At 32.0% G+C, this 60,948-nt stretch overlaps 4 protein-coding genes and 1 non-coding gene across 9 annotated transcripts; 3 read left to right on the top strand and 2 right to left on the bottom strand.

Annotated features, from left to right (window-relative positions):
* The first annotated feature begins 2,974 nt into the window (after positions 1–2,974).
* On the top strand, positions 2,975–6,575 carry LOC130014478 (alpha carbonic anhydrase 7-like). The gene is made up of 7 exons (XM_050359486.2): positions 2,975–3,160; positions 3,684–3,901; positions 4,544–4,650; positions 4,790–4,892; positions 5,334–5,501; positions 5,599–5,652; positions 6,345–6,575. The coding sequence occupies exons 1-7, from the start codon at positions 3,073–3,075 to the stop codon at positions 6,429–6,431; spliced, it is 825 nt and encodes a 274-aa protein (XP_050215443.1). The 5' UTR covers positions 2,975–3,072; the 3' UTR covers positions 6,432–6,575.
* A 3,275-nt stretch (positions 6,576–9,850) lies between these two features.
* Positions 9,851–15,207, top strand: LOC126666649 (alpha carbonic anhydrase 7-like). The gene is made up of 7 exons (XM_050359501.2): positions 9,851–10,042; positions 10,316–10,533; positions 10,844–10,950; positions 11,084–11,186; positions 11,905–12,070; positions 14,518–14,573; positions 14,904–15,207. The coding sequence occupies exons 1-7, from the start codon at positions 9,955–9,957 to the stop codon at positions 14,970–14,972; spliced, it is 807 nt and encodes a 268-aa protein (XP_050215458.1). The 5' UTR covers positions 9,851–9,954; the 3' UTR covers positions 14,973–15,207.
* A 1,017-nt stretch (positions 15,208–16,224) lies between these two features.
* Positions 16,225–18,339, bottom strand: LOC126666135 (lysM domain receptor-like kinase 4). The gene has a single exon (XM_050359092.2). The coding sequence runs from the start codon at positions 18,119–18,121 to the stop codon at positions 16,328–16,330; it is 1,794 nt and encodes a 597-aa protein (XP_050215049.1). The 5' UTR covers positions 18,122–18,339; the 3' UTR covers positions 16,225–16,327.
* Positions 18,340–33,342: 15,003 nt separating this feature from the next.
* Positions 33,343–56,519, top strand: LOC126666044 (helicase protein MOM1). 5 transcript variants are annotated; one of them, XM_050358993.2, is made up of 21 exons: positions 33,343–33,469; positions 35,068–35,242; positions 35,555–36,041; positions 36,276–36,885; positions 38,944–39,007; positions 40,929–41,074; positions 43,499–43,692; positions 43,848–43,975; positions 44,118–44,405; positions 45,555–45,698; positions 46,198–46,449; positions 46,726–46,866; positions 46,994–47,287; positions 48,045–48,218; positions 48,824–49,736; positions 50,017–50,258; positions 51,619–51,723; positions 52,320–53,474; positions 53,860–54,399; positions 54,491–54,707; positions 55,601–56,519. In XM_050358993.2, the coding sequence occupies exons 2-21, from the start codon at positions 35,237–35,239 to the stop codon at positions 56,305–56,307; spliced, it is 6,807 nt and encodes a 2,268-aa protein (XP_050214950.1). In that variant the 5' UTR covers positions 33,343–33,469; positions 35,068–35,236; the 3' UTR covers positions 56,308–56,519. The 5 variants fall into 5 exon arrangements, with proteins under 5 accessions (XP_050214950.1, XP_050214951.1, XP_050214952.1 ...); XM_050358994.2 differs by lacking the exon at positions 33,343–33,469 and adding an exon at positions 33,508–33,602; XM_050358995.2 differs by lacking the exon at positions 33,343–33,469 and having other exon boundaries at positions 34,957–35,242; positions 35,643–36,041.
* A 3,623-nt stretch (positions 56,520–60,142) lies between these two features.
* Positions 60,143–60,322, bottom strand: LOC126666422 (small nucleolar RNA U3). The gene has a single exon (XR_007637923.1). It is a non-coding gene; the product is annotated as a small nucleolar RNA U3 (small nucleolar RNA).
* Between the last annotated feature and the right edge of the window lie 626 nt (positions 60,323–60,948).

The following is a 60,948-nucleotide window of genomic DNA, read 5'->3' on the forward strand; positions in this document are numbered from 1 at the left end:
ACATTGAAATTTTCATTAGTTAGATATAATAGCATAGTGAGCTGGACAATTCAGTTACAACTGAATTCAAAAATATGATTTAACTTAGCCTGATTTGGAGGGTTAATTCCTTTTTAGTTTGTTAGCGAGATGTTAACATGCTTTTATCATGTTTTTAGTTTTTTAATCTTTCTTCCATATCAGCAATTGATATGTGTAAAAATATCAACTGTAACTGTCTTTCGTAATCAATGAGAAAGTTAGTGACATTTCTAATAGCTCCCAATGCTTATAGTGATTCTATAAACCATTAATAAGCTATATTATAACATCCCACGTCAAAAGTCTGAGATGGTTTGAGTGGCTTATAATGCTTAGAAATCAACTACCAAATTAACTTGGTTTGACCATTTTGAGCCAATAGATTTAGCTTGAAAGTTAATTTGGGCCAATTGAGTTCGGGCTGCTACAGTGATATAACATCACATCGAAAGTGTGAGGATGATTTGAGTGACTTATAATACTTAGTTTCAACTACCAAATGCACTACCAGTGTATTAGACTTAAAAATTAATTTAGGCTCGTTGAGTCCAGACTGTTACAATTAGTATCAGAGCCACTCAGGTGCTTTGTAGTGTGTCGGACCTGGAGAAGGAGAGGGTGTTGATGAACCACAACACTTGAGTGTGGTTTGGAATAGGACTTGAAGCTAGTCACGATGCGGACGTCGCAAAATTAAGGAGCACTGAGTGTAATATCCGACATCGAAAATGTGAGCATAGTTTGAGTGACTTATAATGCTAAGGATTCAATTACCAAATTAAATTTGATTAACTATTTAAAACCACTTGATTAGGTCTGAAAATAATTTTAAGCCAGTAGTACTGTTACATATATTGTTCATAGTTCAAAACATATCATCCATGTTTCAATAAAAAGTGTGAATGTAAAACTTAATAAGGACACCTAAATTCTAACCTTTTGAATGATTCCTCTAAAGAAAAGGAAGATTAAATTATATATTATAGAATTATAATTGCTTTTATGATAAGTAGGAGAAGTGAAATGCTGAAATTTAATCTTGATTAAGTTGAATACTACGACGGATTTTAGTGTTTTTCCTTTCTTCAATTTAGAAATTGATTAGCTATAGACACGATAAGGGGGTCATCATTAACTTGATACGCACATTTTATTTGACAAATATATTGTTAAGACTCTTTAATTGCAAGATTAACAAACTGCCTTGACACACAAGGAAGGTCAAAAGTGCTAGCTAGAAATTTAATTAGGTCAAAATTGAAAGTTAAATATATGTTTAAAGACATAATATGTCTTGTTACTTATTTAAATAATACAATTATAATCAGGTTAGTCCCCTTTATCAACACCAGAATACCAACTCTCACCCACTACCATACCATTACAGAAAACCTAAATGGAGTAATTTCTTAGGAAATCCGTAAATTTTCAAATTAAGAGATTTCATGATCTCCGCATTTAATCAACTTAATGGATTCTAGAACATGAAATAGATTAATGTAGTTAATTAGCCGGTCAATATTTTTTAATTTATGTTAGTAAATTTGATTTTATTTATCACAATGGGTAGAAAAATCAAATTTTTTTAATTCTAAGGTACGAAATTCCCATCATTAAGCTATGTCTTTTTAGGGGCGTAAATTGAAATTTTCAGCTTGGATTGAATAATGAAAATTTTCAATTTATTGAAATTATGATCCTTTTTATCTTATTGATATGAAGGTATGATTTATGAAAAATTTATAAACATGTCCAATTACAAAAAATAAGAAGAAAAATAGAAAATAATTCCCTTTAATATAAATGAAGAAAAAAGATTATCTTTAACTAAGTTTGAAGTGTGAAAAACTTCTGCAAATGTAATTACTTAGTCATACACACGTGAATATCAAAACTAATTAACAGACTTGAAAAAGGAAAATATGAAACAGAATTAAAGTTTAATAGGTAATATGGATAAATGTTTTATGATCTGAAATCAAAAAAGTAAAAAGAAGGATGTGCAAGAGAAGAAAAATAACCGATGACTAAAGAAAAAATTGCATGAGATGAGACAAAAATGGACAAAATAACTTATCAACCCGATTATCTGAATCAAAATTAAAAAAAAAAAAATTTAATTAAATGATTTAAGAGTTTGGATTTAGATTTAAATTTATGGTTTACGGTTTAAATTTAAAGTTTAAAGTTTTAAAAATTATTATTAACCGTTTTTTAAGTAATATTTTTTTTTATGAATTATAAGCGTGTGTGCGTGCGTTTGCATGTGTGAATTTTAGATTTTTTTTAAATATTTAAAATAAAATATCATTTTATTTTATATACGTAAATAAAACTAAATAAAAAAGTACAGAAAAGATACTTATTTAAAAATTTAAGTTTTTTTAGACTACGCCTAAAATTTTATTTTATCTTCTTTTTGAATTGGACCTCCTATAGTTACATTGTTAAAAACTATAAAACTAAAAATTTAAATTATTTGAATAGTTAACCGGTTAAATAATTAACTACTTTAAATTTTTAATTTAAAAAAATTATAATATTACATATCGGTTTATTGTGGTTAGAGAGCGGCCACTAATTCGGAATCTGTTGCAATAAATATATTGTAAATTTATGAATATATGAATTTTTATTCTAGATCATTCTATAAGGAAGAAAGATTGAATATAGGACAAAACAGTAATAAAAAAATGAAACAAAAGACCACCTGATCAACATTTCTTTTTCAAACTACATGTCATCATAATTCATAAAGAAACACTTATTTATAAGCAAAAGTTGACTTGTATTGTATGTTCAAAATTTGCCAGCTGAAATGGAAACAAAGTATGTGATGACGATCTTATGGAAGAAATCAATTCTGGTACCAGTCAATTAATCAAACATTTTTTAATTTTTACATTCATATTGGAGATTGTTCTATAAATATGAGATTACAATCTAAATATTTTTCCATCTTCACATTTATACTATTATAACCTAAAGCTCTTTCTAAAGCTCTAATCAAACCCTAAAAAAATATACATTGGTTTAAAAAAATTAATCAAGATGGGAAAATTTGCAATCCAAGTCTTGTTTTTCACCTTCTTCTTTGCATTTCTCTTGCTTATCCTCCCAACAACATCACAAGAAGTCGGTAAGTAGCATGTCGATTTGATAGCTTCCAGTTCGAATTTAAAAAAATTGCAGTTACTGAGTGTTTTACTGGATGACTACTGACATTTAATTTGTTATATTTGGTAACTAAACTTTCATTTATACATAATTACCGCATGAATTCATGCCAATAATTACATGTGTAACAATGGAAGATTGTATGGTTATTCAACTTTACAGTCACTATACAAGTAACTATTTTTTTTTTGTCAAAAATAGTAATCGACTCTTTCGAGTTTCAATTGTTAGTTGTTAGAGGAGGTGGTTTTCCATAAGTAACTATTGACCTGAATTTTAATAGTAACCTCTCGTTATTGTAAAAATGAAAGCTTAATTATCAAAATAGAAAATTTGAATTGTCACAGTAATTACAAGAAATTTTAACTCCTTTCAGTTCACAATAGTATACCTCACTACGAGTTCCGCATGTTTTTTCGCTCTTGCCCGAGGCATTAATTACGGTTCTTATTATAATAATGTGTCGTATCTTTTTGGTTGCACAGAAAATGAGAGAGAATTTGATTACGAGAGAAATGGCGAAAAGGGACCTGCTCAATGGGGAAAGATGCATAAAGAATGGAGTGTATGTAGCAATGGCACAATGCAATCTCCAGTTGATTTGCTAGATCAAAGAGTTGAAGTTGTTTCTCATTTGGGAAGACTTAGTAGAAGTTATAATCCTGCTAATGCCACTCTCAAGAATAGAGGCCATGATATTATGGTAAGCGAAATCGTTGTCTAAACTCGGTTCATGTTGGTCCATCCACACATGAGTGAGCTCGATAATTAAAAACAGTAAAAAAATTAGTGTGAGGGGTTTATAAAGATCCGATTTAAGTAAGAAAAAATAGATTATGGAAGAGGAAACAAACGTTAAAATAGAAATACTAACTCATTCTTTATAATAAAAACTTCATAATTTAAATTTACATGATAGATAAAGTACATTCAAAAACATTCTTAATGTCCATCATAAAGAATTATTATGTGAATTCGGTTTATCACGTAAGATTATAATTCTTTTAGCTAATAATATGGCATGTAGCACGTAATTGGTTAAAAACTCCAAAGTCCAATCAGTATATGATTATTTAACCAATACGCCAAACAGCGGTTAAACTAAAATTAAAATTTAGAGGGGCTAATTAAACAAAATTTAAAGGATATATTTTGTAAAAAATAAAAACATTTGCGATCGGTTGCCCTCTCACCCTCCAAGATAGTTCCGTCCTTGATTTCAAGTGTCACAGTGTAGGCGAAAAATTATAATTTAAAATGATGAACTAGATTCAAATATCTCACCTTCTCCAACAATGTCACTGACATTAAAATAATGTTAATTTTGGTGTTTGTATGGTTGCAGTTAGAATGGGAAAGTGGAGCAGGAACAATTGAAATAAATGGAACAGAATATATTCTTAAACAATGTCATTGGCATTCTCTTTCTGAGCACACCATTGATGGAAGAAGGTATTTATTTATTTATTTAATTAGTCATCTCTTTAATTTTCTTTTTAAGTTAAAACAAAAACAAAAAATGGAAGATTTGCGTAATAATTTATTTTTATTATTATTGTTATTTAAAATTTATTTATTTGATGAAATGTAGGTTTGCTCTAGAGCTGCATATGGTTCATGAAAGCCTTGATGGAAAAGTTGCTGTGGTTGGGATTATGTACATCATTGGAAGACCAGACTCTTTCTTATCATCTGTAAGTTGCTGTTGGTTTTTTCTGTTTTTTGGTTTTTTAAAATTTAAAACCGAATCAAATCAATTTGTAAAAATCTCTAATTTATAGACTAAACCAACTATATTTGGTTTGTTTAGTTTATTTTTCGGTTAAATCGGTTGGTGCACACTCCTTTCAGTGAGTGCAATTACTTATCTTCATTGGTTACTTAAACATCATCTACCTCCTTAATTTGCACATGATGAAGAATAAACAGTAAAATTAACTTACCAATAAACTATACTTCAAATAATATAAGTGCGAAGTATAATTTTATTAAGTCGTGAGTTCATTTTCTTACACAAGCGCTTCCTTTTTCCCAATTATAAAAAAAAACGCTAGATTCACTTTCTCTATCGACTAATCCTTTAAATTTGTCAAAATTTATGTGCTAATTGTCTTTTTATTTTCCCTCTTTGTTAGCTAACAGAACATTTAAAATCAATTAGTGGAACTTATGAAGAAGTAAGATCTGTGGGAATAGTAAATCCAAAGGACATAAAGATAGGAAGTCGAAAATATTACAGATACATTGGATCTCTTACAGTTCCTCCTTGTACTGAGAATGTTCTTTGGACTATGATTAAAAAGGTTCGAATCAAATAATCTCAATTTTATTTTCCACAAAAATAATATTATCATTCTATTAATAATATAAATCTAATAATTCTTGTTACTATTATTTCAGGTCAGGACCGTTACTAGAGAACAAGTGAGGCTGCTTCGAGTAGCTGTTCATGATGTAAGATGATTTTATTATCTTAATTACATATTTGGTAAAAGTTATTATAATAAAAATATTATAATAAATAAATAAATTTTCATAAGGTTAAATAGATAATTTCTTAAAATTTAGTGAGTTTATTTGTTAATTATAAACTAATTTATTATAAAAATAAGTTAAGGCACTTTAACTTTAACAGTTAGGTCCTTCATTCTTTTACTTACTATGTTTAGGTATTGATTATTTTGACTAGCAAAATTGACGAATCAAACTGTTAAAATTAATTTTTTAAAATTTTCATGTCAATTCAGTCATATTTATAGATAAATAAAATTATTTTTTCAATTTTTAATTATTGGTATCTAAATCTGTTCAAGGTAGTAGGGTATGAGGACCCCTATGTTCCAGTAATATATATAGCTTGTCTACTTAAAGGGAATTAAACTTTCTTATATATATATTACTGGAAGATAGAGGTCCTCACTTGAATCGAATCAGACTTTTAACATTTTTCAAATTTAAATAGAACTGGATTTATAAAAATCTAAACATATCAAATTGAATAGAACTTCTTAACCGCTCAATTCGATTGTTTTTCGGGTTCTTTTTGTGTAAAAAAATTAAAGATTTGTTTAAATATTTTTAAATTTAACCAAATTACTTAACAATATGTTTGCAAATTATTTGACAATATGTTTGCAATTTTTCAGGAATCTGATACAAATGCAAGACCAGTACAGCAAATGAATGGACGCTCGATGCATCTTTACAGACCAGAAGTCGATAGTGATGATTAAATTATTATTATTTTTTTTGTTAAGTCGATGAATAATTATTTCATTTACATTGATGAGTTAGATAGGCTAGAAATAAAATCATCTGAGTAAAGATCATCATAGATGGCTGTCCCTGTTGCTATTAATTATAAATTTCCTTCATTATTTTCGGCCTAGCTAGCAACAGTTGTTTTTATAACATGAATTAGTATTATGATAAAAGAAAATTGATAATACATGTTGTCAATATAAAACTTCGGCTGAACCAAACAAGCCCAAAATAATGAAAATTTTCAATTTTTTAAATTTAATTATCATTTTTCATGACACAATTCATACTAGAATCTTCGCACTTTACGTTTTCTGTTACTTCATCCTTATCTGATTTAAATCCTTCATCTCTCTACTACCAAAATACAGATAGAAAGTCTCCAGATGGACGAAATTTGAAAAATAAAGCTTACTCGATGTTAGTTAACGGTGCTAAATTAAAAAAAATTGGAAAATTTCATTACTATGGCCCTCCATTTTGCTAGTTTTGTGTATTTCATCCTTCCACTTTGCACTTTTTATTTACTTTATCATTTTTTACATGCCAGTCTCTTTGAGCCCGTAGGTGAAATTGTCTAGCCTCAAAATTTTAAATCTCTGTATAATTTTTTGTCAAAGAGTACTTCAATAATTTAAGTAAATTTTTATGACTTACCAAGAAATTTGCTAATTGTATGAAGTATTCTTTTTATAATTTTTTCAACTTTTTATATTTTAAAATAAAACTTTATATAGTCAATTTTTTTATAATATTAGATTAAATTTATCAAAATATTTATTCACAGATATCCACTGCTTTAATGGCTCAAAATTTCAAACCTTCTGCTGATGATCCTTCATTATTAATAAAGTCCACTGCCAGTACTTTCATAGCTCTTTTGATCTATGTGGATGATGTCATAATTGCCAGCAATTCTCAGAATGAAATACAACAGATCAAAGATTACTTGCATACTACCTTTAGCATTAAAAATCTTGGAAAATTAAAGTATTTTCTAGGCATTGAGGTTGCCAGATCTTCTAAAGGTATCTCTTTATACCAAAGAAAGTATGCTCTTGATCTATTGAAGTCTATAGGTTTTCTGCATGCTAAACCTGCTCCTACTCCTATGATAACATCTAAAAAGCTCAGCAAAGAAGATAGTGCTTCTCTCACAAATAACTTTTCATACAGACAACTTGTTGGCATGCTTTTATACTTATGTGTTACTAGGCCTGATATTTCATTTGCTGTCCAGCAACTACCTCAGTTCTTGGATTATCCCTGGCAAAGGTCTTTTCTTCTCTTCTGCTTCCAGTCTTCATTCTCAAGCATTCACAGATTCTGACTGGGCTACATGCATGGATACTAGGAGGTCCATTTCTGGATATTGTGTGTTCTTAGGATCTTCTCTTATCTCATGAAGAGCTAAGAAGCAGCAGTGTCCAGATCTAGCTCTGAAGCTGAATATAGAGCTTTGGCCATTCTTACTTGTAAAGTGCAATGGTTATCTTTTCTTTTGCATGATCTTTAATACAAAGCTTCTAAGCCTACTACTATCTACTGTGATAACCAATCTGCAATCCAGCTTGCTCACAATCATATCTACCATGAGAGATCTAAACACATTGCCATTTATTGTCATTTCATTAGAGAAAAATTGGTTGAAGGAGTTATCAAGTTATTGCATGTGTCTTCAGTTAATCAACTAGCTGATTGTCTCACAAAACCACTACCAACTCATATGTTTGCTACTTCAATTTCCAAGCTGGGATTATCCAGTTTGAGGGAGGATAACCAGGTTTTATTCTGCAGTAGGTTGCAGCAGATCCTTTTCTGATGCTTCAAGAGTGTGAAGCCTTGGATTCTGTTACTTAGTCAAGAAGTAACCAGTTGGACTTTTAGCTCAATTAAGATGTGTATGTTGCTGATGTGGCAGAGCAAGAAGGAACACGTGCTTAGTTGGTTTATTTAGCTAGCTAGTTAGTAACAGAAAAGATTCTTTTTCTATTTTATCAAAAAATAACCGCCTTTTCTTGTGCTATAAAAGGAGAAGTTGAGTTCATTTCTTTGTAATCTAAAATTTTGATAAATCAATAAAGCTTTTAATTTCTTATATCATGTTTGTGCACGAGGGGACCACGACACATCTAGTTAAACCCACGCCTCAACTGGTAAAAAGAAATTCATAATCGGTAGAATGACTAGATAAAGAATGCTCAAGTGCAGTCAATAGTAATGTTTTTGGAATCGGGGAGAACATATATATATATCAAGTACCCCAATCAATTTAATTTTAATAAAAAAATAAAATGATGTCATTTAATAAAGATTTAAAATTTAAAACTAAAATGATATCGTTTTTAGCAGTTAGAGACTGTATATTATGATTTTTAGTTGTAAGGGGACTAAAAAAAGTTGGGTACATTTCTATTATTCACTCTCGTCTTACAGAGACTGAGACTCACTCTCCAAGTCCATTTAGAAGAAAAAAATAGTGCTATTTATAATAGAAGAGAGACGATATAAAAAATATTGGATAGAAATAAAATAGAAAAATAGAGGGACCTTAGTGATATATGAATTAAGGTATTATCTATTGATATGCCATATCTGAAAATTTCATATTTGAAATATGTATTATTTGATCTTAATATAAATATATAAAATATTACCTTTAACTAAGTTTGAAGTGTGAAAAGCTTTTGCAAATGTGATTACTTAGTCATTCACACGTGAATAATACACTAAGAGAACAACTAAGAAGTTATGAAAAAAACGTTTAAAATAGCCAGTACGGATCATTGTTTTTTTTTCTTTTGAAATTGTACGGATAATTGTTTTAAGATTTGAAACCAACAAACAAAAGAAAACGGACACTACTACAGGAGAAAAAAAAAATCAATGACTAAAAAAAGACATAAAATGATACGGATATAAAATTATCAAAACAAAAAAGCGGCAACCGATGGAAATTAAAGAGCGGCTACTCACTCTGCTTCTTAATTTCACTTTTTCTATAATATTAATTATATAGTTAATAACTTTTTTTTGAATGATAATAAACACAAAAAGTGGTTAAACTAAATATTTTTTAGTAAATTAATGAATATAAATTCCAGATCATTCTATAAGCAGGAAAGATTGGATATTGTTTTTGAGAAATTTGATAAAATAATGCAACAAAAGACCACCTCATGAAATGCATGTTATCATATAATTAAGGCTTATTTATAAGCAAATGTTGACTTGTATTCATAATCTTGTCCTTTGTCTTCCTATATTCAAAACATGCCAGCTGAAATAGAAACAGTTCTACCAGTCAATTAATCAAATAATTTTTGATTTTTGCATTCATATGGGAGATCGTTCTATAAATATGAGAATACAATCTAAATCTTTTTCCATATTCACATATACTATAACCTAAAGCTCTCTTTAAGGCTCTAATCAAACCCTAAATATATATAAAAAAAAAACAGTCAATTTCTTTTTTAGAATAATTAAAGTGGGATGGCAAAACTTGCAATCCAAGTCTTGTTTTTCACCTTCTTCTTTGCATTTCTCTTGCATATCCTTCCTACAATGTCACAAGAAGTTGGTAAGTAGCATGTCACTACAAGTACAAAATAATTTTCCGACTATGCAAAAAAAATGCAATTTGTAAATGCCAATTTTGTACCGGAATTCCCGTCATAAGTGTGTGACGAAATAGTGACAGAAAGTGCTATTATAAAATTTTATAACGGAAATTTTTGTCATAAAAATTTATGATCGATGTTTTGTCACAAATTTTACATAAATTAATTGATAGTCTCTTTATAGTGCTTGACGGTTCTTATTAATTGGTTTAGTTTTTTTTTTGGTTGAACAGAAAATGAGAGAGAATTTGATTACGAGAGAAATGGCGAAAAGGGACCTGCTCAATGGGGAAAGATGCATAAAGAATGGAGTGTATGTAGCAATGGGACAATGCAATCTCCAGTCGATTTGGTAGATCAAAGAGTTGAAGTTGTCTCTCATTTGGGGAGACTTAATAGAAGATATAAGCCCTCTAATGCTACTCTCAAGAATAGAGGTCATGATATTATGGTAAGCAAAATAGTTCTCTAAACTCGGTCTCTCACATTTTTGAACTCGATTTTAAAATAGTTACGAAATTCTGTGAGACGAGTCTTGTAAGACCCGATTTAAGTAACAAATTCGGCTATGACTGACGAAATAAGCGTTAAAGTAGCAATACTAATTAGTTCTTTTAGTTATTACTCGATCTTTATAATGAAAAATTCATAATTTTAACAATTATGTAACATTTCACAATGTCGATAAAAATTTATAATTTTAAGCGATGAACTGGATTGAATTAAAATAATGCTAATTTGGTGTATTTTTGTGGTGGTAGCTGGAATGGGAAAGTGGAGCGGGAACAATAGAAATAGATGGAACAGAATATATTCTTAAACAATGTCATTGGCATTCTCTTTCTGAACACACCATTGATGGCAGGAGGTATAAATTTATTGATATAATTAATCATCACTTTAATTTCCTTTTTAAGTTAAAACAAAAATAAAAAATATAAGATTTGTATGATACTTTATTTATTATTATTATTTAAAACAAAATTATTTTTGAAATGTAGGTTTGCTCTAGAGCTGCATATGGTTCACCAAAGCCTTGATGGAAAAGTTGCTGTTGTTGGGGTTATGTACATCATTGGTAGACCAGACTCTTTCTTGTCATCTGTAAGTACAGTTATTTATATTCAGTGTTAAACCCGTCCCGGCCTGGCCGGTTCAACGGGAGAGCCTGGAACCCATTAAAACTTGTTTGATCCGTCGGGATACCCGGAAAACCTGGTTCAAATTTACTGAGTTTTACGGATTTTTTTCATTACAATTATTTATTCATTCCAGACTTAAAGACTGAACAATACAACTCTTAATACGCATACATATTATAGAATGTAATGTTTTATTTAATATTTTAATATATTATAATTTATGTTATATACAAAAATTTTTATAATTGGAGAGGGGGAGCGCTTAAGGGAGGATTTGAACCCACGACCTTGACAGTTTTCAGTCCAACGCTTATTCCATTTGAGCTATAGCTCGTTGGTTACGATTCTATCTTTTTAATATACTTCATTATATAAAGTATTTATTTCTCATAGAATGCACATTTAATTATGAATTTTTTTATGAATTGGTTCAATCCCCGTTCGATCTCGATTGAACCTCTAATCCTTCATTTTCTGTCCTTTTCGGTTCAATGGCCGGATCAGGTTTGGAAACCAGGACGGGAGACTAAGCTAAGATTAAAAGTTGTTAAAAGATAATAGAATTCGTTTGCCTCCTTAATTTGCAAAATATGGACAATTAATCTAAAATTAACTTCTTTTGCTATCAATTAATCCCTTAAGTTTTTCAATTCTATAATGTTTATTTTCCTCTTTGTTAGCTAACAGAAGATTTAAAATCAATTGGTGGAACTAAAGAAGAAGTAAGAGGTGTGGGAGTAGTTAATCCAAAGGACATAAAAATTGGAAGTAGAAAGTATTACAGATATATTGGATCTCTTACCATTCCTCCTTGTACAGAGAATGTGCTTTGGACTATGATAAAAAAAGGTTTTGATCAAATATTTTCAATTTTATTTCCCACAAAACAAATATTATTATGAGAAGATTAGGATAATACTCTATTTTCTAAATTAATTTGATTTCCTACCTCAATAAGGAAAAGATAGAGAAAATACCTCATCATTCTAATACTTTTATTTTTTTACTCTAAAGCATGTTTATATTATGATTATACCTACTTTTTATTAATTTTTTACTCTAAGTATATATTTTTACTCTAACCATATGACAACTGTCATATTTTTATATTTCTTTCTTTTTTCTCTCTCTCCTCTCTCCTCTCTCCTCTCTCCTCTCTCCTCTCTCTTCTTCTTCTTCTTCTTCTTCTTCTTCTTCTTCTGTTCTTCGTCAATTTTTTCTTCTTTTTTATTTCTTCTTTTCTTCTCCATTTTTTTCTTTCTTCTCTATCGTTCCTTCATCGCTCCGCCGCCCTTTCTTCATCGCTCCACCGTCGCTCCACTGTTCTTTCATTTTTTTTTATTTTAGCGAACTTTTCTTTAATTCATGGCGATTATTGCGATTTTTTAACATTCAGATATAAATAAATTACTCTTGATTTTTTTTTCAATTTAAGATCTAAAAATTTGCATGAAAAAACAATATTATGATGAAAAAACGATTTTCTGCAAAAAAACAGCATCTGATTATCATATGATTATCATAACACTGCATAAAAAATGATTTTTTATAAAAAAAAAATCTCAGATTATCATATGAATATCACTGTATTATCATAATGTTATCATAACACTGCATAAAGAAAGATTTTCTACAAAAAAAATTGATTATCATGTTGTTATCACTGTATTATCATCTCGTAATCATAATATAATCATATGATACCGGGATGATAATGTATTATTGTACCTAAATGATAATGTTATGACAACGACATAATAATAAAATTATGATAACAGTATGATAATATGATACCTATAAGAAAAAAATTACATAAAAAATATGATAACGAGATGATGATGTGAAGAAAATAGTATTACAATGAAGTATAATAAGGTCATGTTATCATACTATTATCGTCACCTTATAATCATAATTTTTTTGTAATTGTTTTTTTCATACATGTATAATATTATCATACTGTTATCATACTGTTATCTTCACATTATCATCTCGTTATCATAATTTTTTTGTAATTATTTTTTTCATACAGATATCATATTATCATACTATTATCTTTACATTATCATCTCATTATCATAATTTTTATGTGATTTGTTTACATATAGGTATCATATTATCATACTATTATCATAACTTTATTATTTTATTATCATCTGGTTATCATACTGGTGTCATGAATCTTTTTGTAATTCTATTTTCACGTACGTTATCATCCAGTTATCATAAGCTTACCATAATTCATTATCATCTAATTATCATACTCCAGTGTTATGATAACGACATGATAATCAGAAACTATTTTATCATACATTATCATAGATATTATCATATATGTACCATAAATATTATCATCTCGTTATCATATGATAAAACATTATCATATGACACTATTTCTGTAAAAAAAAATTCATGTAAGTATCATATTATCATACTATATAAGCTTATCATTATATTATCATAAAAACATTATTGTACTATTATCATTATCGTACATTTCTATTATCATAACCTTATCATAATCATATAATGTTATGATAACGATATATTAATACAATGTTATTCATATGATAATCAGACACTGTTTTTTTAGTAAAAAATCAATTTTCTCTGCAGTGTTATGATACTTACATGATAATGCAGTAATGATACTCATATGATAATCAGAAGCTGTTTTTTTTTGCAAAAATCGTTTTTTTGTGCAGAAAATCGTTTTTAATACAGATTTTTAGATTTAGAATTGGAAAAATTCAAGAGTAATTTATGTAGATCTGAAAGTTAAAAGAAATCGTATTAATCACCACGAGTTGAGAAAAATCGCTAAAATCAAATATGAAAAACGGCGGAGCGACGGCGGGATGATGGCGGAACAACGACGGAGCGATGAATTAACGATGAAGAAGAAGAGAATAAAAATGAAGAAGAAATAAAGATAAAGAAGAAGAAGAAGAAGAAGAAAATGAAGAAAAAAATGGCGGAAAAAAAGAACAGAGAAGAAGAAAGTCAATGGAGAGGAAAGAGAGAAAGAGAAAAAGAGAGAGAAAAAAGGAAAAAAATGACAGTTGTCACTTACAAATCCCTAATGATATAGTTAGAGTAAAATAATAATAATGAATAGGTATAATTATAATATAAATAGGTGTTAGAGTAAAAAAGTAAATATATTAAAATAGTGAGGTATTTTTTCTATCTTTTCCTTGTTGAGGTAGAAAATCATATTATTTTTAAAAAGAGAGTATTTTTCCTAATTTTCTCTATTATTATTCTCAAATGTTAACCGTTACGATTATTTCAGGTTAGAACCGTTAGTAGAGAACAAGTGAGGCTGCTTCGAGTGGCAGTTCATGATGTAAGTTGATTTTATTATCTTAATTTTCATGTTTGAAGAATTTTTTAAAAATAATGATATTCTAATAGACATTTAAATTTTTATGAGTTTGATATAAAATAAAGTTAAACTGATTTTTTATAAAATAAAGTGAATCTTATTTACTATAAAATAAAACTCATTTTCAAAAGTAGGTCCTTCATCTTTTTAATTTAAAGGTAGATCATGATCCGTACTTGAATCGAACCAAAAATTATTTTTACTTTTTAAAAATTAGAAGAACTGAATTAGAAATTTAAAACACAAATGAGTTTCATAACTTGACACAATATATGCTTGCAATTTTTTCAGGAGTCTGATACAAATGCAAGACCAGTACAACAAATGAATGGACGCTGGATGCATCTTTATAGACCATAAGTAAATAATAATGATTAAATAGTTATTATTGTTTGGTGATTCGATGAATTATTATTTTATTTAGGGATCATTAGCCAAACAATTGATGAGTTCGATGGACTAGAGTTGAAACAATCCGAATAAAGATCATCATAGATAGATGTTCTTGTTGTATATTGAATAAATATTTCTCAATTATTTTGTCAGCAATACACGGAAATTTATATATTTTAAAATTTTATGTTATGTTTCGAAATTTTATTTTTTAAAATCATCCATGTAAGAAGTACTCTCTTCGTTACTTTTTAGATGTCATATTTAATTTTTCTTACCAAATTTTTTGTCCATTATAAATTTTAATAATAAATGTTAAAATATTATTGTTACCTTTATTTTAATTAGTGGAGTAGAGAATGTATTTATTAATATATTGAAATTTAGTATATCTAAATTAGGCTATTCGGTTAAGAATTATGTTTCTGTACCGCAAAATTGGTGAGTCATAGGAGTGTAACCGAGACGGATTAACTCGCAAGATATTTGAAATTGACTCAAAAAATACTTAATAATCGAGTCGAGTTTGAATTAAAGTCACTCAAATTAATCATTAAGTGCGTGCATCAAAATACTCGACTCGATAAGTTAGCTAGCCTAATTAAACTTTAGTTAATATATTCTTTTATCTCGTATTGATTATACATATATATCTACAATGATATTTTTACTTTTATATTAAAATTTAGTCTTTAAACATCTATACATATATAACCTACTGGAGTATAGTCGAAGTGGAGTATCAATTATTCTACTGAATTCGAATTCCAAAAAGAACTCGGACAATTAATCTTAGAAGTACCCAAACTACCAATTTATTTTATTTGGTGATAGAACTTTGATTCGTTTCATTTTAGTTACTAAATTTTAATGGAGGTTTTCCGACTAAAATGCATGTGGCAGCCAAAATTTTCCACGTGACGTTTATTTTTTACTTATATTTTTATAAACATTTGTCACATGTACATAATTTTATTTCAGCGCAATTTTTTTATAGCAAATTATACATACATAATAAGTTTTTAAGCAAAAAAATATAAAATCCGGCTGCCACATATGTTTTTTTCTTTGGAAAACCATATGTCGAAATAAAACTAAAGTTTAATAATTAAATTGAAAAATAAAATAAAATTTGATTATAAAAATAAAATGAATTAAAGTTCAATCACCAAAGTGCTAAAAGAGTAATAATTTGAGTATCACCATATCATTTACCCAGTTAACGATAAACTTCAATTTGCATTTCGAGCTATAAATTTTAAAATCGAGTCGAGTTTAAGCTTGCTAATATTTCGACTCGTCTCGATTCGATTACACCTGACTCATACAAGTCTGACAAGGACTTTTAATATGTCATCCATAGAAGGTCTATGTAAAGGCTCATCTTCCACACAAGCCTTAGCCAAAACACTTAAACATAAGGCCTCGGCAAGACGATAATCATCCTTCAAATTTGGATCAATGAACCTCTTCAATTGTTCAAAACAACCACCTAATTCACTACCACTGCCCCCTCCTAAAAATCTAATACAATCTTTAAATAATGCCCCATCAAAGTCTTCTTTTCCTGATATAATCTCAAGCAAAACTACCCCAAATGCAAAAATATCTACCTTATCCGAAACCGCCCCATAAAGGATGTGCTCCGGCGCAACCCATCCTTCATTGTTCGTCGGCTCTGCACCGGAATTGATCGTTATATTTGTCAGCTTCGCCCGCCAATTCTGAGTCAAATAAATATTTCTTGTATTAACGCACATGTGTGCATACGACGGAAAAATACAATTATGTAGATAGTGAAGAGCGGTTGCTATATCGAAAGCTATTTGCACTCGTCTATGCCATCGGGGCGAACTAGATAACTTGTTAGACAAGCAATCTCTAAGACTACCATTGCTTGGTAAATCAAACACGAGATATGAGTCATCCTCGTCTCCGTTACATACACCGATCAAACTCACGATGTTGATGTGATTTATCCTCGAATGTACGTCGATTACTCGACGAGTTTCTTCAAATCTCATTTGCTTTATCATAATCTCAATGTTATCATCAATCAACCCTTTGTATACTCGATTTCCGATCTTGTTTTCTTCGTCGAAATCTCTCGTCGCGATTTTGAGGTCATCTAGGCAGTAACTTTTCAAGTAATATTTAACTCCAACAAGAAGATCAGGGGATAAAACAGGAGTTGCTGAGCTTCTAGTATTGAATGACTGTAAATTCTCAATCTTTCTTTTAAATAATACTTTTTTTGCATACCATCCACAAGCAATTATTGTTGTACTAATCAGGAAAAACCCAACAACAGAAACTGAAATATACAGATTAATCAACTTTGGATTATTAATTCTGTTTTTTACTGTGATTGTGGGTAAAAAATCAGGAGCAGGAGGTGGAGAATAATAATTCGAATTATTGAAATTGATGACAGGAAATTTTTTCAATGGAATTAAAATTGTTGTGTTGGGATAAATAGTAGGTAAATTCGGTTCAAGATTATTAGCTAGCCATAAATCAACCGAAAATATACCGAATTTTTTAGTTATTACACTTGGTGAATCTCCTTCTATTAATGGGTATGTAATAAAATACATAATTTTACTATTAGAATCAGGACAAGCACATTTTAACGGAACAACAAGTTCTGAGCCAACATTTATATAATTTTCCTGAGATGGGTTTGATTCAAAAAGTGTATTTGATTTTACTAAACCTTCAAAAACTGAACAAGCAATTTCTGACAGAGTAGTTCTTTCGTAAACCATGTAAGTAAAATTATTTACCTGAAAGAAATTATTTTTACAAGAACAGATTACAGGAATAAGAATTTCTGTACCTGGTTTTAGGGACTCTGACGGGGACGGGAGATCATTTACGCGTAACAACTCTTCGGTATCTTTCCGGAATAATCGCGAAATGTTTGAGATAGTATTGAAATTTGAATTGGATCTATAGACAAGAAATGTAGAACATGTTGAGTAGGAAATATTGCAAGTGTATCTTGAACCTGGATTTTTGGTAGTTTCTGAACAATCTGATTTGTCATAAAATTGTTGAGCTTGAATTGAATTAAAGAATACTAAATTCATCAGAAATAAATTGAGAAACAACATTTTGAAAATCTTGAATTAGATCATAAGATCCAATTTAATTGATAAATAGCATTTTCTATCAGATTCATTAGAGAATTGACAAAATTAATTATTAGACTCAAACTGTTGCATATGTCAGCTCTCCAATAAATAATTATTTCAGACATTAGAAAGATTTAAGAAACACACATATTTGCAAGCATCATCAATAGCCGGCCGGCCAATGTTGTATTTAGCTGCAATTGATAATTAAGACACATAATATGTTGTTTATTATTTGGAAATTTTTTCTATTTCTTTTTTTTTTCTCAATAAGTAACTAAAGTATGGGTTGAAAAGAAAATTCAGTTCTTTTCAAAAAAATTATGAGTCTAATTTTTTCAACCGTGTTAACGGAGCTCTTTAAATGTGCAACTCAGTGATCTGTCTGCTCTATTCAATGGTTGTTTTAAACCATAAATTGACTCTTCGGTCTTTAAATGAGTCCGACTGAGAGAATATTAGAAATAAAAAGTTTACTGATAAAATTTCATATCTATGCTCTATAAACACTTCCATTAAGACAATAGAGAACCCCACGAAGGGTAAAAAATCAAAATTTTACTAAGGAAAACAAAACATCCATAAAAGAAGAAGAGAAAATACCAACAGATCTCAGTTCTATAATTATTGACACTAAATAAACTAAATACGAGATTTGGAGAGAAACTAAAGGCGGAAAGATGATTTTGAACCAGAAGTGGCCAAAATCACCTCCCTATTGTTGCGGCTAGGGTGATCAAAAAAAATGAGGGAGAATATAATTTTGACTATTTTAATTCTTTTTTAAAAGGCCAACATACTATTTAAATTTAAATTTTTTTTATCATCAATTATAATTAATTTTTCAGAAAATTAGGATAAATATTTCATTTTTAAAAATGATATGATTTTTTATCTTAATAAGAAAAAGATAAGAAAAATACATCATTCATTTAATATTTTTATTTTTTTTACTCTAACACATTTTTATATTATAACTATACGTACTCTTTGTTATTTTCAATGAACACTTTACCCCCTTAACTTGTGTCAAAATATCAAAAAAGTCTAAAGTAGCAAAACCGGTTCACTTATACCCTGAATTTGTGTAAAGCGTATTAAAAACCCAGTTTTGCTGGCATATCACCATAATTGAAGCATATATTCTTCTCAGGCGAGGACTAGCTCCTCTCCTGGGTTATTCTTGACGAAGAAAACTATTCTTCGTCAAAAACAGGTCTTGCCAAAGACATGCACATGTTCGTGAAGAACAAGTAGGAAGAGCTCCTCCTCCACGCCTGAGACAAGGAAGTGCTGCTCCTAAAGGAGTAGCGGCTCCTCGGAGCATATTTGCTCCTCATGCAAGGAGCAGCTCCTCTCCTGAGTTATTCTTAAGGAAGAACACTATTCTTCGTCAAGAACAAGCCTTGGCAAAGACATGTACCTGTTTGTGAAGAACATATTTGTTCTTCACGAACAGATCTTGATATGTTCGTGAAGAACAAATCTGGATTTTTCCCTCAGGGAAAAACCCACCTTAGAAAAGATGAGTCTCTAGGAAAAAATGTTCGCCGGAAAAAATGGTAACTAACAATACATGGTTTGAAATTGACAACAAAGGATATTGTGATAAGAATCAAGAGACACTACTTGTATGATACAAAGTGTAACTTACCTACGGGTTAAAAGTCAATGGATTTTTGGTATTAGATGTAAGGTCTTAAACCTTAAAAATTCATTATCTCAACCAAGTATGAGACCAATATGAAGTATTAACTCAAAAAGAGTATAAGTTTAGGATGAATTGGAAATACTCAACTAGAGTGTGTAATGAATATAGATTAACAAAGAAAAGTTTGTGATTTCAGTACTGTTAAGGGAATATTGCAACAGGGCGATAGATTGTGTGATCCTCAGATTATCACATAAAGTGGTTTGTCGTAGTACCACAAAGAGGTACTATGATGTCATGGAAGTGTATCCATGGAACGATAGGGTAAAGTATGATAAGGAGAGTAGTAAAGCGTCCAAAGGACCAATAAATCAAACTCGGTGACCATACAGATTTTGGAAACTAATGTCAGATCTAGAATGAAAATGAAAAGAGATGTCAACGGATTTGTAGTCAAATTATCTAGTTGTAACACCCCATAAAATTTTAAGGATCAAAGTATTCCACGCAGGGAATAATTAATAGAACACGGAGAACGTAAATTAAATTTGAGGATAAATTTAATTTATAGTGTCTACGGAAATATAAAATAGTTATAGAAGTTAAAATATTAAATTTAAATATTTATATTTTAACTAACGGGAATTAAAAAATACTTATAAATTAAAATAAAATAATTTATAAGTCCCGGGTGAATATTTTTGGAGTCAATATTCACGGAATATTTTTAGGAAGTTACTCCTAAAATTTTATAGGATTTAGAGATGTAAATTTTATTAAGTGGGACTAATTTAGCCCTAATAAATCTTAAATGATTTATTAAAAATAAAATATGGGTCCCGTGAGAATAAAAGTTACGTTTTTATTCTTACTATGAATTATAGAATTTTTGGGTAAAATTTCTTAAAGTTTAGAGTTTGTTGTCTTTTTAAGTTACGGACGAGTATTTATTTTGGGTCAAAGTAACGCGTAAGTCCCTAAGGACTAATTTTGAATTTCACCAAACTATATATACATGAATTCAAATGTTTGAATTCATTTGCTTCAGCAAACCTAAAACTTAGGATTTCAACAGTTTGTGCTCTCAACGTCGATCGACGGTAGGTTTCTCATTTTCGATCTGATTTCTCGTTTCTAACTCAAAATTTCTTCAGTAATTCGTTAATAATCGAAGTAATAACCGTTATTTTGAATTTGGTTCTATAGAAATCGAATTATATTTGAATATATAACGGTTATCGTAACGAATTGAACGTATACATATTGATTTTACGTTCCGATAGCGGAATTGGATAGATTGGAGTGAATTGATGTTTAAGGTCAAAAATTGGCGTTTTAGCACGTCGAAAAGCCCGAGAAATTGAATTTCCCAATGCTGTGGACATAGAGTGCACGAACGTGCAACAGTTGAGGTGCACGAACGTGCAACGGTTGAGGTGCACGACCGTGCACCATTGTGCACGAACATGGTCCAGCCAAGGTGCACGGACGTGCACCAGGCAGGAAGAGCGTGCACGGGGTTGCACGATCGAGCTGCCACAGTTTGAAGGGGGAGTGTGTTCGTCGAACCGTGAATGATTTAAACCTTAACCAAGACGTTTAAAAGGACTGAAAATGACTTGGAAAATTAAGGACATTCGATTAATTAAAACATGGAGACGTTTTAATTAGGTTCTCTATTAATCAAAATGATTAATAATTAGAGGACTATAAGTTGATATCGAGAACGAGAATATACTAAATACGCTATATATCTAGTATTGTCAATAGAGTCTACTCTTTAGAGTTAGAATTCTTATTTCAATTGTGTTTTAACAACTGTTTTCTAACTAGATCCGACGAGCCAGCTAGCTACCGGACTAGAAGAGTAGAGGGTGTTCGAAAACTGTTTTGTGGATAACGGTTTTGTGAGTTCGCATATTTACTTCTGAATATTAATGCCAAAATGCTTAAAACTAAAAATATTATTAAAATTATATTGCATAGAGTCAATTTGAAACCGATATAGATTCACTGTTATCTTTTGGCCAACAATAGAACTGTGTGATCACCGGTATTAATAAATTATTATATCGTCATTCATGTTAGTTGGGTCCTATGGACAGATGCTTGCAAAGAGGCCAAGATCTAACGGGTAGTCCTGTGGCGTCAGTAATTCAATTTACGGCCCAACAACCATACATAGAGTTAAGATGGATGTGACATTGTGAATTTGCAATTCATCCTGTGTTAAATAAGTGAGCGTAAACTATGGTGTTGACTATAGTTAAACAAATGAGGTTTCTTTTAGGGTTTCATCTGGATCAGTTATTTGGCTGCACAAAGTATGTTTACATGCGATTTCTGTTTTTACTAATATACTTAAGTATCTATGTGAGTTCACTCATTTTGACCCCCGTTGATTTCTTTTTCACAGGTGAATAAACATTTTTGGTGTGATAAGACTTCTAGTTCTTTCTCCGGAAGTTGTAATTAAGTAAGGTCACTCTAGAGCTGCAGGGTAGTTCTGTTAATAGTTTATTTTGTAAATGTTTTACTCTGATATGAAACTACTGTTAGTATCAATGTTTTGTGACAAATGCATGTTTTGTACAAAAAGGGCTTTTGCCAGTTGTTTATAAATAAACCTGGTTTTGATAAAAGTTTCATGTTTGTACGAAATTTTTTAACCGTTTACTTGATATGTTAACTGGTTTGCACTGCTGGCATTGTATTCGGACAGGGTTATCATAAGGTATGTGCTGTGTACGCGTACTACCCTGAGTCCAGGAATGAAATCGCAGGGCTTTGATTACATGTTTATTTAAGAGTTTTCAAATACTTGCAAAAAGAGATTGGTGCCTTTTATGTTTTCAAAACGCAAAAAGTTTTTATTGTTTTCCCTAGACTTGCTACAGGTTTCAGAACAACCATTCTCATTCCTTAGCACCAGTCTCGACTCGAGTTTCGAGGTGGAAATCGGGTCGTGACACTAGTATTAGGAAAGTTTAACTCGATATAGGTGGTTATGGATAATATGATATCATACATTCCGTACTTAAGACTTTGCATACAACAACAGATTGATGAGAGTCTAAACGATAAAGATAAAGTCTACAGATGACTAAAACTTGTAAGAAGTTTTATATCAGTGATTAGAAAGTAGTATCGTTTGTTGTCTATAAGTAACAAACGACTTAAAGAAATAAACCAATTAGTAAGAGTATACACTTAAATGTATAAGAGACTATGGAATTAGGGAAAAACATAAACTATAATGAGACATCTTAGACTAATGCTATGAGAAGGCATTATGTGATCGAACAAGTGGATCTTCTTTGTGTTAAGAAAAGTGAAGAAAAAAAGGCTATAGAAGATAGAAATCGTGTCAGTGTATACGATTAAACAGTATCAGAATATACACTTCGTCGAAAGATAAAGGATATAGATCCAAAGGAAAAGGGGGTAATAGAGAGTAAGATGAATGCGATAAAGAGTATAACCTAAGTTATAAAGGAACATGGAACATTAGCTTCAATTCATGATGAATCATGACATACGGAAGGTCGCATGAAGATGCAATTAACAATCTATACTCGGGGGAGCAATTTGTGGTTCATACACGAATGTTGTAAATATTTAAGTTGAAACCTTAGTCTGAAGTTAAACTTATACTACGTAAAGTATAAAAATAGACGTAAGAATAACGTTGGAGTTATTTGAGTACGTGGCTATAAATTTTAAATTCAAGGACAAATTTTTATAAGGAGGGAAGAATGTAACACTCCATAATTTAAGTAAGTAAAATGTGCAACGATGTCTAATTTGAGTAATCAAAATATTAAAAATATATTTCGAGGTTTGAATATTAAAATAAATATTCGAAAAAAAATTTAAATTATTTATCGAAAAATAAAAGTCAAATTTGACTATTTAAAGTCATTAAGAAGTTATTTAATGAACCGGGAGTACGTAAATTAAATTTAAGCATAAATTTAATTTATAAGTGTCCCCATATGTGTATAAGAATTATAGAAGTTTAAAATTAAATTTGAAAGTTTAAATTTTAATAAATAGGATTTATCGGGACAAAAAAAGCTTATAAATTGAAGTTACATAATTTTAAGTCCCGAGTGAATAATTTTGGTGTCAGTATTCGCGAAATAATTTTAAGAAGCTATCGTCAATTTTTATGAAATTTGGACATGGTTTCTATTTCAAGCGAGACTATTCTAAGCCTAATAAATCTTGAGATTTATTAAAAATAAAATATAAGCCCGATGTGAATAAAAATAATATTTTTTTGTTTTATATTTTATTGAATTTTTGGGTAAACTTTCGCGAAATTTGAAATTAGTCCCCATTTAAGCTATGAACGACTAATTAAGAATGAAAGTAGAATCAATTTCACGTTCCGATTGCGGAATTAGATTATTTGAATATGTTTTAATGTTCGGAGCAGCAAACTGGATTAGAATGTAATACCCCAAATATTTAAAAATAAATAAGTCGTGCCACGTGTCGTGAATTCCGATAATTTAAATTAAGAAGGATTTAATTTAATTATATCGGGAATTTAGAATAATTTTTATTAAGTGGATTAGCGGGATTTAAGGAAATAACTTGGAAAATTAATATAAAATAAATTATAAATCACGTGATAATAATTGTTTCTCCAAAATCCGCGAAATAATTTATAGTATTTATGGTAAAAGTTTCGAGTCAATCGGAGACCGTTTAAAATTTGGACGCGGATAGGTTTTAGACTAAATTGCAACTTTTGAAAAGTTTCAAGGACTAAAGTGAAAATTAGCTAATATATATATATATATATATATATGAAGAATCATCCAGAGCCTTCATCTCATATCTTTCATTCCATTTTCATCGATATTTAACGTTTCCTTCGCACGATCTTGTTTCTCGTCCGTTTTCGACGTTCTATAGCTCGATTCGATCGTTTCAACAGATAATCACGGTAACCACGTCGTTTTACCGTTTGTTTGGATGGATTTGATGGAATATCGATTTGATCGTTTAGGCGTTCTTAATCGATTTCGAATTAATTATCGTTTTGAGTTGATTTTAGCGTTTCGATTGCGTTTTTAGTAAATTAGTATTGTTTTTGAGATGGGTTTTCGAGAAATTGTTGTTTCGAGAATCGGAAGCACGTCTAGAAAGCCCGGAAAATCAGATTTTCGGGGGCTGTGCACACGAGGTGCACGAACGTGCACCAGCTGAGGTGCACGAACGTGAACGAGAATGCACGAGCGTGCATATGAACCGTGTTTTTGCCGATTGTTTTGTTTTGGAACTCCGTTTCGTATTCACATATCGAGACTGAAATCAATTGATTATCGCTTAATTTGAGACGTTGACCTAATGAGGTTAATTGGGAATTGTTTTGGAATAGAGATACGAACCGAAAATGAGTTAGAAACCGTTTATCGGGATACACGTGAGAAGCACTTTAGTCAATAAGTTTTATATGTCATGTCTTGAGTCTAGAGTCAATCCTAGAATAGGATTCTAATTTGAATTGTTCATTCTAAATCATTTTAGATCCGGCGAGGCAAGAAGCAGCTGGACCAGGAGCTCGAGAAGCTTGACGTTTCTGAGCACCGAAGTATTTCTGGATAGCGTTTTCAGTGAGTTTATATAAATTTACTTTTAAAGTATTTACACAAGCAAATATCTTATATTGCTTTACATTTGAATTGAATGCTTTCACTGTAATGTTTTTACATGAAATATGTATATGTTTGGTTTGAAACCAGTATTGATCTGATGGAACGTGCTACCTATTGGGCGGCAATAGGACTGCGTGATCACCAATTTTGATATGTTACAACTGTAAATTTGATTATGAATGCGAATTTCGAAGTTTGATATATATGAATGTCGATACGAGAGTGAACTCGGTTAAAGTAACCTGAGCCCCGTATCTAGTGGGTTGGGCCCACCTCTTGGAATTAAGAGGCTGGTCACGGCTGACGTGGTTGAGTTACTGTTACTCCCGGGTCGGACCATTTGGATCAATTTGAACTGATTATATACGTTTGGCATGTTCGAGAATTAGGGTTTCAATCGAATTTTGTACTTGGCTACACGAGATTTAACGCTATTGCATTGTTTTATGTTTTATATGAATACTTATTAGTAAATATATGAACTCACTCAGTATATTCCCGTATACTGACCCCTCACAGTCTTCCCTCTCAGGTGAAAGAAGTTTTGAAGCAGCGGACTTCTATCCTTCTTCTAGAAGTTTAGTATTTTTGAAAGTATGTAAAAAAATAGTACTTTACTCTTAGAGCTGCAGTAGATAGATGTTTTATATTTCAGTTTGTATCAAACAGTTTTCAGTAAATATAATTTTAACGTTTTAAAGTTATGAATGTTTTATGCTTGCTGCATTATTATGGTTTGTGATTGCCAGAGGAAATATATAGCCTAACATCTTTGTGGCATGACACGTGGTTATGTCTGTCATGCATGATGTATGAGATTCGAGAAAAATTTATTTACGTTATTAGGCTTGCTACGGGTTTCGGAGCTATCACTCCCATTCCCTAGCGCCGGTCTCGTCCCATGAGATTTGGGTCGTGACATGGAAGCATGTCAGAAAGCCCGGAAATGAAGTTCTCGTGGTTGTGCGACCGCACAGCCGGACTCTGCGGGAGCATAAGAGCCTGTGCGAATTGTCACGTGCCGTATAATTCTTTGCACGTGATGGAGGTTATGACCCGAATTTCTCCAAAACACTCTCGAATCTCATGTTCCGGAATCCTCCGGAACATTCTAGAAACTTTATATTCCGGAATATTCTAGAACCCTTTAGAATATTCTAGAAGTCTCTGGAATACTCTACAATCCTCCAGATGCGTCTAGAATCCTCTAGAATATTCTATAAGCTTCTTTGCGAGACTATTCCAGAATTATCTAGAATTCTCTAGACTAATCTGGAATACTCTAGAACTCTCTAGAAGGTACTAGATGTAAATAGTAGCTTCTTACATATTGTAGAATAGTGTAGATAGTTCTAGATGATAGAATAGGAACCATTGGATCAAATAGATCCTAGCCATTCATTTAGGAGGTGGAGGACTATATATAGCCTCAAACCCTCATTTGTAAAGCATCCTAGAAATCCTTGTGAATCCAAGAATTGTATAATCAAGCTTTCATAAAGTAATACAAACTTTCATACGTTCTAGCCATCTTACGATCTTTACTTCCGCTTAAGTGTGTTTAAACATTTCGAGAGAGGCTGACTAGTAACTTGTTCGAGAAAAGTTCACTAGTGCCGCACGGATCTTTGGTTAGAAAATCCAAGCCCGTGACAGTTGGTATCAAAGCCTAGCTAACACATTAGTTTTGCTCGAGAGAAGATGGCACATTCGGGAAGTGAGACGATTCACACAGAGGATCCAGCGACACAATCGAAGAGGGGGAGGTCCAAGTCGAGGGATGTTATGGCAGACATGAATTTGAGGCTCGCAAAGGTAGAACTTGCGGTTGCCGATGGGCAAGATAGGTTTGAGGAGGCGGACCAACGCATCGAGGAGCTCGAGAAGGGAAGAGAAGAGCTTGGAGAAGCGATGCAAGGTGCCGTGAACCAGGCCATGTCGAAATGTCTAGGCCAAATCAAGACTTTAGAACGGACTCTCCAAGCCGAGATTGTTTCGTTGAAGGAGGAGCTCGAGAGGGTTATCAACGAGTTGAAAGAGACGAAGGATGAGCTCAAAATATGCAAGAAGGCAGTCGCTCAAGGGGAAAGCGTTGCCTTGCCGGCTATAGTTTCCACTCCATCGAGGATGGACATTCCGAGACCCAAAGCGTATAAGGGTGCAAGGAATGCGAAGGAGGTGGACAACTTTATATGGAGCTTGGAGCAATACTTCAAGGCTCTCGGTGTTGGAGAAGACACCAAGAAGATCGATAGCGCTACACTCTACCTTGAAGATACCGCGATGGTATGGTGGAGACGGAGATACGGCGATATCGAGAGAGGGACTTGTACCATCGACACATGGGACAAATTTAAGAAGGAGCTAAAGAAGCAATTTTATCCGGAGAATGCCGAGGAGGAGGCGAGAACAAAGCTAAGGCGTCTCCAACAAAAAGGAAGCATTCGAGACTACGTGAAGGAGTTCTTGGAAGTGCTATTAGAGATCCCCGACTACCCGGATAAGGAAGCATTGTTTGCCTTTAAGGATGGTCTTCAAAATTGGGTAAAGATGGAGCTTCAACGACATGGAGTCCAAGATCTTGCTACCGCAATTTCCGTTGCCGAGTCGCTGATCGAGTTCACAAGACCGGAGAAACCCAAGTCTTACAAGGACAAGGGAGGCAACGAGGATGAAGAAGGAGACACCCAAGGTAAGCAAAGCTATCACAAGTTCAATAAGTTCGATAAGGGGAATAGCACGAGGGATGCTAAGGGTGGGGATAGACCAACCCTTAAATGCTTCTTTTGTGATGGGCCGCATAAAGCAAGGGATTGTCCGAAGAAGGCAAAGCTATCGGCCTTAATTGAACAACATGAAGAAGTTGAGGAACGACAACGAGAGGAGACCAAGATGGGGTCTTTGCAAATTCTTAATTCCATCAAAGCCAAGGTGGAAGAACCCAAGACCGAGAGAAAAGGTCGATTGTTCGTGGAAGCAAGGGTCGGTGGCCAATTTGTGAAAGCATTGGTAGACACCGGAGCTTCGAACAACTTTCTTCAAGTCGAGAAAGCGAAGGAGTTGGGAATCACCTATAATGGCGAAGGAGGATGGATTAAGGCAGTCAACTCGGAGCCGAAACCAATTTACGGCGTTGCTCGTGATGTAAAAGTGTGCCTAGGTGAGTGGTCCGGCCTTATAAACTTTTCAGTTGTGCCCATGGATGATTATCCAATCGTGCTTGGAATCGAGTTCATGGATCGCGTCAAAGCCATGCCTGTCCCTTTTGCCAACACCATGTGGATTTTGGATGAAGGCAAGACATGTACGGTACCGCTATCGAGAGAAAGGAGTGCTAAAGCCAAGAAGCTCTCGACCATGAAACTCATCGAAGGAGTAGAGGAGGCCGAACCATCATTCTTGGCGGCACTCAAGGAAGAGAGAGAACATTCCTTGCCAAAAGAGCAACAACCTATGGAAGTTTCTCATAACCTCCATCACGTGATGGAGGTTATGACCCGAATTTCTCCAAAACACTCTCGGATCTCATGTTCCGGAATCCTCCGGAACATTCTAGAAACTTTATATTCCGGAATATTCTAGAACCCTTTAGAATATTCTAGAAGTCTCTGGAATACTCTAGAATCCTCCAGAACCGTCTAGAATCCTCTAGAATATTCTAGAAGCTTCTTTGCGAGACTATTCCAGAATTATCTAGAATTCTCTAGACTAATCTGGAATACTCTAGAACTCTCTAGAAGGTACTAGATGTAAATAGTAGCTTCTTACATATTGTAGAATAGTGTAGATAGTTCTAGATGATAGAATAGGAACCATTGGATCAAATAGATCCTAGCCATTCATTTAGGAGGTGGAGGACTATATATAGCCTCAAACCCTCATTTGTAAAGCATCCTAGAAATCCTTGTGAATCCAAGAATTGTATAATCAAGCTTTCATAAAGTAATACAAACTTTCATACGTTCTAGCCATCTTACGATCTTTACTTCCGCTTAAGTGTGTTTAAACATTTCGAGAGAGGCTGACTAGTAACTTGTTCGAGAAAAGTTCACTAGTGCCGCACGGATCTTTGGTTAGAAAATCCAAGCCCGTGACAGAATGCACAGGGGCTTGTGCCAGCTCACAGTCCCGACATGCATTCGCACGGGGAGTTCCGATTTGACGGTGTTCGGACGAATTCGAACAGTGTGTTCGATATTGATTCAATCAGACATCAAAACATAAACTAGGACGTTTAAATGGTTAAAAGGGATTTTGAACAGTGTGTTCGATATTGATTCAATTAGACATCAAAATATAAATTAGGACGTTTAAATGGTTAAAAAGAACTTAGATGTTTGAGAATAGTCAACTTATTAAAATGATATGATGTTTTAATAAAGTAATACGTTAATCAAAGTGATTAAGTTTAAAGGACTATAAGTCCATACCAAGAGTCCAAAGTATAGATCTAATTGGACTTTATTTATTGCACTTCACGCTCTAAATTTTGGATGATTTAATCAATATCAATCTTTCTTGGGCGAAACAAAGTTCAATATTGAGATTCATTTACATGTTTTTTTATAGAGTTGTCTATAAACGAAAAATGTTTAAAGTCTATCGTTTATACGTGTAATACCCCATAATTTTAAGTGAATAAAATATGCTACGAAGTCAAATTTGGATAATTAAAATATTAAAAATAATATTTTGAGGTTCGAATATTAAGAAAAATATACGTAAAAGATCAATGTTGTTTGTCGAGGAATAAAAGTCAAGTTTGGCAATTTTAGATCGTTAAATTAAATCACGGGAAATGATTTAATAAACTGGGAGTATATAAATTAAATTTAATTGTAAATTTAATTTATAAGTGCCCCTAAAAATATATCATGGTTATAGGATTTTAAAATTAAAATTTGAAAATTAAAATTTTTAATAATCGGATTTGAACAGGAGTAATAAAACTTGGAAAATTAAAATAAAATAATTTATAAGTCCCGAGCGAATATTTTTGATGTCAATATTCGCGAAATAATTTTAGGAAGGTATCGTCAAAATTTTATGAAATTTGGACGTAGTTTATTTTATCAAGTGGTTCTAATTTAGCCCTAATAAATCTTAAATGATTTATTAAAAATAAAATATAGGTCCCGTGAGAATAAAAATTACGTTTTTATTCTATTTACGAATTATGGAATTCATGGTTAAAATTTTATAAAATTCGAAGTTCGTTCTCTGTTTTAGTGCGGACGATAATTAAGAATTTGGATTAAAGTACGAAATTGAGCTAGGGGCCAAAATGGCTATTTAGTCAATTATACATAAAAGTGGCCATCTTCATCAAATACAGCAGCTTGTTTATTTTCTTTCCATTTTCGATAGTGACAGAGAAACGAATGACCTAACTTCGTTCTTTCTCCGTTTTCGACTCCGATTTCTTCGGCAATCCGTAAGTAGACGAGGTAATAATCACAAATTTAAATTCGATTAGATATAAAACGGTTAATAATCGAAGAAATTACGTTAACTGTATCGAAGCGATCGAGTTCGTATTAGTTTAATGTTTAGATTTCGAATTCAAATTTTTTCGGACGGTTTCGGACGTCGGAACTAGGTCGGAATAGCCCGGGGAGCGGATCCCGATGTTGTGCATAATGCACAGCCGCTGTGCGTTTGCACAAATCATGGTGTGCGAACGCACGACTAGGCTGTGTGAACGCACGACCCGTCTGTGCGATCGCATACATCCTTCTGTGCGACCGCACAGCTATTTTTCCCAATGGGATTATCCCATTTTCGCCCTAACTCGAATCGGTCATTAAATTCGATTGAAACTGACTATAAAAACGTAATTTTGGATGTTCAAAAGAGTTAAATGAATACTAAAAGGAAAAGTATTCAAATCATTAAAACGATAAGACGTTTAATTAAATTATGAATTATTTAAATCGATTAGAGAACGATAAGTATAACTTAATAAAGTTATACGATTCTATTAAACATAGGAATCTAAGAAATTAGAGTTTTAAAGTTAGTCGTACTCCGATATTAACATTTGATTAAATGTTTAGATACCACCAGTCTGAGACTTCAGACGCAAGAAGTCAAAGGAGGAAAGTATTGGATAAGCAAGTCGTGAGTATACTTTATTACTTTTCGATATTCATAAAGCCAAGTATTTTATATACTATCGGCTATACGAATTGCAGCGTAATATGTGTTATATTTGGAAAATATACGTATGTATGCTTTATATGGATTTGTTTGTTATTTATTTATAAATAAGTTGTGTTTGTTAATACTTTAAATGTAATAAAGATATTATATATAAGGTAAAAGAAATGATAACATAAGATACACAACAATAATAAATAATAAATAAATATAAATACACATAACATTTGAAAAGAACCCTCAATAATTAAAGATATGAGGTTAACGCGATATGTGTTACCAGGATGGGATACAATAATAATGTATTACCTCATGGTTAATCATATTCTGTTAGTATGATTAAATTTGTGCCTTTTATATGTTACTATTAAGTGTTCAAACTAGAACATAGTTAAAGTTAAGACTTATCTTACCGGTGAAGTCAAATACTTACCATTATACTAAGAATGAGAGAGCGATTAATATAATACGTATAAAATACATCGGTTGACTTTGCTATCGATGCCAGGCGACCAGAAAATATCGGTTTGCTTTGCTATCTATGTCAGGCGTACAAAATACATCGGTTGGGTTTGCTATCGATGTCAGGCGAATATGACACATCAATTAGCTTTACTAACGATGTCAGACGTATGGGATACGTCAGCTAGTTTAACTAGCAACGTTAAGTGAATTAAATATGTCGGATAGCTTTGTTACCAATGTCATACGAGTGAGGTTAAATTAAAGTGATTATAAGTCAATAGTTATAGTTTATGAACTATTATGATTATATTGACTTTCCAAATATTTTGTGTAAATATTTTCAAGTTATTAAAAAGGAGTTTTATGTGGTGAGTTCAAATAAAAAGAGTTTTGTAAATGTTTTCAAAGGACTTTATTTTACGTAAAGGGACTTTAAAGTGTTTCAGCCTTTATGTAATATTTATTAGTAATATTATGAACTCACTCAGAAATATTTATATTTTAGACCTCATTGTCCATCCAACTTTTATAGAAAAGTTCAGAGGGATTCAATAAAGGCTTTCAAAGTTTTATTTCTCTGGGAGTCATTTTGTACAAGACGTGTAAAGAAGATTTTACATCTTAGAAGTCCGCAGTAGTCTAGTATTATATATTTAACGTATAGATAAGTAGTTAGAGCGTTTTAACTCTGATGTTTACATCTCCCCAGAGGGGGAGGTATCTTTTAAAAACAGGGAGACGTTTTTGGGAGACATCTCCCCCTTTGTAGAGACGTTTCTCCTTATGGAGAGATGTCAAATGAAAACGTCCCTATAATTTTTTTTAAAAAAAATATTTATCGATTTTTTTTAAAATATAAACAAAAAGTATTTATGACAATTAAACTAAATTTTGAAATTAAATGAAAAAATTTATAAATTAAATGAAAGACATTTTTGAAATTAAACAATCTTGTTTTTAAAATTAAACAACTTTTTAAATTAAATGAAATAAATTTGAAATAAATTTTTGAAATTAAATAAAATTAGATGAGATTTTCATTATCCGTTCTTTCTATTTAAATGTGAGTTAAAAGGATTTAAATATGAGTTTTAGAATTAAAAAAAAAAAGATAAAAGGTCAAAAAAGTAATATTTAGGTGCGGTGCATAGTAAAATTGGGCGGTGTTTAGCAATTCAGAAATAAAAATAGAACAAATAAAATGGAAAGAAGGAAGTATAAATTGTTAATTATATTTCTTTAAACTCTCTTTCATAGAAATCGAGGACCTTTTGTAGATTTGAAAGACTAACCTCCGCTTTACAGATCTAGATCTGTGAGACTAACCTTCGCTTGTAGATTTGAAAAACTAATCCAAAGCTTCACCGATAGAGCGGATTTCAGGTATGCTTCCATTTTTGTACTATTTTATTTTTATAATCTAACAATGAGGCTAGATCTAGCAAAAGGTTAGGTCTAAGTGGTAGTGGACAACCAGTGATAAGGCTGGTGAGCGTTGATGCTGGGTGCGAGTAAGGTAAATTGATCTTATGGAAAATTGTTGATTCTTAAACCTAGATTTGACAATGGGTACGAGCTCTCACTACTATACTTCATGGCTTGGAGAAACGGATGTTTAAGGGGGTTTAATCTTGTGTTAATGGCGGTGGCATTTGTGTACGGTTGGCGGTGGAGAGATGAGAGGCGTACAAGAAAGTGATATTATTCAACAAAGGAATTTAAAAAAAAAACCTATTATTTAGTAAAAAAGGTTAATTTTTTTAGGGCAACTTTTTGTAATATTAAATCTTTTTTTTAGGGCAACTTTTCTTGTATTGTCAGTTATAGACAAAACTTTCAAAATCGTATGTTTTAGTTCATTTTAAGACATTCGAAACCTTTGATAGCCATCGTTAAATCGAATCGAAAAATTGTCGTGTCATTGCTTTCAAGCATCACTCGCCATGTCGAGACGAGTGACGTGACAATCTTTTCGGTTTACAATTGGTTATAAAAGGTTTCAAATATTTCAAAATGGATTAAACAGCCGATTTTGCAAGGTTTGCTATAGCCGAGGACATCTTATTAAAAGTGATTTTTTTAAATAGGTATCATCTTTTTATTAGATTTTTTTTAATCTAAATATTTGCACTTTTTTATCTGTAATTTATATATTTTTTATCTATATTTTAATTTAAAACTGCGTTGCATTCATTTCAAATTTTTGTGTGCAACTTATTTTAAATTAAATTTGTATTACGATTAAATTTTTAAATCTGTTTTGTCTTTGGAAAATGTTTAGCCATAATCGTAAAAGACATAAAGATTTAGATTGATTTAAAAAGTTTAATTTTCTATTAATTGAACATTTTATAAGACTTAATTATTTTATTTAATTCCCCCTCCGCGGTTTAATATTTCAAATAAATGACATTTGTCAGGGAATGGAGGAAATATAAGTGAAACTCTCGATAAAGAGAATTCTAGTAAAAAAAAGTTAAAATGCTAGAAAAAATAATAATTTTCTAAAATAAAATATATGGAAAAAGGATTGGGATCCTCAAGTATATTTGAACTTAGGAGATCATATTTACGATTCATAAATGGTGTAGATTAATTTGATTAAAAATACTTTTTTTAATCTATACCGTTCATTATAAAATGAACGGCGTAGATTAATTTAATTAAAATTATAATTTTTTGATCTATACCGTTCATTACACCGTTCATTTGTAATGAACGATGTAGAATTAAATTCCTAGTCCATGAGAAAAACATTAATAATTAATTTATATAAAACCTTCACAATTCTATTTATTTTTTACTTATTTTATTATTGGACAAAAGTGGTTATAATTACTGAGAACATATTTCTAGAGCGATCATTGTTAAAATTTTAAAAAGTTAAAAAAAAAAAAAGTTATACAGTGTTTTGCATCTTTTGCCTATAAGGAATTAAAATTTCTTTTTCTCCCTCTTTTTCTAATTGAATTTCTTTCCAGTTCTTTACCACCGGAGAGAGGAGGACGAGAAATTGTACGAATAGCCGGACCGGCGAAACACTATACATTCAGATACATTTCATTCCGGTCATCAGCAGCCATAAACACTCCAACCACCATTAAATTTGCTCAGACGGATTTTTCAGTTCGAAGTTGATTTTAATTTTACATGCAGGTATGTTATAATTTCTCGCATTAACCTGCATTTCTCATGATTTGTGTGTACTGCAATTTAAAATGATCGGTTAATTTTCAAGAATTAGGGTTGCATGTGAATGCTGAAGTCGGTAATTATGTAATTGGTGTTGATTTCTGTAGATAATTGAAGTTCATTGTATTGATTAGGGTTTCTTTAGATTATTGGAATTTTAGAATTGTATTAGGGGATGGTTGTGATAGCTGGATAGTACAGTATGAGGATATTAGTTTTGTTTTCTTTACTGTGTTAGTAGAATCTTATGTTAGGGATTATTGTTTTGTTATTTAGAGATTAAGGAATGGCTCTAGTCGAAAAGTTAAGGATGATGAAAACAATAGCTCTAAAGGGGCTGCTTGCAAACCTTCAACTCTTTCAGGTTCTGGAAGGTCGCCTACTGCTGGTTTGAGAAGGTCAGTTAGAGAAACACCTCCAAAAAGCGATATGAGTTCCAGTCCTTCCAGCACACGAAAATCTGAGAGACTTGAGAAGCTGTCACCAGTTGCTTCGGTTCAGAAGAAAGTTGAGACGAAGAGTACTCCAAGTCCTTTGAGAAGGTCCGAGAGGGGTAAGAAGCAATCATCTTCAAGTTCTTCTGGGTCTAAGAAGTTGGGTTTATCCTTAAAAAAAACACTAAAAAGAGTGAAGAGTGTAAAACAGTTGACACTTGAAACTGAAGAAGTTAGAGAAAGTGACGCACGGATGGAAAAAAGCATATTGAATGGTCGTGCTTATAGGGCATTATTCAAGCAGCAACAAAAGAAACTTTCTGTGGCAGGTAAATAATTTTTTTTGGTTTCATTTTGGACCCTGATGCTAATTTGGAGTTCTTTTTCTTCTAGGAAATGTGTTGCTGTTACAATCGGAGGCACTAGTTGAATGAAAGCAACATGATTACTGATTTTTTGATCTTATATAGATGACTGTTAGAGACATAGACACTTTGCTTTATATCCAAAATTGCTGATAAAATTTCTCTAATCAATATATGTTCTTTTGCTTTATTCGCTAGGTAATAGCAAAGAGCTGAACCTAGAGAACAGTTGCGGAGGTGGTGCTTCCCAGAGTGTTGATGGGGGAAATGAATCTGTTCAAGGGGAAGTGAAGGAACTGATAGAAACTAATCTTGGAAGAGATTCAGAAAGAATTTTGGAAGAATCCAATTGTAGTGTAAGCAAATTCACCAATTTGACTGTCAAAAAAACTGTTGGGCCAGAGTCTTCCCTCTCAAGCCAAAATCGTAAGCTTGTAAAGGAAGCTCATCAGTCTGATAATGGAGGAAGCATGGATGATTCCAAAGAGGGCGGCTCTGTAACACTATCATTTCAGGGAACCACGACCAGAAAGCAGGATGATGTCGGTGAGACAGAAAAGGAAACCTTGGGACCTGACATTGTAATCCATGTTTTAAATGAAGAGAGAATAGATACTGGTGTTGGGTCAAAGATTGGTTTCAAGGGCATGACATTGAAAAGAAAAAGTAGTACTCTTGATGTGGATTCCGATTCTACTCCAGTTGATTCCAGCAAAAAGAATTATACCTCTCATGCTGAGCCCATCATTTCTTCTCCACGAGTGGACGATTTTGCGGGCTCTTCTCTTACGTCCTTTAAAAAGCAAAGGTACTTGTGTAAAATTTATAAAATTACAGCTCGCTACATAACTTTAAAAAAACTAGTGCGTTTTTCTGTAATGTGTGAAAAATAGGATGAAATTATCAGTTAATGGAAGAAGTTGTAAGATGCTGCCCAACTTCTTGCATCAATTTCTCATTTTCATTTTAGTTGTTCTTCCATGATTTACTTAAGCGGCTTGTAATACCGGTATATGTATGCATTAAATTTAGGGTTAATTTCATATAAAATCACCACCTTTACACGTTTTTTTCATTTTAGTCACGTCCTTTAAAAAGTGTTCAAATAAAATCACCACCTTTTATTTTTTTGCAAATCTATCTCGAATGTGAAAATCCGGTGTATCTTTGGTGACTCGACAACCGAAATCAACAAGAAAAGAGTAAGAGGAAGGTATTTTTTGTGTTAATTATGACATTAGTCCGATTACGACATTTATTTGGGAGGAAAAAGACACCGGATTTTCTCATCGGTGGTAGATTTGTAAAAAAATGAAAGGTGGTGATTTTATTTGACACTTTTTAGAGGACGTGATTAAAATGAAAAAACATGTAAAGGTGGCGATTTTATATGGAATTAACCCTTAAATTTATGCCTAAGAATTTTTTTGTTTACAAATAGGAGTTTAAGGTACATGATTTTGACATACAGTTGCAACTGGCAGAAGTTTAAGTACATATGCCAAAGCAAAGTAAAGAGACAAACACACAAAAAAAATACCCAATAAAGGTGGAAAATGACCAAATAGATAGACAATTTAGAATGAGAGGGAATTCCCTTGAATTTTATGAAGGTTTTTGATCACGCAATTGTGGTTATTGTATGACAAATGACCAAAGCAATACTGGCACAAATATTCTTTAGATTGTTGCCAATATTATGCTTACTTATATGGAAACTTTGAGATGTAGTTGTAGTAATATTGCTCTAGCTTTGCTCTGGGTTAACAGCATGTGGTCATCTACTTTTCAGTTTCATTTCACTATAATTTTTTAATTAGTGGCTTAGTGCCTTGTGGGCTTTCTTCAAGATATGCCTATTTGACATTACCTTTCAGTCGACACATTACATGAAGAGGTACATGGTGTGGGTACTGGTCAAACAGGTGGCTGCAAGTACTGGTCATTGAATTACCGTTATGGTGCTCCATTGCTCCCACAAATTTTTAATTTGAGGGGATTGAAAATGTCCTTGAAAATCTGATCATATTCATTGAAAGTTGTTGTATTAAAGAGTTGAACTTAAAACCTGTTGCAACTATAATTTCAATGAAAACTGTAACTTGTTGCACATCATAATATCAACCAAATGTCTTTCAGTTTTAGTTGACTATATCCAAAAAAAAATTAGAATTGTATAAAAGAATACTTACGTAAATTCTATTTTCAGAATTATTATATTATGCAAAAAAATTGCAGGATTGTGAATTGCCGCGTATAAAATAGTTATGCTTTTTGATGAATTTCGCAACTTATTTCATTAGTGATGATAAGAGTTTTAAACTTTTTACGGCTGTATAATAGAACTTTTTTTGGATATGTTTTTACTTTGATGCCATATGTAGTAGTATAGACTCCAGTTGCATGAGCAGAAGCTTCTTTACTGCTAGTGATTTGTTATGTAGCGGGTTTAACTGTCATCCTGTTCTCTCATAGTTTGCATGACTGAATTATAAGTTTCTCTTCTAAATATAATATAGATGATTTTTCCTGTTTAATTTATCCTCCGGGTTCTTAATCAGTGGTACTAATCACTTGCAAAAATACAAACATGTTAAACGGTTCATTTTTGGTACAGCCTGGATAATGTTTTAACCTATAAAGACACCCAAATATCCAAATTAGAGCTGATTACAAATTTTTAGATAATGTTTTAATTGATAAAGGCACCCAAATATCCAAATTAGAGCTGATTACAAGTTTTTAGATAATGTTTTAATTGATAAAGGCACCCAAATTTCTAAATTATCTATGCTTGTTCCTGAATCTTCGGCGATATCTTGCTTTTGACTTAATCTAAGTATTTTTCTATTTGCTTGCTTTGCAGGGTAAATAGCAACTTGTTAGATTCAAATCTAAACCAGCATATCAATTGTGCCTCTTTGCCTGAGGTTGGGCACTCTTTTTCTTATTTTAAATTACTTTTGCTTTAAGTTCCTTAGAAATGTTTGATCTTCTCTTTATTAGATAGTAGAATGAATCCAGTTGGCTGTCTGTTTTGGATACCATGAGTTCCTAATTTTTCTAACTCAATTCACTTGTGCATTTCTTTGCCCATACTCTCTCATTTTGCATGTTGTTTATTCTACAATGTTTTGCGAATTCTTACCTTTTTCTCTTGAAAGTTTATTTATTAGGGAAAATGAATTTCTCCGTAATTCTACTTCAAGATGGTGAAAACTTACAATGGCCAAGATGACATACACCCTTATTTATTGAAGGACCTAAAACCTTGTATGAGTTTGTCTGTTGATTAGCGTTTGAAGCTCTATTTTTCATGTCACATAATAATAATAATTTATAACCAAAGGTTTATTTCTATGTATCAGAAATAAAATTGTGTGCTTGATTGACATTTGTATCATCTATCTATGTTTTTATTCTATATCTATATATCTATCTATAGGATTAAGAAAAAAATATTGATCAAGTATAGATTTCTTTGATTTTTTAAATGTAATAGGTATAGGAAAAATTTCGAAATAATTTTCAAATTAACAGCTATAAAATAATGGTTTAACCTAATAGGATTATGTGTCAAAAAAAATCTAATAGGATAGTTGATGCTTTAATTAGTTCTACAAATTTTATTAATAGTCAAAAAAAAAATTACAAATTTTATCACACATAACTTATGAGATTGCTTTTTCTGACACCCTTTATTAAAGGTCACACTCGTCACTCGTGTCATAGTTCGCATACTATTTGCTTCTCAATTTTATATGTCCACTGGGTTAAGGGCATTCCCGATGACACTCTTTATTTCACTCCTATTTTTAACTAATTCGACTCCTCACTTTAACTTGTCTTGATAATTGTGCATGGTCCAACATGTTTTGTTCTCTATTTTACCTATTTTATTAATAAATAATTCAATTGCTTTTTACTAGTATTGAAATATATAAATGTCCCCACAACAATTATTAAAAAGTGAATAAACAATGTTTAAAAATTTATTATCTTCTTACTTGAATGTGATTCTTAATTAATAATTCAATTTCTTTTTACTAGTATTGATATAAATTAATGTCCTTACAACAATCATTAAAAAGTGAATAGACAATGTTAAACAATTAATTAGAGAGCTTTGTTCACTTTTCATACTTGAATGTGATTCTTAAAGTTTTGAGGAGTTTGAATCATTTGATGTGGTGAATTTCTAGGAAGGGTGTTTTAGAAGTTTTACTCCTTATTTCAGTGAGGAAATTCAAAGAGGTTCTTGGAGATGCTCTAATGCCATATGTAGATTTTAGAAAGTCAAATTGGTTACTGACTTACTGCCATTTGAAAATGAAAGACTCAAAAGTCACATTATTATTATTATTAGGAGTTTATTGGCTTGTTTATGAAATTTCTATTTCATTTTGGGCTTCAGGTCTTTCATTCTCTGTCTTGTACTCCATCTTTTATTGTGCTCTGTTAATTTATAATAAGCTCAATGTGCTACTTTGCTTTACCTTCTTTAATGGTTCATTTAGAGTAAAAGAGCATACAAGTAAATTTGATCAGAGGCAAGTCAACATGGGTATATAATAGTGTGGATGTGGCTATCTAGAGTGAATGGATTGTAGTTAAATTTTTCAATTATTTCCTTTTCTTGATTTACCTGTTATCCCTTTTCTAGCCTTCGTCTCTCTCTTTCTATCACATGTTTTTTCTTGGATCTTCTCCATTTTTTTATGCATGCAGAGGGTATAGCAAGTTGTCTGCATCATTTATTTTGTGACATTATGATTCGTAAATGTTCTTATTATCCTTGATTGATCAGTTTTATATTAAGAAGATGGTCATTGTTCTGATGTGTTGTATTAGGATAGGGGGGGAATTGGAGGTGGTGCTTACACAGGACCTGCTGAACAATGCATTAGCAGCTTGCAACATAAAAAGACTTCTGTTGATTTTCAATCAGAGAGCAACCAAAACATATGTGTCGTGTGCAAGATTGGTGGGATGATATTGTGGGTAACTCCTCTCTTATTGCAAGCATCTCTTAATGATAGATGAACATGGGAAGTTAAATTGCCGGTATACTCTCAAATTAATGAGGAGATAGCAAAATTAACAGTAGAAATGTAGGTTTATGGTTAACTTGTATGTGCACATACGTATGTTCATAAAGGGCAACATATGTGTCGTGTGCAAGATTGGTGGGATGATATTGTGGGTATCTCTTCTCTCTTATTGCAAGCATCTCTTAATCATAGATAAACATGGGAAGTTAAATTGCCGGTATACTTCAAATTAATGAGGAGAGAGCAAAATTAACAGTAGAAATTTAGGTTTATGGTTAACTTGTATGTGCACATATGTATGTTCATAAAGGGAGACTGATATTGATAGAAAGGGTTTAATACTCTATTAAGCCTTTTAAATATACCATAGTCCTTATGTATTTATATTATATTACATGTTTTGAATTATGATCTCATCTAGGCGGCATGTAATACTCCATATAATGATATAATAATCCTGAGCACATGTATTAGTCTTAGCACATGTATTGTAAAGAAAGGGTTTAATACTCTATTAAGCCTTTTAAATATACCATAGTCCTTATGTTTTTATATTATATTACATGTTTTGAATTATGATCTCATCTAGGCGGCATGTAATACTACATATAATGATATAGTAGTCCTGAATACATGTATTAGTCTTAGGTAAGCAGCGCATTTATTTTGGTCGAAAAATGAATATAATTACAAGTTGATCTGATGCTTCATTTGGTGCTTTTACCCGATTATTTTCAAGACTTGGATTAACATATGAGATTTTTCTATTAATGATCAATGCACAATGTCCAGCTACTGATGTTTGAAAGATGCATCTTTTGTTTTACCTGTGCTATGCATTTTTGCAGTGCATGTGTTTGTCTAATGCTGTGTGGTAAGTGAGAAAAATGCTATAGCATTCATTTGCAGAAACTTCATAACACACCAAAGGGAGATAAAGCTTAGACGAATTGTAGGTTGATGAACTAAATGGTGCCTACAAACAATAAAAAGTAGTTATCAATTGATTTACAGAGAAACACTGCACTAAAAACCCTTTTTTAAGACCAGCTTACAGTCCTGAATGCTCTGCCATTATATTCTTTATGCAAGGATAAGCGTCAGCAAGCATAAAGGTCTTGTTTATCAGTCAACTTTCCTTTGTTTCCATTTCGTATATAAGCAGTAAAAAAAACACTAATATTAAATTATAGTTTCTAATTGATATAGAGTCTCACGTGCTCTGCTGGGTTATCTGAATAGTGCGTCTCTTTAAGTAGTTGAAGACTTGGAAGTCTCATGTGCTTAGATAGGTTAAACATATGTTATTTGAATATTGTGGGATTAAAACCCCAATTTCTTTGCTGAGTGAGGGTGTGTTGTAAATTGGCCACCTCCTGTTACAAATAATATCAGTTCAGTTGATGGAAAGGATTAATTTTCCAATAGAAATTTAATTAAGGCCACACAAACAAAAACAATCTATTTATGGGTAAACTGGCTTGCTAATCTCATTTCCATGAGATAGAGTATGTCTCTGCAAATGATACTCTACATAAATGATGATGTGGATTTACTTGACTCCCATAGGTTTATAGGCTTTTACAGACTTTTGAGTTTGCAACAAGGAAAAAAAATTATACATAATGAAAATACTTCTTCTCTTGTATGCTTATCCTTGTGATTTATTCTAATACTTACATTTCAAGGGTAGGAGGAAAATAAAGAGGAAATAACTACTGCAAAATTATCTCATTACTAAAAATATTTACAATCATTTGTCTTATTATATGGAGCTTGCTGCTAACCACAACTAGTTCATTTGGTTATAAGCTTAAAAGATGATTTGAAGGTCCTATTTTTGCCCCTGTTTTTTGTTAAAGACAACAAAACCATATTTTGGAGAGCTTTTGGGTTGATTTGTTATTTTGATAGGTAGCAAATCTTTATGATTAAAAGGTGTAAAATTGGATATTTGGCAATCCTTATTCGATCAATTAAATATTTGAACACAAGGTAAGTTGGATCCGTGCTTGTTAACGCTTCAAACTCAACTAGCATTTGCATGTAGAGATGTGTTAGAGATAGTAAAACCACAGTTAAGTCTCACCTGACAGTCAGAGTTTTTGGGTTTTGGTTATTTGACATTTTTCAAACCATAAGCAGTTTTGTTTAATTTTCAAATCCTATATATGAAGCCATTATTCCTATATTTGTTGGCAAGGGACTAATTATTCATCTATTGAACTCCTTGCCTTCATCACATGCTCATGTTGTTATGCGATTTTGGTTTGATTTCAGCACTTATTATGTTTGTTTTACTGCATACACAATTTTTGCATGTCTATATTATATTTATTCGTTGTTCCTAAATATTTTTAATTTTTTTAGGTGTTGTGAAGGAAAGGGATGTGCAAGAAGTTATCATCTGTCATGTCTAGATCCTCCTTTAAAGGATTTTCCTCCCGGAGTTTGGTACTGTGTTGGTTGTGTTCGAAAGAAGCTAATATCAGGTGTATATTCTATTTCAGATGGAGTAGAATCAATTTGGGATGTTAAAGAAGTGGAGGTATCGGATGACAATGGTATGGCACTTTCCATGATCTAGTCTCTTAACTTCGTAAATCTCCCGCTTTTAGGCCATTTGTAGATCTGTGAAGTGATAGCTGAAATTGTTTTCCATGCATCATTATATAGTTTATGGTGATCATTTTTTTGATACTATGATATTTGTGTTTAGGAGCTCAAGGGAAGCAATATTTAGTTAAATACAAAGGTCTTGCGCATGTTCACAATCAGTGGTTGTCAGAAAATCAATTGCTTGCTGAAGCTCCATTACTTCTTGCAAAGTTCAACCGAAAAAATGAGGTTCAAAAAGTTAATGATTCTTTTTTAAAATTGTACTTCAAGTGGATGATTAAAGGAAAATAGTGATAAATTACTAGTCTTATTTATCGGTTTATTTTCTTATCAATTATTATCTCCAATTCTGAAATCATTTGTTCTGCAGGTCAGAAAATGGAAGCCAGAATGGACTGAACCACATCGTTTGCTGCAAAAACGATTTCTAAATTTTACCAAGCAAAATGATGGGATTCAAGAGGTTTATGCTGATGATGTTTCAGGTTGCCACTATGAGTGGCTTGTAAAATGGCATGGTCTTGATTATGAGCATGCAACATGGGAGTTGGAAGATGATTCTTTCATGAAATTGCCAAAAGTTCAGAGTGTTCTGAAAGATTACGAGAATCGACAAAAGAAGACAAACAGAGGTCATTCTTTGCTTGGAATAGATAAGGTGTGCTTGATTAAACATGAGAAATTTTTATTTTTATTTTTTTTCAAATGCTTTTTGATATTCATCATTAAAAAAGTATTTATTGTGTATGAATCATGTCTATACCCTTAAGAAAGGGTTAGGAGAAATCAGAAACTCATTTAGTAATCAGGCTCCGATACTAAGTTGAAAGTAACAAACACGGAATGAAGAAGAAAAAAACATAGTTTTTTGTGACAGTTAGGAAAAGAACCATGATATTAGAATTTTTAATGTTATATACAGCTCTATGTAGACGTATAGCTATTTATAGATGGATACACAAATGATCTCAGTGCCTCTGGAGAGGAGATATTTAGACACTTGCATTGCATCGGTTTTAGAAACTAAGAGAATCTACACGCTTGCCCTACATTTCACATCACTTAGGGATTTTGCCTACAGGTTCCTATTTTAAATAGTGTATGTTTGTAACTTGTGCAACTACATCACGTGCCTCCAAAATGTAGCTAACTAATGCTTGATCTGCAAGTTCTGTAGGGTATGTGGCCATAATCCTCAAATATTTATTTATAGTTCAATTCAAAGGAATTACTGATGTAAGAGACATCTTAATGATCTTAACAAATATGTGTATGAACTATGAATTAATAAATTTATAATGAAAGAGATGTTTAGGGTTCGTTTGTTATCATACTCGATTTTTGCATTTATATAGTATAGTGTCCTGAAAGTAATTCGCTTTCAGCAATTGTGCTGCTGGATATAGAAATCAATAGTTTGGCAATATTTGTTTGAGGGTTTGATTTAAAGGTTAGTCTTTTGTCTAATAGTGTGAAAAAAATAGTTATCAGTGTTTGAGCTTTGAATTGTTATTTTAATTTTTGGGGAGAAGTCAAAGAGAGTTTTTGCTAAAGAGTAGGTTCTGGGACTCCAATTTTAAAAATCCATTTACCATTACAAGCATTTTTGAAGTGTTAATGCATTTAGATGGAAACTAACTAGTAATGGATGCTTCTCAGCTTTTCAGTTCTTTAATCAGTTATTGCAAATACTAACAATGATATTTAGTGAAGGTATTTTCTTATTGCTAATATGCGATGGAACGTTCACATGCATATTTTTTTTCAGTGTCGTTCTAAGTTTCTTATATGTTACAATTACCTGCAGAAACTTGCGATAGTTTCATCAGTTAAATCATCACAGTTACCAGCTGGAGGTTTAACCGGATTAGAGAATAATCATCTGGAGTTTATCCATAATCTCCTGGAGAACTGGCAAAAAGGGCAGAATGCTGTTCTTCTTGATGATCAGGTTAGCTTGTGCTGTGTTCTTCCAGCAATCTGTTTGCTCTTGGTCAAATGTCCAAAATATTTCAAACCTTTTACTGTATGTGCAATTTTGACCAAACCTTTAATTTGGCTAATTTATCCTTATTTTAACCTTTTATTGCAACTGTGTTCCAATTACTTATATCGATTTAGAATCGTGTGCAATTGTTGACCTAACTTCCATCATGGATGTGGGAGTCATGTGCAATTGTCATTTATTCTCTCTAACATAGTAATCACTTATGGTAACCAGGTCAGCAAGTACACATACCTCTAAGTGAATTTCGAATAATTAAGAGACAATCGCAATTAAAGGTTGAAAATAGAACAAACATGTGAAAATAAAAAGTTTGGTTAAAGCTGCAGACATGCAGAAAGGTTTTGGAGTTTTATTGGATATTGGGCCTTTGCTTTTCTGCTGTATTAAAAGCTGTCGGCTCTACCTTTTTGGTAATATCTTTTGGATATGAGCATGTTTGCAGGAGCGAATGATAAGGGTGATTAAGCTTATTTCAACTATGTCATCCTATGTCACTTGCCCTATTCTGATTGTCACGATCTCATCTGCACTTTCTTGGTGGGATGAAGAGTTTTTTCGTCTTTCACCATCTCTTGACACTGTGGTTTACCAAGGGGACAAAAAATTACGAAAAAGTATAAGGGCTGTGGAATTTTATGGAGGTGGGGGCGTAATTTTTGATGTACTTGTGACCACTCCAGAAGTTATTGCAGAGGTATGTTTTTCAGCTTGCAAGATTAAAGTACGGAAGTTATACTTTTTAAAGACTCATTTATAGCTTGTTTTTCATGATAAGTGCTATTGTAAATGTGGATTAAATTATCATGTGTTACACCTGTAGACGTAGGCATCATTGAATTAGAAAAGGGAAGAGTTTTTTTTAGTTATAAATCTTAGTAAAGGAAAATGAAGCAGAATTCTTTAGCTGCTTATACTAGTTATTCTAGGTTCTTTTGATAGAACATGGTTGTTCTTTATATATGGTTTACAGGATCTAAATGAGCTTGGAATGATAAAATGGGAAGCAATAATAGTCGAGGAGTGCCAGCGGCAAAAAACATATTTGCATTTTGAACAAATTAAGGGCTTAAGCACGCACATGAGGCTTCTCATGTTCAATGGTCAACTTAAGGTGTGTTTCAAATTAGCATGCCATATCTCTTGCTTTACTCTTAGTGCTGTCTTTTCTTGCTGCCCCTTTAATACCAGTCGCTTCCATGCTCAACCAAAGGATGGCTCATTATTTGATGCTTTGGCAGGACGGTTGCAGTGAGAATTTGCTGTCTCTGCTTGAGTGTGGCAGTCCGAGGTTATCAACTCAATCTAGTCAAGAATATGGTAATGTAAAGGAGAGATTGTCAAAATATGTCGTCAAAAATTCCAGGTCAGACTCTTCAAGATTTGAGGAGTACTGGGTTCCCGTACAGATATCCAATATGCAGCTCGAGCAATATTGTGCTACTCTACTTTCAAACTCTTTATTGCTTTGCTCATCATCATCAAAGAATGATCTTGTTGGAGGACTAAGTGATATTCTTATCTCAATGCGGAAGGTTAGGCCGATTGCTTGAATGATTTGTATATATATGTTTTTCTATTCTATTTTTTTTTTTTTAGAGAGAGCTCCAGTCTCTTTAATTTACGCACTGAAAGCTCTTTTTCAAGTTCTGCTCCCTTCTTCAGTGAACATAATCACTTAAACATGAGTTAGTTAGAATACTTGGTAACCACCCCAAAGTCCATGCACCACACAACTGAACTACATTTAGCAACACATTGATGGAAATAGAACTGCTGATGACTGAACATAAACTGGTGAGGAGTAAACATATCTGCTGGCTCCCTAGTTGGTTACACATGACTTGAGAATTTCGGAACTGATTGGCTAAATCTAACTGAATTTATAACAATAATTAATCACTCAAAGCCTGCAATACTATTATTGAAAATTTCAAATTCTCTTTAGCGCAGAGTAGTTCATAACCTTCAGATTTTAGCTTCTATCATAGTTTTGGTGTAGCGTCTCTCACCAATTTTCAGTCTCAAGTTATAAACATTGCAGGAGCTTTTGTTTCAATAATTTGAAAATTAGGGCCAGCAAAATGGCTTCAAGTTGTTTGGATAACCAGCTATCTGAAACTTCTAAATCTTCAAGCTTGTAACATACTTTTTCTTTATTCTTTTTCATATGTTGCATTATATCTACTTTGATTTTATTTGCATCTATCAGGCTCTAGATCATTTAGCATTTGGTGCAATTGATATGAAGAATAAAACTTTAGGCTATTAATGAGTGAATTTTTTTGACAGTGTTGTGATCATCCCCACATCATGGATGCACCAAGATATGATATATTGATTAAAGATGCACAAGCAATTGACATTTTAGATGCTGACATAAAAGCAAGTGGAAAATTACAACTACTCGATTCGATGCTTTTTGAGATAAGAAAGAGAGGTTTAAGAGTGATAGTTCTTTTCCAGGTATATGCTGTATAGTGATTCATTTTTGTTCTTTTTGTTTTACCATGATTTTCTGGATATATCTTGCTTTTATCTGTTACTTGAATGTGCACTCTTTAACTGACACGTGTACTGTTCCTGATGTTAAATTATGATAATTATGCATGTGGCTTGCATTGTAGCATTAGGATCTGGATAAAGACGAGACATAATTGAATAGGATTTTACTCTAAGCAGCCGACCTTGTGATCAAAGGGAATATCATTCTGTTGTTTGACTTATAAAGTTATAGAAATGTCTTGCAAAACATGTCTTTCTAAACATTATCATTCAAATTAAATTTCAACTAACAGATGAATGGCTTACATACATTTGCTGATATTCAGGTTTTATAAATGGTTTGTGGATTATATTACCCTTTTTGTTACATGCGTATTATTTTGAACTTCTTTTAACATCTAAATCAACTTTGGCTTCCAACTCCGCGGACCAAACTTTACTTTCCCTAAGCCACAAACCCTGTCCCTGCTTTTCCTCTCATATTGGTGCTTTATGGTAGGAAAAACATTTTTAAATTTTTTCTGTTGCAAGGATTTTTACTTATGTATGACATTTTTCATTGACAGTCTAGTGGTCGGAAGGATAAGGTTGGAGATATTTTGGAGGATTTTGCGCGTGAAAGATTCGGTAAGGATTCTTATGAACGTATTGATGGATTTGTTAATCCTAAAAGGAAGCAAGCTGCTCTGAACAGCTTCAACAATCAAAAAACAAGATTTGTCTTTCTCTTAGAAACACGCGCTTGTTCTTATAGCGTAAAGCTATCATCTATAGATGCTGTTATCATATTTGGTAGTGATTGGAGCCCAGAAAATGATTTAAGAAACCTGCGCAAGATATCCCTTGATTCGCATTTTGAACAGTTAAAAATATTCCGTCTGTATTCGATGTTCACTGTGGAAGAAAATGTTCTGATCCTGGCAAAGCAAGATAAGACTCCATATAATGATGCGCAGAGCATAAATCGTGCCACTAGTCAGAGTCTGCTCATGCGGGGAGCTTCATATCTTTTCAGTAAGTTGGATGAGTTTCACAAAAGTTGTGCCCTGATCATTGGTGGAAGTTGGTCATCCGATCAGTTGTCTGACAAAGATGTTATCCAAGATTTTTTGACCATACTTTGTCAAAACACAGATAACAATTTAAGCAACTCATCGATATTGAAAGCTACTAAAAATCTAGGAACTTTTGTTTCTGATAAACTATTGCCTAGTGAGCAGAAAATTCAATTAAGTAATGATGAGTTGCCTCATATATTTTGGAAAAAACTGTTGGATGGAAGACAGCCAAATTGGAAATTTTCATCTGGTTTGTCTCAAAGAAACCGGAAAAGGGTTCAACAATCTGAGGATCTTCTGAAGAAACCAGAAGTACATATAGAGAATGTTGTGAAGAAGAATAGGAAAGTGGCCAATATTTATTTGGATCCAAACTTCTTCAAATCTGCCCAAAGGGACGCCACGTCTCGAAATAACGAAGGTGAATGGCTAATTTAATATGTTATCTGATAGTATGTTTTTGTTGTCTATTTTATTTAAGATGGTACCTTTTGCCACATTGGTTTCTAGGAATAATTAGAAAGATTAGATTTTTTTTGATGGATATGGCCCTACTCAACTTAACTCAATTAAGCATTAAACCCAAGTTAATTGGGACGGCTATATGGATTCGGTTTTCCAATCCTCACGATTTTTTGGCAAGAAAATTTTGTTGGATATATTTTGTATGATTTTCATATTATATCTTTCTTTTTCTTCAGGAAGTTTTGGAGGTCCTTACAATAATGTGCATCAGTTGATGTCTGGGTCAACTTATTTTGCTAATGCAAGTTACAGAAACCATGTTCCAAACACTCCAAGCTCGACCACTACTATATCAGAAGAAGCTGCAGCTAACCAGGCCAAGTCTGATGAAAGAATTAGTTCTCTTGATTTGCAGAAGAGTCTCCACCTTCTTTTGAAGCCAGAGATAGCAAAACTTTGTGAGATCTTACAACTGCCAGTATGTTTCTCATTTCTCTCTTGAAGAAGTTAATCTATTATCTATTCTTAAAGGAAAATATTCTTCTTCTCTATGGACTTCTCTTATAATCATATGTTACTCAGACCACGCTACTCTTTAACTACTTTGAGAATCAATTGAAGCATTTAAGTATTATCCTGTGAACACAAGAATAGTCTATTGTCAGATCGAGCCCCAGTAATTGAAAGAGTTGTGTGTTTGCTAGTAAATTTGCAGGCTTAAAATGTATTATGGATTTTCAGGCCTGAAGAGTATTGCAGTGGGAAATTTTAAATTTGAGATTTAATTTGAAAGTAGCATTGGACTCTGGACATCATTAAGATGGGAAGTTCTTTCCAATTTTTCCAAGTTATACATTGCCTGCTTGGCTGAGGAGGTTTTAAACTTTATTTCATGAATCGATAAATGTGTCATGTATTCTATCTTCTTGAGCATGCTTTCTGGTTGGCTATCTTGGACCTAATGAAGTTTTCATCATACTGGGGTGATGTGTGCTCGAGGCACAGACGATAGTATTTTTAATGGACTGGCTAATTATGATTGGTTATTTATTTCTTTCCGATTATATTTCTTAGTGTATATGCTTACTTTTCCACATTGCTGCATCCATGTTTTAATGTAAGGTATAGGTCTACTCTCCAGTTAATTCTTCTATCCCGTCACCTTAAATTTTATTATTGACACTCTTCTTTACCTTGTCCAGTCTTGTATTCTCGCATATTCCTTATTGCAGTTATCTTATCGTCATTGTCTATGGTTTGTGATAATGCTAGAGCTGCATGGGGTAGATTTGTTTGACGTTGGTTATTTAATGCAGGTCATCTAATTAAATTCATGCAAACTTATCATAATTTTTGGAATATTATGCTCGAGCATGATTCCATTTGATTTTTTAAACAGTTAGTTGTCCATAGGCATAGTTTACTTCCAGTATGTGATTTATGATCATTTTGTCAAGAGAGATTGAGAAATCATTCTTTTTATTTACATAGTCCATCCTCATGTTTCGGCATTTTCATCATTATTTTCTTATCTTATTAATGTTCAATGAATGATTTGTTTATGGATTTTCTGTTAAACTCGATGGTCACGTATGTTTCTAATCAAAATACAAATTCTTCATAGGTTCCACAATATTATGCTCAAGTATGAAATTTTTCTTTGATTTTCTTAAGACTGTTAAATGTCCTAGAGGAAAGTATTATATTTTTCTTGCATGCAATGATGTGAGACTCAAATTGCTTTTCTCATTTAAATAACTTTTGCTCGCAAGAGTATATCAAGTATGCACTTTGGTTTTTGTTTTGTAATAATCATGCATTGCTTTCTCTTATTGCAGGAAAATGTCAAGACTATGGTTCATAAATTCCTTGAATATGTAATGAATAATCATCGTGTTATGAGAGAGCCAACTACCATACTACATGCTTTTCAAATATCCCTGGTTAGATTTTTCTTTTGCCTGCGCTACATTTGTTTTTGTATGATAAAACTCCTGTGCTACCATAAATAATAGTAATGTTTTAGTTAAGAAGAAACACTTCAATAGAAGTTCTAGCACATTGGGATTGAATGCTTGAGTTATGCTTGCTGCCCTATTGACTTTTTTTTGTTGACCTGATTTCGTTAGAGTTTGCTAATTTATGGTTAATATATGATTTTGGAGTATTGTTCTATCGACGTTTTTTGATTTTCTATGATATAGTTGATGTATCCCTTAAACAAAAGACGATATTTTTCTAATTTTATCATTTCTATGCTTGGTGAAAATTCTAGGTAAATACATGCATAAGCCTAGAGTATTTGTGTTTTTCTGTTGAGCCCTTGTTCTTCTCTTCCTTCTTTCATAGAAAATAGATTTCAGAAAGTTCATTTTTACTATGGTAACCCCCTAGGTTGTTTTTGCTTTAATGTCATGCTTAAGCATGCAAGTAATTAGCATCTATGTACTTTGACCTTTCTTGGATTCTGGGCTTTGTATGCATAACAATTTTAGCCTTTTTATTAACAAACTCAATTGATGAGTTGTACAAATTTCAGTGTTGGATTGCAGCATCTTTGCAAAAGCACAAGCTTGATCACAAAGAATCTCTTGCACTTGCAAAACAGCATCTGAATTTTTGCTGCAAGAAAGAAGAAGCAGACTATGTATATTCAGTGCTCCGGTGTCTGAAGAAAGTATTTCTTTACCACATACAGAACTTTATGCTACCCTGCTCTTCAGAAACTTCTAACTCACCTTCTAAAATCGCTGGCAACGAGCATTTACAGGCAGGGTATGATAAGTCGCTTCAGCTGGGATTGGCACAGCAAGATTATTTGAGAACTATCAAAGATATTGAGAAGAAATGCGATAGACAGATGAGAAGGCTTTCTGAGAAGCAACAGGAAGACATAGAAAAATTTAATAAAAAGTACAATGAAGAGAAGATACTACTTGAGAAAAGACAGAGAACAGAAGCAGCTGTTATTCGTTTGCACAGTAGTAGTTCAATGAGAATAGATAAACTTGGGTTACTGGATAGTGAATACAAAAAAAAGTTTGAAGAACTTGAACAGGGGATGGACAAACAACGCAAAATTCTTGAGGGGATGCACGTGTCTGCAAGGAACAAGATGGAAGAGAAAAAAGCTCATTGGTTGGAAGGAGTGAAATCTTGGGCAAAGGATGAATTACTAAAAATGACACCACCAATTGACAGTGGGCATAATCAAGAAAAAACTGCCTCGTTGCTGAGGGAGGGATCAGAAATAAGTACACTTCCATCTGAAAAACAGTTTCATAATGCAGAAGTTACAATGGGAGTTACTGGGGCTGTTAATACCGGTAGCGTCTCATCTAATGAGCAGAATCCTCATGAAACCACATTAACGGCGCCTAGTAACTCAAATAACAATGCAACTGAAGTTGATCAGCAGGATGTAGCAGAAAGGGATTCTATTGAAGTAGCAAGCAGTAACGATAGGATACAACAGGATAAAGAGGTTTCGATGCATAAGAGTATAAGCAATGGAGCTTCTCATTCTTCTGGTAAAACAGCTGAACTTGACCAACAGGATGTGGATGCTTCATCCACAGTTCCTGAAACTGCTACAGGTGAAATACGTGAGGGTGGTGGGACTAGTAAGCAGCAGGATGAAATGATTCAAGCAGTTGAAACAGTTGAAAATCCAGTCTCTCAATTGCTGAACCAGGTATGTCATTTGTTGTTATCCTTATGATTGTCGTCTTTTCTATATCATCATCACGGTAACGTTTATGATACTTCTTACTGCAGAGCTTACATGCTGTTTTCTACATCCTGCACTTATTATGAATTTATGATGACAATAATTACAATATATTTTGATCTGGAAACCAATGGATTATTTTTTTTTGTCTTTTGAAGGTTAATTCCTAAATTTCTAGATGAACATATAATTATCATGGACATCATTATTATTATTATTATTTAACAGCTTCGTAGACATTAATTTACTATGATTTATTGGATGTTTTGCTTTCTGAGCTAACATTTCTTGCTAATACAAATTAAAAAGATATTTTAATTACAAATTCTCTTTTTCTTGGGCACTACAGACTGAATGTCGTCTCCCAACTGAATGCTCTAGATCGCAAGATGGAGTTGCATCAGTAAGTGGAAATTGCAATACTTCTCAGCCAGTTTCGGCAAGTCAGCATAGTGCTCATGTGCCAATTTCCGAGGAATTGCAGCAAATGCCATCAACAGACTCTGTTATTAGTTCCGATACTGCAAATTTACCTTCAGCTAGAGGGATAGAACATCAGCCAATCTGTGAAGATCATATCACTGCTAACGTTGCTGAGACGTCCACACAAATGGTAGAGGACCAGATGGAATACTTGCATCAAGCTGTTTCACAGCCTGTGACAAATACTATGCAAGATCTGCCCGCTGATGCCCCCTCTGATAGATCACGGATACTTGTTTCAGATACAAGAACTCTATCTATTCCCTTAAGAGTTGATAATCATACTGCGCAAAGAGTGTCCTCTGTGAGAGTACCTCCTCTCCCTTTGTATCATGATCCGCTTCAAATTGAATTGGAGAAAATATGCAAAGAAGTAGACCAAACTGTCAATACCCATGAGGATGCGGTAGCTTTCCTGTTTACTTAATTAATTATCTTCTATGTTAATAAAAGCTTTAATTGTTAGTTTTAGACTAAACATTTATTGCTATTTGCAGAAGCTGCGGTTGAAATCAGATTGTGAGAAGGAGATGGAGGAAATTCGGCGAAAGTATGATATTAAACTTCAGGAGGCGGAATCTGAATACCTCTCAAAGAAAAAAGAACTAGATACAAAGAAAAACAGAGTTCTTATGAGCAAGCTCTTGGCGGAGCAATTCAGATCTAAGTGTACGGATATCAAGGCAGCTAGTAGTGGACTTGCAATGCAGCAAGGTGTGTAACATTTGAAATTAGCAACATTTATTTTGACAGAACATTAGTAGAAATCGTGGAACTTACCTTTAGAAAAACTGATTTAGTTAATTTGGTAATTATGAATGCTGTGATGACACCAAATTTGACCATGTTGATATCATTGGAATTTGGTAATATCTGCAAAACAAAACAGAGGCTACTTGGTAGGTATGCCCAACTCCTGAAACGAAGATGGTCAGGTTTTGAGAGAGGATTCCGAATTTAGAAAAACGGACCGCGGTTAGCGTAGGGGTATAAACAACGAGCCGAGTCAAGTCGGGTATTCAGAAGATTGAGTTTCGAGTTTATGTCTCGAGTAACTTAAATCAAAATTAAATTATTCAACCATTTAATAAATGCTTAAATTCTAAATTCCTTTATATATATATAAATAAAATTAAATGATTCATAACGTATCTATTATTTAACAAAAATATGTAAATTAAATATGTAAAAATTAAACTGATAATATATCAAATCAGCATATATTTAATGAACTTTCTCGTGAGCTTTTGAGTCGAGTATCACTCAGATTGACATTGACTCGTTTATTAAACGATCCTCAAAAATTCGAGCTCGAGTCAATTTTATTGAGCCGAATTTTGATAGCTCGCGAGCGATATTGACACTGTTACGCCCCTTAGCACTACTTTTAAAGAAATGGTACATGATTAAAAGGAGCTAACATTATACGGATTTTTCGTGAGACTTTTCGAACAGATCTGCATTCCGGTATAATCACTACTGATCATGCAACTTATTCGTCAAATATTGCATCTAAGTTTGTAGCATAAATAGCTGAACATGTAGAATATTGCTCTTAGCAACTGTTGCGATTGCTACGAAGTACTGATACCTTTTTCTTGTTGCAGAGCTACCCACTTACATGCAGCAGCTGGTTCACCTAACATCGCTAAATACGCGTACTGGACAGAGGAATGCCATTGCCACTGGTACATCTCCAGCTCGTCCACCATCAGGTGGCCCTCAAAACACAGTGACCAACTCTCGTGCTGTATCTCCATCTATTCATGTCGCACATCCGCCCCCAATACCACTTTCGTCCGGCAACATGACAAGACCTCATATAAGTTCAATTGCCCCGATCAATCTTCCTCCCCCACATTTACAACGTTTTAGGGCTTCATCATCCCCAGTACCAACAAATCTCTCTTCGAGTCAGCAGATGCCTTGTAGTCTCCCAACTTCATCCGCAATCCCTCAACCTCCAATTCAACAATATCCATTATCATCCCCAGTACCGACGAATCTCTCTTCGAGTCAGCAGATGCCTTGTAATCTCCCAACTTTATCCCCAACCCCCCAACTTCCAATTCAACAATATTCATCCACAGAACAACCTCGTCCGCTTAACAATGTACATCAGCCTGAAATTTCAAGAATTTCGCCGCCTCCCGTGCCTGAGTTGCTTATGGATGAAGATAATCACGCAACGCACCCGCTCCTGGATTTAGGTTCTAAATCAGATTGTGGGGTCCCACCCGGGTTTAGGTTGCCGAAGAATACTACTACTGCAACAACTCCCAGTGAGGTGGTTTGTTTATCAGATGATGATTAAGGTATAATATCATTGATATCTAACATATTAGGTTCATCTAAGTTGTAGTTTTTGGAGTGCGTTTTTGAGATCCGCACTCGTAACATGTAGGGTTTATGGACATTCGGTTTATGGATGAATATCCAGTTGTATATGATGCAACTTTGTATAATTAGATTCTTACAGAAGTAGTCGCACCATATCTAATCTAAAGCATGACTTAAATTGTAACATCTATTAGTGTTATCTATTCTGAGCATGATGTTTAGATGAAAATCAACTAATAGTCAAATTTAATAATAATAATTAGGAAAAAGTACACTAATGGTGTTTGAACATTTCAAAATTTTCTGTTTACGTGTTTACATTTGTATGGTGTTCGTTTTAAGTGTTTGAATTTGTTTATTTTGTATCAAATTTGTGTTTGTAATTCAATCTTTTAAAAGTTAATTGAATAGTATTTATGTTCAAATTATACTCTTAATATTTCTTTTCTTTTTTGTCAAAGATTTTTAATATCTCAATTCATCTATTTTTTGGTAAGTACTATTTAATAGTTTTATGAATCCAAAAATCAAATTGAAAATAAATAAATCATAATAATTACGTAACTTACATCTTTACACACTCACCAAATGGTAGGTTCCACAAGTCTTTGTATTTTTTAATATTTATATAGATTAAATTGATGAAAGAATCGGAAGAAACTGGAAACAACAGTTGTTGATTAGTCTAATTGAATTTTTTGAATTTTTTAAATTTTGGCTTGTGATTGATCAGACTTCTATAGGTTAGTCTGAATATTTTTATACCACTAGTTTAATATATGTATCATTTTTATTTATTAATCTATTTATTTACTCCAGTTTATATTTATTTTAATTAAATATGAATATAAATTATAATTACTTTTAATTTAACTTTTAATTTTATTGTTAATAGTTTTAAAAAGTTGATCGAACATAGAAAATGAATGAAAAGAATGAATTGATAAATATTAAAAGTCAATTGCTAATTTTTGAAACAAATTTAATAACATATCAACTAATTTTTCACTTTAACTTAAAAAACCTGCACAAACACTATGATTAACATATATTAATGGCATTGTAAAACTCAATTTAGGCAGTACTTATTTTTAATTTTGTTTCCTATTATGGACTATTACTTCTAGCAATGTATAGGGGTGATTAATCATTCGACTAAACTATATTAATTGATCTATTTTGGTTAGTTTGGGTAAAGGTTTTGAATAAAGGATCAACGCCCCCCCCCCCCCCCCTAAACTTATGATACGGGGTTATCTAGCACAATTTATATTTTTTTGAACAACTAATCCCAAAATTTTTTATTTTTAAATCAAATAACCCCATAATTTATATTTTTATTTTAAAAAACAGATTTAGGATAATTATATCGCAACAATTAGGGAAGTATCTAATTACTTTTTTGCATCCCTTACCTCCGATTTATATTTTACACGTTTTGAAAATACAATTTTGGAGTTACTTGACCCGAAAATGAAGAGTTTTGGGATTAGTTGTTCAAAAAAGTATAAATTGGGTTAGATGACCCAGTGACACAAGTTTAGGGGGCGCGTTGACCCTTTGTTCTAAAGGTTTTTGTTTAATTCGGTTAATAAATTTTTTTAGTTTAGTTATGGATAAGTGTTTTAATTTTAGTAAGTCGATTTAACCAAATATTTATTTTATTTTTAACACTGGTTAATTTATAATAATTATTTTTTATTATTTTATTGATGTAATTGAATTATTTGAATTATTTAGTTGGGTTAGTTTATATTTTTAGATTTTGAATTATTTTGAATTAGTCCATTTAATTCGGTTGGTACAGTTACATTGATAAAAATAATTCAGATAATTAAATTTTAATTATGTCAGTCAATTTTGGTTAAATGATATTTTGTTGAATTGCGATTTTCTCATGTTCATTTTAACATGAAGGGTCATATTCATTAAATCTACACCATTTATTATAAAATAAATGGTGTAGATTAAAAAAAATCAAATTTAGTTAAATTAATTTACACCATTTATTTTGTAATGAATAGTGTAAGTTAGTGAATATGAACCATCATATTTATTTCAACATGAGAGAATTCCAATCTTATTTAATTCACCCCTAGCAATATTCATACCGATTAGGATACAAACTATAAGTGGCATACTACAAATCATTAACGAAAAGTAAAAAGTACAATTGCATGAAGATGTGAAGAACCATTGGATCTTATTTTCGAAATGAAAAAATTAGTGTGCAAGAAGAACTCTCAATAAGAACAACTCCCTAAAACTCGTTTGAAACCAAAATAACCAAATTAATTATTCTCTCAATAAGAAAATGATATTTATAAGGCTTAATCACCAAAAAAAACCCCATATTTTAGCCTTTTTTCAAATACACTCTGACGTTGCAATTTTGTCAACTGCACCCTAATTCGCACCTTTGGTTTTCAGTTCCACCCTCAAGTACTAAATTGATCTCTTCTCCATTTGGAAAAAGTTAAAATAAGTCATCCATTTTTAACTTTTTGTGTGGAAAAGAGTTCAAACGAGTACTTTATAAGGATTTTTATGAATTTTTTCCGAGTGAAAAAAAGTCCAATTTAATTTTGAGGGTGTAATTGAAATCCAAAGATGCAAATTAGGGTGCAGCTGACAAAATTACAACGTCAGAGTGCAACTGAAAATGGGTTAAAAGGTGGATTTTCTTTTATGATTAAGCCTATTCATAAATACATAGGTCTAATCATTGAGCCGAGTGTTTGTTCGATACGTAGGAGTCTGGCTCGCTTGAGCAGTCCGGACACCTAATTTTCACATTAGGTTCGGTTCAAGTATTACTTGTTATCAATTCTATTTTGGGGTTTTTAATACCCACAAAGTAGATAAATATTTTCAAAAATAAGGTTTAACTAAAATTATTATAAAAATATGGTTTGACTGGAAAAAAATTTAAAAATACGGTTTTCATTTGTAAAATTACGGTTTCCAAAATAATTCGTAATTTAAGTTTACTAATAATTTACTATCGATTTATTGAAATATAAGTTTACTAATGGTTTAAAAGACCAATTTATTATTAGTTTATTTTTTGAATTGTAAAATGTTAGAGTAAATTATTGTTTAATTTATTATCAGTTTACTATCAGTATTATAACATAATACTCCCCCTGTTTTATTTAGGCAGTCTCATATTCCACTATGTTATTTTTATTTATTTATTTTTTCACATATAGTTAATATATTAGTATTCTATTCCAAACAAATTAACAAAATTAATCAAATGTGAATTTAAAATCAGCTTAGGATCAACTTTTGTACAACTCTATAATATTATAAATATCTAAAAACTAGCCATCATCCACAAGAAATCATCAAGTAGTGCTATATAATTAAAAAGACGTAAAAGGTAATAAAAATACAGAAATAACACAATTTAACTCAAAAAATTCACAATCATCATAATAAAAAAAATGAACAAAATCGTTAACAATCTGAAAAAGTAGTAAAATATATTGAATTTTATACACGTTAATGATGAAAAAGCATTAAAAGAACTATTTCAAAAGATGAAGAAGAAACGAATAAAAAGATGATGAAGAAGAAAGAAAAAATAAATGGACAATATCGAGAATCATAATGGCAACAACAAATGATGATATAAGAGCAAATATTTGAATAAATTTTGTAATTTAATTATAATCATAAACATGTTTATATATAAAAAAAAATCATGACAAATTGAGGATAAAAGTAACATTAAAATTGATTAAGCAAACTTTTCAGTTAGTATTGACAATTTGAAGAAGAGATTTTCAAAATTAAAATTATTTTATATGTCAGACAACCGTGAAACCAACTCAGCCAGCAGACTAGCTGAAAACACTCCTCTACAGTTCTAATCATCTGGGGACTATTTAGCCATTAATCACGCTTTGATCTTACGGTCACAATTAATCCATTAATCCATCAAATATGGGCCTATAGAACAGATCCTGTTCAAGTAAGGTCGTGCTCTTTTGAGCTCCACTTTTAATTTATTAAGCCTTTTAAATCTTCATTAATAACCGATGTGGGATTTGAGCACTTACGCTCTCTTCTTGGCCAGTACTTGATATTGACATTATATAAATGGATCCATTTTTATTTTTCTCGGAAGATCCAAATTCATTAGTTAACGTTTAACATGAGCTAAAATAAAATTATCAATAAATAATCACTATTAATCCTAACTTTACCCTATAATTATTAATTTATAGTGATATTTTCTACTAACCTTCTAGCTTCTAAATTATTTACTTATTTCTCTTTCAATCAATATTTAATGATATCTAATTTAACTTATTTTTAATAATATTTATAACCATAAAATTACTTAATTCTTTATCTTTCGTCAAATTTTGATGACATTTAATTTTAACATGTAGTCGAAATATTTACTATACAATCTCCAAAACTAATTAATTTTAAGTGTTACTAAGCATAAAAAATTTACAATGGCAAATAAATTATTCTGATTGTAATAAATGATAAAAAAATTGAAAAGGCTAAATTGGAATAATTTTACCATAATTAAATTTATGAAAAATAAATTACTGAATAAATTGAAGAATTTATTTTTGAAAAAAATATAAAAATG

The sequence above is a fragment of the Mercurialis annua genome, linkage group LG1-X (assembly GCF_937616625.2).
Source record: "Mercurialis annua linkage group LG1-X, ddMerAnnu1.2, whole genome shotgun sequence".
In the NCBI taxonomy this organism is placed as follows: domain Eukaryota; kingdom Viridiplantae; phylum Streptophyta; class Magnoliopsida; order Malpighiales; family Euphorbiaceae; genus Mercurialis; species Mercurialis annua.

Coding starts and splice junctions, on each gene's coding strand:
- LOC126666135 (XM_050359092.2), bottom strand. CDS start 18,121: ATGTTGTTTCTCAATTTATTTCTGATGAATTTAGTATTCTTTAATTCA.
- LOC126666649 (XM_050359501.2), top strand. CDS start 9,955: ATGGCAAAACTTGCAATCCAAGTCTTGTTTTTCACCTTCTTCTTTGCA. Junction 10,043..10,315: donor TACAATGTCACAAGAAGTTG/GTAAGTAGCATG, acceptor TTGGTTGAACAG/AAAATGAGAGAGAATTTGAT. Junction 10,534..10,843: donor ATAGAGGTCATGATATTATG/GTAAGCAAAATA, acceptor TTGTGGTGGTAG/CTGGAATGGGAAAGTGGAGC.
- LOC130014478 (XM_050359486.2), top strand. CDS start 3,073: ATGGGAAAATTTGCAATCCAAGTCTTGTTTTTCACCTTCTTCTTTGCA. Junction 5,502..5,598: donor TTTGGACTATGATTAAAAAG/GTTCGAATCAAA, acceptor CTATTATTTCAG/GTCAGGACCGTTACTAGAGA. Junction 5,653..6,344: donor TTCGAGTAGCTGTTCATGAT/GTAAGATGATTT, acceptor GCAATTTTTCAG/GAATCTGATACAAATGCAAG.
- LOC126666044 (XM_050358993.2), top strand. Junction 46,867..46,993: donor TGTTCAATGGTCAACTTAAG/GTGTGTTTCAAA, acceptor ATGCTTTGGCAG/GACGGTTGCAGTGAGAATTT. Junction 48,219..48,823: donor GAGTGATAGTTCTTTTCCAG/GTATATGCTGTA, acceptor TTTCATTGACAG/TCTAGTGGTCGGAAGGATAA.